Source organism: Lycium barbarum, chromosome 3 (assembly GCF_019175385.1).
Source record: "Lycium barbarum isolate Lr01 chromosome 3, ASM1917538v2, whole genome shotgun sequence".
NCBI lineage: Eukaryota > Viridiplantae > Streptophyta > Magnoliopsida > Solanales > Solanaceae > Lycium > Lycium barbarum.
In genome coordinates, this window is record NC_083339.1 from 139,631,971 (window position 1) to 139,697,306 (window position 65,336).

General features: G+C 33.9%; 8 protein-coding genes across 9 annotated transcripts; 4 read left to right on the plus strand and 4 right to left on the minus strand.

The window, feature by feature from the left end:
* Positions 1–4,037: 4,037 nt before the first annotated feature.
* Positions 4,038–7,049, plus strand: LOC132634292 (zinc finger CCCH domain-containing protein 56-like). Its single transcript, XM_060350563.1, has 2 exons — positions 4,038–4,781; positions 6,552–7,049. Exons 1-2 carry the CDS (start codon positions 4,373–4,375, stop codon positions 6,743–6,745), a joined length of 603 nt encoding a protein of 200 aa, XP_060206546.1. The 5' UTR covers positions 4,038–4,372; the 3' UTR covers positions 6,746–7,049.
* Positions 7,050–8,252: 1,203 nt separating this feature from the next.
* LOC132634293 (PHD finger protein At2g01810-like) lies at positions 8,253–10,537 on the plus strand. The gene is made up of 3 exons (XM_060350564.1): positions 8,253–8,573; positions 8,659–8,902; positions 9,100–10,537. The coding sequence occupies exons 1-3, from the start codon at positions 8,276–8,278 to the stop codon at positions 10,535–10,537; spliced, it is 1,980 nt and encodes a 659-aa protein (XP_060206547.1). The 5' UTR covers positions 8,253–8,275.
* A 10,365-nt stretch (positions 10,538–20,902) lies between these two features.
* Positions 20,903–21,926, minus strand: LOC132631473 (uncharacterized). The gene is made up of 3 exons (XM_060347049.1): positions 21,769–21,926; positions 21,397–21,608; positions 20,903–21,327 (listed from the first exon to the last, which is right to left on the minus strand). The coding sequence occupies exons 1-3, from the start codon at positions 21,924–21,926 to the stop codon at positions 20,903–20,905; spliced, it is 795 nt and encodes a 264-aa protein (XP_060203032.1).
* Positions 21,927–23,265: 1,339 nt separating this feature from the next.
* Positions 23,266–24,374, minus strand: LOC132632973 (uncharacterized). The gene has a single exon (XM_060349135.1). The coding sequence runs from the start codon at positions 24,246–24,248 to the stop codon at positions 23,562–23,564; it is 687 nt and encodes a 228-aa protein (XP_060205118.1). The 5' UTR covers positions 24,249–24,374; the 3' UTR covers positions 23,266–23,561.
* A 535-nt stretch (positions 24,375–24,909) lies between these two features.
* Positions 24,910–28,374, minus strand: LOC132632972 (uncharacterized). Of its 2 annotated transcripts, none has more exons than XM_060349134.1 (3): positions 27,794–28,374; positions 26,933–27,696; positions 24,910–25,468 (listed from the first exon to the last, which is right to left on the minus strand). In XM_060349134.1, the coding sequence occupies exons 2-3, from the start codon at positions 27,641–27,643 to the stop codon at positions 25,187–25,189; spliced, it is 993 nt and encodes a 330-aa protein (XP_060205117.1). In that variant the 5' UTR covers positions 27,644–27,696; positions 27,794–28,374; the 3' UTR covers positions 24,910–25,186. The 2 variants fall into 2 exon arrangements, with proteins under 2 accessions (XP_060205117.1, XP_060205116.1); XM_060349133.1 differs by having other exon boundaries at positions 26,933–27,678; positions 27,794–28,364.
* A 271-nt stretch (positions 28,375–28,645) lies between these two features.
* Positions 28,646–30,294, minus strand: LOC132632974 (uncharacterized). Its single transcript, XM_060349136.1, has 3 exons — positions 30,042–30,294; positions 29,432–29,663; positions 28,646–29,034 (listed from the first exon to the last, which is right to left on the minus strand). The coding sequence occupies exons 1-3, from the start codon at positions 30,134–30,136 to the stop codon at positions 28,747–28,749; spliced, it is 615 nt and encodes a 204-aa protein (XP_060205119.1). The 5' UTR covers positions 30,137–30,294; the 3' UTR covers positions 28,646–28,746.
* A 23,997-nt stretch (positions 30,295–54,291) lies between these two features.
* LOC132632975 (F-box protein At5g49610-like) lies at positions 54,292–56,187 on the plus strand. The gene has a single exon (XM_060349137.1). The coding sequence runs from the start codon at positions 54,687–54,689 to the stop codon at positions 55,803–55,805; it is 1,119 nt and encodes a 372-aa protein (XP_060205120.1). The 5' UTR covers positions 54,292–54,686; the 3' UTR covers positions 55,806–56,187.
* An 8,044-nt stretch (positions 56,188–64,231) lies between these two features.
* LOC132632976 (MAPK kinase substrate protein At1g80180) lies at positions 64,232–65,084 on the plus strand. Its single transcript, XM_060349138.1, has one exon. It carries the CDS (start codon positions 64,414–64,416, stop codon positions 64,774–64,776), a length of 363 nt encoding a protein of 120 aa, XP_060205121.1. The 5' UTR covers positions 64,232–64,413; the 3' UTR covers positions 64,777–65,084.
* Positions 65,085–65,336: the final 252 nt, after the last annotated feature.

Consider the following 65,336-nt stretch of genomic DNA (forward strand, 5'->3'; position numbering starts at 1 on the left):
CTGCCACCACCCCTGCTCCGCCGCTGCCACCACCCCTCCCCCCACTTACGCCTCCTCCGTCGCTATCACTATGGTTGTTCAAAATCAAACCGTAACAGATAACCCAACCGCAAAATTGGCTTATTGACTTATTGGTAATGGGTATCGAATTAACGATTGGTGAACGGATTAAAATTTTATAGTTAACGGTTTATCAGAGCGCGGGGGCGGATTACTCAATTTCTTTATCGAGTTAACCGTTAACCTGTTAAGACTTATCATATTTATATTCTTACCCCTAATTATATAAAGTATCTATCGTGAATCTTAAATCTAAAGCCTATTGGGTATCATATTCACTTCTTATCTATTAACCTTTGTTAAGGGAAATAGAAAGAGAGATTCATGGCAAAGAAAAACACTAGTCATGCGTTAATGGTCACTTTGTTGATGGTAATATTCATGGCAATTTGCCTTTACAGTCAATGGCGGAGCCACATAGAGCCGAGGGCGTTCATCCGAACGCCCTTGGCGGAAAAAAATATTGTTTTTACAAGGTTAAAATTATTTTTTATGTATATATAGTAGACGTTGAACCCCCTTAGGCTTCTTTGTATGTTTACATTTTTATATTTTGAACCCCCTCGGCGGAAATCTTGGCTCCGCCACTGTTTACAGTGGCAATGACTATTCTACGGAGTGCAGCGGCTACTGCTCTGAACGCTATAGGAGACAATATGGAGTATTGTCTCAATGACTGCTGCCCATAAAACATTGATAATTACAAAGATTTCTTCGGTAGAAATTGAATTACATGTTGTGATTTTAGTTTTCGTTGTCTCTTTGATTTAGCCAATACACCGCCTCATAACCATCTGATATTTGCTAACCCGATACTGAACCAACCGAAAAATTTGTATGGTATAAATTCTACAAAATAATCGATTGAATCGTACCCTTTAATACCCCTAGCGGACTCGATCTCACTCACTACTACTTGAGCCTTTGAACCAATGCACCCAGCTACTACTTTAGTAGGTGGGGTTCTCACTAATTATTTGACAGTCATTACCAACTTTTATATTTATATATCTATTACGCGTAAAAAGTAATGGGTGCTCCGGCACCCATAAAACCCTATGTGGGTCCACCTTAACAGCATAATAATGTATGAATTCGTAATTTCACGTATTTGGAAAAATCTCTTGGGTCTGTTTGAAAAGCCACCTAGTAATTGAAATTGGTGCTACTACTGGGTTAGTAATTACACAGCATAGTAATTACGAAGACATGTTTGTTTGTCATAACATAATTACAGTGTAAAATAAGCGCACTATTGTTGCACAAGTGTAACTATACATTTTGATTAAATTTTAAAAATAAAAACTATACCAATAAAAAATTGAAAGTTAATATTTGACTGTACCTTTATAAACAATATTAAATTAGGTATTTAAGAAGAATTTCATCGATTAGATTTTAAAGAGTTATACTGTAATAATGCATATTACGATAATCTCATACTATGCACTTCCGCTATATAAATTGGGCATAACAATCGTAACTTTGTGAAAAACATAGAGAGAAATTCCGTTCCTCTGCAAAATCAGGTATGTGATGTGGTATTAAATCCTTTAATCATTTTTTTCCAATTGAAGCTGACATTTGATTGACTAGGTATATTATTGTTGTTGAAGCTGACATTTAATTTGATTCACTAAGTATATTGTTATTGTTTTATACCTTTTTCAATTGAAGCTGACGTTTTATACTTTTGTTTACCTCGTCAACTAGGGGTGTTCACGAAAAATTGAAAAGCAAACCAAATCTACGGGGAAAAAATCGCCAATTCTTTTGTTTGATCTTGGTTTTTAATTCTTAAAAACTTGTAAAATTTGGTTTAATTTTGATTTTTCTTTTAAAAATTGAGAACATTTGGTCTTATTTTAGTTTTAACAACAACACAACATAGACAATGTGATCTCGCAAATGGGGTCTGGGGAGGGGGCATACGCAGACCATACCCGTACCTTGTGTGAGGTAGAAATATTGTTCCTGATACACCCTCGGCTCAAGAAAAGTATTTTCAAAAGCAGGTTTGACAAATATTTTGAAGATTTATTTCAAATCTTCCGTTTGGCCATAGATTTTTGTAGCATATTTGAAGATTTATTTCAATCTTTGTTTGGCCATAAAATTTTGATAGATTTTGAAAATAAATCTTTAAATCTCAAATTCTGGCTCAAACCTATTTTTGGGCAAAGATCTGTGTTTTAGCCTTTTCAAAACTACTAAAAACTACCCCAAACTTTTGTTATAAAAAAGCCCCATCTATTTATGACCCAACTAATTCTATCTACCATGTTCTTCCATTAAAGTCGTATCTACCATGTTTTTACAATTAAAGCAGTCTCTTCAATAAAAGAACGAGTTAAGCTGTGCTCAAACAGTAGAAGAAGAAACCCTAGGGAAAATTGCTCGACCAACCGTAGAAATCCGTTGCGATGATAAAAATGGATCTTTGTGTTGCAATTTGAATTGTAATAGCTAATAAGTGTGTTATTAGCAGTTGTTATTAAATATCATGTTCTGCATAATTTGGTATTAACAAGTATGTATATTTTATATGATTGAGTATTCTTGATAGTTTTTAAAACTTATGGGTATAAGTAATGTTTCATGTTTTTCAAAACAAAAAAGTGAAATATGTTTCGAAAAACTATGGCCAAACACATTTTTAAAACTTGAAAAATTTCATCCAAATCAAGTTTTTCAATTTTTCTTTTAGGAATCTATGGCCAAACGCTAGCTAAATCTATGATGGAATTACAGCGGAAAAGAAAAGTATTGACAACAAAAATAATCCTTATAACCCATGTAAAGAAATAACAGTAGCAATACAATTTCTAGCATATTATAGGAAATAGAATAATGATGATATTGATAAGTAGAATAGGGAGTAGAGAAGGTGCTTTCATAGGAAAGAGAGACACCGCTTGACTATCTATAAACCCTCAACCTTCAACCCTTTCGTACATATATTTTTTTTAAAAAAGAATTACGGGTACATAATGATCTTTTGCACTCTTGGTTTGTAATATAGGTGTTTGCATTTACAATAATTCAAATTCTTGCTTTTACTATCTAGTTTAATCTGTAATTTTTTCTTTTTAAAATTTCAAGAATTTATTTTATGTTCAAAATAATTTTTCTTTGAGTCTTTCAAGCATTCATTCTTGTTTAAGTCAGTTATCGTCAAGACATCTTAGTATATCACAATTTTTTTTCATCAACGGTATATCTTTAATTGTGTGCAAAGAAAAAATTATTATTGTAAGAAATTTTATTATGTTGCTTAGGAATGGCTAAATTCTTAGACAATGCATATAATTTTATAGCAAGCTGCATAATTGAAGTCTATTGTCACACTATATTTCTCCTAAAAAACGCAACAAAAAAAAAAAAAAAAATCCAAAACCCAACAAAATTGCAAAAAGCGAAGTAATGAAAATCAACTGAATTTGTTTGATTTGTTTTCAACATTTGAAAAACCGACTTAATTGGTTTGATTTTCTATTAGACGAAAATCGACCCTAATCAAACCATCAACGTCCTACTATCAAACGTTAACTTTTGCTTGTTAAAATAATTTTATAAAATATTGTATAAACAATAATGACAATATATTCTGTGTAATTCCACAAGTGTAGTTTGAAAAAAAAAATAACAAGTTAAAACTTTTTATTTTATTACTTGTTTTGACCAAGAGGACCTTTGTAGCCTTTTACAAATTTATTTTTAATTTTATATTCTTTTTATGAGAGATCTTTATTTTTACGCAGAGGTTTATGAAGAACATTTTCTTCTAGAAATCATTTTGGTATATACTATATTCCAAAACATACGGTAGAATGATATCGTCATTTGAACCCAGTCCTCTTTGACATCGTTTTAGTCATCTAAGAAAGAGAGTATCATACCAAACACGACTGTTCACTTAATTTGCTTTTCTGAGTTTCTGCTAAAAGAGTCCCCACTATACTCTTTGATTTGGAAAACCAATCGTCTCATTTCGCCCATGTTAAATAGTCATTAGTGATGTTTCAACATTTTTTGCTTCTTTAATCTTTGATAAAATAAATCTCAGCATTCTCCAAAAAATTTAGATAGAACTTAGAAGTACAATTTGTTAACACAAGATGATCATCTGGGTCACTCCAATTATAAACTCCCATAAATGCAGTTTTTACTGATTTTTACAAAACCTTAGAAACTCCAAAAAGTAGAAAAATGAATACTTCTTCTAATAATCTTGGAGTTTCTAGTAAAAGTTGAAAAGAATTTTAATGACGAATTTCAATCTTTGAAGATACCAACAACGTTGAATTCAAGAATGGCTCCAGAAGATAACAAGTCAAATGTTCCTTCAATTCTTGGTCAACCACCATGCTTACAATTTGAAAGGTGGGGTACGTGTGCTTATGGTGACAACTGTCGTTACGCTCATATTGCTGGGTCTACATATGAGCAAAGAAATGTTGGTAAAATGGTACCATGTAAATTTTTCTCTAGTGATAAGGGGTGTCCATTTGGAAATGCATGTCGATTTCTTCATCAAGAAGTTGAGGAAAGACGGGAGAGTTCTGTGATAAGAATTGTCACTAGTGGAAATGAAGTGGACAATAAGAGGGCTGTGGATGTACGTAGTAAAAAGTATCTGAAGACTCAGTTATGCACCATGTGGGAAAAGAATGGTAGTTGTTCATATGGTGCAACATGTCAATTTGCTCATGGGATATCAGGTATTTTCACAGCCATTGGTTTAATATTGAATGTTTATGGCCCTGTTATATTGTTTACTCCTTGCTTGGTTTGTTGAGTTGATTCTCGTGTTGATTACTTGATATTTTTTGTTTGAACATACTCTTATATCAATTAACAGTTTTTATGCGCAACCTGTAATTAAGTGAATTTTTGGTTTGTGGCACACCTTAAGAAAGTTAATTAATTATGATCAAAGGGTTAATTGACAATATTACCTTTTTCCTTTCCCCAAACTTTTCTTAAAAGAGAAAAAAGCTGGGTTTTTAAAAACCCATTAGAGAGAAGGGCAATTTTGGAAAGTTAATTAATTACCTTTTTGGATTTTGAAAATTCATTTACTTTGGACCAAAGAAAAAGTGCTACAAATTCACTTATTTTGGACTATATGGAGTAATTATGTCTATTAGATGAGGTTTTGGATTTTTTTTTTTTTTTTGTTTGAACCTTTTGGCACTGTAAAAAAAAAGGAGATGCATATAGCATATTGTCTGAGTCTTGATATTTGGTGGAATAGACAAGGCATGATTGTCGTCTTGATGAAGTGTAGAATGGGATTGTCTTTTCATTGAGCGGGGGAGACAATCCAAATCATAGTCAATGTCCATTACTAGATTGAGCACCATGTTGTCGGTTGCACGTCTCAAACTAGTATGAAGATTCTTGTTCAAGACTTTGTTGAAAACAAGAGGCTTAGTAAGCATGGTTAATGTGCAATTTCTTGTTTCCTAATTTCTATTCTCTGATTTCTTCCAGACCCCTTTTTCTGTTCTTGTTTCTGCTAGGTTTGTTTTTGTTCAAGACATTTTATCGACAAACATGCTACTACCCAAGTATCTGCCTGTTTATATGTCAGTAGATGTACTTTTAATTGGATGTCAACTATAAGGATGGACATGTTTTATGAATCTATGTTCAAACATGTCATGGACACTCCTGTCTGTCTTCCAAGTAATTACTTCACCGTGCTAACTATTGATCTGTAAAGATCTTACATTTTTGTCTGTAATTTTGCTGTCCGCCGGTAATTCTCTGTTTCTACCAGACATTTCCCCCTTCTAGTTTCTGTTAAGCATGTTTTTGTACCAGGCATATTGGTGATCGACATGCTATTACCAAAGTAGCTGCCCATTTATATGTCGGTAGATATTCTTTCAATTGGATTTCAACTATAAAGATAGAAATATATTCTAATACATGTCATCGACAGTCCTGTCTAATATGGCTTCGCCCTGCTATCTATTGATCTAAAGATCACCGGACTAAGTTGTCTCTAATTTATGGCCTCAGCTGTTGACTTGGTCCTGATACTTGAGTTTTTATAGCAGGGGAAGATTCAATTTAGTGGCTACTGATTAGTGAAGCTTATTTTACCGAAATTCTTCATTAAGTAACACATATGGTTACAATTTTTTCTTAGATATCTCTAAAAGAAAATGGTGACTTTTGCTGCCAGAATTTACAGGGTTCCGACATTGTAAATTGCTCTGTGTGATTAGGGTGTAGAGAATCAGAATGGTGTTTGTGATACTAGTTTTTATGTTAGTTAATTATGCAAGGCCTTGTATTTAGGTCAAAAGCCTTATGTGAGAAATTTCGTAGATGCTATTGTGTAAAATTCAGCACTTCAAGATATGATGGTAGAGTTATGCAACATTTGATTTTTTCTTCTAAATATGTTCATTTCTCTTATTGTTTTCTTTGTGCTTCCTTATACCATTTCTAATTTGTGATACTTCTCAATATGACAGAACTGCAGAGTCTTGGTTCCTCCAATCCACAGGAATCGCGGAGCACGGCTGGCATTTCTGCTCCAGCCAAGAATGTTGCATCCAACAATATAGGGTTCACTCCTCCGTCTGAGCCTCCTAGGTCTATATACAAGTGGGCTGACTTAAAGAAGAACAGCCAGATCTACGGTGACTGGATTGAGCCTTTCTCGTAATCATTAGACACTGTGGAGAACTAAAGAGCCTGAACTTTTTTGTACTGGTGCTTTGGTCAATTTTTGAAATGGTTAATTGGGTGACTTTTTACATATGCAGGGGAGACATTTTGGTAATTCTGCAGTTTAAAATGTTGTTTACTGAGTTTATAGCATTTCGGTTTTAGTTTGACGAGATCTGCCTTGTCATGGTCCCGTGAAGTGAATACATAGTGTTACAACTCAGAATAGGTTCATATATGTTATACAAGTCAAAGTACAGTTTTTACAACAATAGCTTAAACAAAGATACACATCTAAATGGAAAAAGACTTTTGTGAATGTTGGGTGTCTTGTTATTCAGCCATGTCCACGGGCTCTCTATTTTTATCCTCCTATTTTTCCAATTCTTCGTAGTCCTCTTGATGCTTTTTTGCATTCTCATGTTTGTAGTCATTTTTTAATTTTTCCATGTTTAGTTGGTCAAAATATTTTGAAGAACATTTTCTCTACGAAAATAAGTTTTTAAAAATGAGGAAAATGACTTTTCTAATAAAAGTATGAAAAAAAATGACATTCCAAGTTTATTGTGTCCTCCCTACCAATCCAACGCCTCCAACCCCACCTCTTAAGTCTTAACCATCCCACCCACCCCGCCACCCCAAACCCCCTCTCCTCATCCCTCCCACTCCATAATGTTTTGCTAGATACATATAAATGTTCTTGGATTTTTTTTTCTTTTTGCTTACTTGCCATACACTAAAAGTTAAGTTAGAAACATACATATTTTTTTCATAGAAAATATTTTCCTTCCTACCAAACACAAGTAGTAATAATTTTCTATCTTATTCCTCTAGAAAGAGCCATCCGACATTGCAATCACAAGCAATTTCAATTGCATTCAAGGTAGTTAATAGGCCCTCAAGATAGGAATGGAACAAACTCAAGTAATTTTAGTTGATGCTTTATACTTCGTAATTTATAATTTTATATCATCAAACTAGGCGAACAAATTTATCCTATTTCAAATATAATCCACGGATTTTAGCTCTAAATTAAAAGCATGCATAATAACTAAATGAAAGAGGGACACAAACAACTTCCACCGACTTGTTTTCAACTTCAATTTCAAATTACTATTTTTTTTTTTCAATTCAAAAATCTGAAAAAACTTGAGCATTGTTACAACTTCACCTCCCCACCCCCACCCCTCTTCTTGGAGGGAGGGGTGAGAGATCCTAACGAAACAACTCAACAAGCATTGCTCTGAACCACGTGAACCAAGAAAGTTAAAAAACTAAATCAAAAACTCAAATCCTGTTGAACAACATTTACCAGAGTACCCTTCTTAAAAACTTCAAAACTGCACATACAAAATTCACTCATTCTACATTTCCACAGGGCTAAATATGTAAACTCCCCAAGTACCATCATCATTATAGAGCGCCAAAACGTAAAAGAAACATAACCATACTCTTCACTCTCATCAACACTCCCGAAAATCCAAACTGATTCTCTCAACAATTTGGCCTGAAAAAAGTAGTTTCTTCCATGGCTTCTTCCACTATTATTGAAGCCTGTAACAGTAGAAAAAGAAACCGAAAACCATTTGTCTTTGAAACATTTGCAATTGAAGACTCCATTGACGGTTTTTCAGGACCCTTTAGAGACAACATTCGAATGTTTCTTCAGGAATTTGCTAACATTGAAGATTACACACTTCGTGGTTTTCCAATTTGGTCTACTTGGTTGATTTCCAACTCAACTGGTGCAGTTTTCCCACTTTACACTATTGAAGAAACCACTCAACTTTCTCTTCATCCTTTTTGCGATCACTGCAAATTTTCTGGTAAAATAAAACGAACACTCAAATTATTTTTGTGCTACTTTTGTTTGTTTATTCTAATGGGGTATTGTTTGTTGTGTTTTTGAAGGATGGGGTCACCATTATGTGTCGAAAAGAAGGTATCATTTGTTAATACCTGCAAATGAGAACTGGGAAAAGCCATTGGGAAGCGATTCTTTTGAAATTGATACTCATGTTTTGCATGGTTTGCTTCATTGTAATGGTTATGGTCATTTGTTGTCCATTAATAGCGTTAATGAGGATTCAAATTTGCTCTCTGGAAGTGATTTCATGGATCTCTGGGATCGTCTCTGTACAATCTTTAAAACCAGGTAATAATGAAGATCATAGTGATTAGTCTTAATCATTTTCATAGTTTTTGTGTGAGAATTTGTCGTTCCTAACATAGTACAAGTTATTTTAAAGTTTCGTGAACTAACTAGTATTATTTGCATGTGCTTTACTTAGTCTATGGAATTTATTAGCTGCAATTGAAGAATCATTTATCTTATTATTGTAATTTTGATAGGAAAATTTCAGTGAATGATGTGTCAAAGAAGGGAGGTGTGGATTTGAGGTTGCTTCATGGTGTTGCATATGGACAATCTTGGTTTGGAAAATGGGGTTACAAATTTGGGCGTGGAAGCTATGGAGTAACAGAGCAGAAATATGAAATTGCTGTTCAATTCCTAAGTTCATTAGGGCTTGACAAGATTTTGAATGATTTCAGGAAGGATATTCCGAAAAGACGGAAAATCAAGCAGATTATTGGTACCTACAGAGAATTGAGTGAAGTCCCATTGATCACAATCAGTGAATTGTTGCAATTCATGCTTGCTTTTAAGTCTAAAGCACCGTTTCATAGCAAGATGAAACTTGCGAATGGCGATGATTATTGGTGTGATCCTGATAAAAATAGGCCAATTAGTATGGAGACATTTGTGAATTTGATGTCTAAAAATGATTGTAGATGGCCGGCTAGACGGCTAGAATTTGTGCTACTAGTGATTGTGAATTTTCTGAAACAAAATCAAGCAGATGTAGGCAGAAATTGTGGGATGACCAGGCAGGATTTGAGAAATGAGGCAAGAAAATTCATTGGTGACACTGGTTTAATTGATTTTGTGCTTAAATCCATCAGATGTTTTGCATTGGGTAACCAAATTGTTCGTCGATCCATCAATCCAACGACTAAGTTATTGGAATTCACTATCCGTGAAGCTGCTAAGGAAGAATCCATGATGGGGAACAAGATTATTTTTCGATCCCCGTCTACTAAAAGGATTAAATTTGCCTTTGAAGATATTGTTGAAGCAAACAGAGTTGAGAACATTGAGTTACACTTGAGCATTGATCAAGAACTTAAGTACTTGTATGAAACAGTGTTTTTGAGTTACCCAGGGTCAGATTCAGTGAGTTTGGCTACTGGGGTTGTCTTGGATAGCAAGAAATTTGTTAAAGAGTGGAAACTTGAGGATCAAGAAAACCAAATAATGGCATTAAGATGTAAATTCTTGCCGAGTTTCGACGAGTTAGAGACTGAGTTAACTCGTCCATTGTCACCTGGTGTGGTTGTTTTTGTTCCCCCTTGGATGACAATAGGTGAGCTTAAGGGGGTGGCTCAATTTGCACTAAGGGACACTTATTACATAATGCAAAACTTTGTAGTAACACAAATTGGTGGTTTAAAGGGAATAAAGGATGAGAAGATGCTATATTGCGCAGTGGACAGAGATGCACACGTTTGGGTGAGAGGGTGTGGGCTTGACTTGGATACTGAATTGAGATATGAAGGTGGGCCCATAAAGTTAAAGGTGGATTGCATTTGTGGGGCCAGAGATGATGATGGGGAGAGAATGGTAAATTGTGATGCTTGTCAAGTGTGGTTCCATACAATGTGCACTGGCATTCATGATCATGAGGAGGTACCAGAAATTTTCTTGTGTGAGAGCTGCAGAAATTTTTAATTTCGTAAGGTATTACTTGGTACAATCTGATTTATCAAATCGTGTAGTAGTATAGATTTATCAATAATATAAATTGCTCTGCATATTCATGATTTATGCTGACTGGATTGACAGTGCAGCTTGTCCCGTTATTATCACAGCCAGTGAAAACGGATGTATAGTTTCAGTATTCAGAATATGTTTATATCTGATGAGATGCAACTCTGCAAGTTATAAATACACTCTGTTACTACAGTATAATGTGTTAGTATGCCTGTGTTCAAAATCAGAAAACAGAAACCAACAAGTGGAAACGGGAAAACCAGAAACTGTGAAAAACGCAAAAACCAGAAACTGGAAAAATAATGCAAAAAGTAAGAACATATCCGAGACCACAGAATTCACTGTGTGTCCTTAAGGAATTTAATCCCCTCACTGTACCCGAGGTTATGGATTACTTCCTCCCAGGATAAAACGGATATACCTGTCGCAGGAGTAGCGGTACGTCAAACGCCTACGACTTCGACGAACTCAAATTTGGCAACGAAACACAGTAAGACTCGATAGTTTTATTTCTGGAAAAATGCAGAATTTGCAATGCAGGAATTTTTTTTCAGTAAATGAAAAATGAGGCATTGCCTCAGTTTATATAGCCTCGAAAGTGCCTGTTCAGAATAGGCAGATTGGTGACTGTTCGGAAAGGCCCTTGCCTTTTCAGAAAAAAATAAGACCGTTGGGAGTTTTAATTTATTCCGCCAAAATTTAATTAATTACTAATTAATATTTTACGGCGGAAATAAACAAAGTAATTTCAGAAAATGAAGATTGAATTTAAATAAATTTGGTCAAAAAAGATTATCAATCAATCAGATACAAATCCGAAGCCGAAGCCGAGCCGAGCGACGACGGCGCGAGGGTAGTCCCTCTTCTCAGCCCTTTAAGGGCTAGAGGAAGTGCTTTCTAATATAAGCACATAACTTTCCCTTTCTACCACCAATGTGGTACAAAGCTCCTTTTCAAAGGAACTTTGCTTTGAACTTCATTTTCCTTCCATTGTCATTCACACCAACTTAGCTAGCTTCATCATTAACTAGCTTTAACAATCCCCCACATGAATGGGAATGACTATATGATGAAAAACATGCATGACAAAAAAAAACTGTGTGATTCGTAAGCAAGGGTTAATCGCATCTGGATAAGTAGATTTCTCTTTGAACTTTCCGTAGTGAGCATATGTCGGATATACTCGGTCAATCGGTAGATTTGATATCTTTAAATCGTCGAACTTTGGTGTATACCTAGACAACCACATGTCACACAATTAACCCTTTAACCATATTTGGTTCTTATTGTTTTGTTCGTTCAGTTCATAAGTGCGTAGAGAATTGGCCTTACAGAATTCTCCTTGAAGCGGCTTACACTTCACACTTACATAGGTGATTCCTAAATGTGTCATCCCGTAGTTACACTATTTGATATATGTTACACCCCATTTTAACCGGGTTAAAGTAGGAGTACAACATATTGGTGATTCCTATTTTGTTTGTTTTAAGGAGTCGCCACCTAATTAATTTAACGGTGAATTAGGACACCTAGATGTTAACTAAGGTAAAGTTAAAACTAAACCTCCGTTAATAGTCTGCTTAACCAATGTGATTCTAGGTAAGGGTTCTTTATTATCCTAAAGGGAAGGGGTTAGGCATCCTTTAGAATCCGTTAACTACGGGTATCCGGCCAAACTTAGGTTAATTAATTAAGGTTAAATATAATGTTTAAATTTTAAGAAAATAGCTTGTACATATTACTAAGGTTTCAAAGGAAAATATAATAATGTCGTTTGAATTAACTTGTAGAAAAATATAGTAATTTCATAAAGGAAACGCTGAGACTTATGACTGCTGTTAAAACTTTGAATGAGAAGAGTAATGCTATTTTTTCAAAGCAGGACTTATAAATGTTGATAAGACTTTAAATGAAAGTAATAATGATGTCATTTGAAATAATACTTGTAGAAAATATGATGTATTGCATAAAAGAAGATTTTAAAGGCTATTTAAAATAAAACTTGGACATGCTAAAGCCTTGAATGAAAATGTAATAATATTCTTGAAAATAAGACTTGCAAAATATAACAACTCGCCTATAACTTTTTACCAAAATGTGAACTTTAGACAAAATTTTGTGTTATATCAATATGGTGATGTAAAAATACCCAAAATTATTTTTTTAAAAATGTGATGGATAGGGTATGGGTTTAATTTCTTTTATATTAACTATATTTGGCTAAAAGAAGTGTATTATTGGATAAACTTTGAAAAATTATTCATAGAATGTATTTGAACTTATATTTGCATATTAGTGATGTTTTGAAACGTTTGTGATAAAAATATGATTCCCTTTACTTGAAATATATAGTCATACCATTTTGCAAATCAATCATTCCCAATAAAATAAATATTAGACATTTAACATGAAAAAGAAGAGAAATAAACTTATGAAATGAATTGTTAGTCTTTCTTAAACTAAATTACCCATTACTAAACTAAACCCCACTAATATACTAAAGCTCATCTAAGTTAAGAGAATAAAACAAGATAAAGGGTTAGTTGCATAAATACAAGTTAAATGCACAAAAAATAAAATAAAAGAGGCCAACAATATCAAATGGGCCAGCCCATTTTGAGACTGCTGCTGCTATTTTTATTTGGGCTTTGACCCAGAATTCCACTTTTTATTTCTTTGGCTGCGAATAGGCCTGATGGGAAAATGACTCGAGAATATTATGTTGGGCTTTTAGCCCAACACCGAATGCGGGAGAAGAACAAGTCCCTCGGACTCGTACGCGAGGTTCATGCAGAGAAATGAAAGGAAAATGATTAGTATATAATCAATAATAAGACTAAACGTAAAAAATAAACTCGAAACAGATTAGTAGATTGTGTATATTATATGTATATCTCATGTATACACATATATATCTCATAAACATAACAATACATGGCGTGTGCGTATACATTATCGGGCTTTGATAGTATTTATTCAGATCAGCAAATAACTGAAATACGGGATTTATTATACCACAATGTAGGATCTCCCAAACCAAGTGCAGAGTTGTAAACTTAAAATTGCAACAGCGATTTGCATCAACTGTATCGAAACACCCATATACAAGACATTGCAGTAAATAGACGCAGCTGCTCACTAAAACTTGTAGTGTGGATCAAATGTAGTATTGTTCTTTTCAGTAGAATATTTGTTCCTTTCAATAAAATCAAGTATAGAAATCCGTTCTTTAAAAAGTGAGGCCTCAAGTTCATCGACCCAAGCGTAGTATCATGTTCGAATCAATGATCTTTGACCAAGTACAGGATGTGTTCATTTTTTTTTTTAAAAAGTATAGTGATCTGTCCATTTTTAGCAAGAAATAGCACCAGCAAGCAGAACCAAATAGCAGCCTTAGGTAGTAGCAATGAACAGCAGCAAAGTAGCATAAAGTGCAACAGGGAAGTGCCACAAAGTGAGTTTCAACAGCCATAAGAGTAACTGAACAGCAGCCCATAACAATTGAGCAACAACCAACAATAGTCAAACAATGTCTAGCCAAAGACATGGCCCCAGATGTAGGTTTGGTTTCAAACAATAAGTTTCTTTTGCCTTCAAAGTGATATATAGCAGTAGTAATTCAACCCGATAAACAGCAAACCATCGGTGGTATGTTGTAGTGAACAACAATAGTAACAGGCAGCCACATATAGGAACAGCCATATGCCTTTATCAAGTGTGATATATGTTCATTTTTTAAAGCAACTTAAGCCACAAACATGGCTGCAGCTCGATCACATAATGTGAGAGTCATCTCAAGGTGCCAATCTGATTGTTCTTTTTAAGGGTAAAGCAATGAGGACTAATGATCGAACACAACAAATTATTCTAATAACAGCCACAGGGAAAAAGGGAATATTAACATATAACTGGGTATTCAGTATTATGCAGCCAACACAGAATTCCAAAACAGGCATACATGCTTATCCAAACAAACATATTGCCTATGGCAGACCATATCAATCTCATTTACTCATTCAATAACACACAAAGGATGCCAGAAAACTATTTAAACCACCACATATGAGTACATAGTTTCAGAGAAAAGTAAAAGAATTAAGGTCAGGCTGAAATCATGCTTTAATTGATATCACCTAGAGTAGGCACTTAGTGAACATGAAGAAATTTCAATTCCTATCAAACCTATTGCTGATTTTATTTTTCCATTGATTAACATATCCTACTCGCTAAGAGGTTGCCTAGACTCATTTTAAGAAAAAAATATCGATCATTATGAACAACCTTTAATACCAGAATCTTTCCAAATATATAACAGGAGCAGATCTATTTTTTAGGTTCTGAAGTCAACGACACACATAATTAATGGGCAAGTTATCCTATGCCTCAAACACATAGTTATCCTACTGATTCATACTTCTTTGATTAAGTCATATTCACCCATATTCAAACAATCAGGGGCCAAGCAGGAATATTAAGAGGAAAGGACAACTACATGATTTCCATTATATACTGATATATACCATTTATTGGAAAGAAAATAGAGGAGAAAACAGGCTTTATCATACAGGCTAGACACTTAGCCTTAGGCAACAGAGTTTCAGAGATCGAGTTAGGTTTAACATGCAAATTTTAAGCTAACTTCATGTATGATTTCTCCTTATTCTGCTTATGTAATATGCATACATGAATTGTGTAGGAATAATTGAACATCTCAACTAAATGTAAGTGGTATACACGATTACATGATACGCAAATCAAACATGGCAAATTAGGAGTGAGCAGACATGCTTTAAAAGTTAATATAAACTTCAGCAAAACAATGGCGTAGCACATATGACCTCTTTCAGCATATTAAGGCACTTGATTGGTTTAAGGACTCATGCCACTTTAAACACAGAAGGAGAAATTAGTCATAACATGTTTGATATCGGCTTAGGCATATTTATCGGATTTTCTATTAACAGTCTCAAGATCCAAGTCCAAAAACATGCTCATCAAATTATCAAATAACTAGTTTAACATGTTTTAACCAAACAATATACAATAGCCTCTAATATGATGTTAAGCCAAATTCAGCATACTCAGGTCCCACTTTAAACTAACTCTTAAGTATACGTAATGACACTATATATCGTTATCACAAATGGCATTTTAAGTTTACTCCAAATTAGACCAGGATTTCTCTTAATCATATTACACTCTATCAGTCTAAGTCAACAAATGATCAAATAGGCTTTATACCAATCTCAGATAACTCGTCACTCATTTAGCTGAACATTTGATTCAACTAATCATGTTTTGGTAAAAACACCAGCAGACAGGCCTATTCCTGTACTAAACACACACATGCAATTCGGACTACACAAACTTATCTTTAGCACAAGCTAAATTTAAACAGGACAAACTGCAGCTAGACATAATTTTAAAACTGAGTTAACACAAGCAGGGTCTAGTTCCACGTAATAAAGACTCAGCCAACAAACACAAACTAAAACTAACTTAGAGGGACTAAAACAGGAAGCTAACACTCATAAACATAACTAACAGATTTAAACATGATCAAATATAACTAAACTGGATTCAAGTGGGCTTAAAACTAGCGACTAATAAACATGCTAGGCAAGAATAGTGATTAGCATATGCAAACAACAACTAATCTAGCACATATAAGTAGAAAATAGCTAATAAATGCTAAAGTAAATAAAAGGGAGGAAGATTACCTTTTTTGAGTGCAGCGAAGTGGGGCGGGTCTTCGATTCACACTCGAACACTACCAAATCCGAGCTTGCGAGGCTCGGATTCACCACAATAACAGAACAGACGAAAAAAAAGAAGTTTGTTTTAGTATTTCGACTCGATATTTTGAATTACCACAACCACTGCAAATTTGACATTTTTTTGGAAACTTTGGATTTTTTTTTCAACTTTAATTTCTAGGGGGTTTCTGCGATTAAAAACCTCTTTTGTAACGGATTTTGTGATTCCTAAGCCTTGATTCTTAGGGAATTTCCTGAATCGAAAACTCCTCCCCTTTTTTAGGGATTTCGGGTTCAAGATCTCATTTTTGCGAGGCAATTTTTGGGGGTTCTAAAAACTGTTTTCCTAAAGGATTTCTTGCGATTCTAGAACCTGTTGTTGGGGAATTTCATGAATCGAAAACAAAGAAGTCTGGTTCCAGCCCCCCTTTCGATTCAACTAAACAACTATTTATAGGTTTTTTTTAGTTTTTTGTGTTGAAGAAAGAGAAAGAGAGGAGCGGGGGGACAAGACGAAGGTGGGGAACAGAGGGAAGTGGGAGCGGGGTGTAGGCGGCAGTGGTGGGGGATAAAGATGATGAAGGAGAAAGAGAGAGAAGGGAGCGGGGGACAAAGGGAAGTGGGGGACAAGAGAAAATAGGAGGGAGAGGCGTGATGGAGGCGTGGAAAGGGAGAGAGAGAGAGAGCCGAAGGAGGGAGAAGAGAGAGGTGAGCGGGAGAGAAGAGAGAGAGAGACGATGGGGAAAGCGGCGATGATGAAAAGAAAGAGGAGAGGGAACCCTACCCGTTTTTCATTTAATTGAGAAACGGGTCGGGTCCATTTTTGGACCAAGTCGATTTAAATGTGGGCTGGAGTGAAAAATGTTGGGTTGATCTTATGAATTGGTCCAAAAATAGTATGAGTTGATTGGGCTACTACATTTAAATAAAAGACCTATTTAAATAACTTGTGTTAAAATATTACTCAATATAAAATATGCAATTTTTAGTGCTTAGATAATAAAAAAAAATGGCGTTGTAATAGCCGTGCAATAATATTTCGAAAATCCACAGTAAATAAACACTATTATTTAATTATGAAAAGGTAAAATGCGATGTGTGTGCGTAAGCTGCTAAAAAAATGTTGCAATGATAAAAAATGTGAATTATAATAGTACTGGTAACATAATAATAATAATAATAATAATAATAATAATAATAATAATAATAATAATAATAATAATAATAATCATAATAGCTAGTAACTGTAATAGAATGATGAAACGCCGGTATCGATAAGAGGCTATAAAATACAAATATATTTTTTAATTTACCAAAAATATTAGATGCGTAAATAGGTATTTCGGAGGAGAGGCGGGACAAAATTGGGTGTCAACAATATACCCCGTATCAAACTTAGAAACCATTAAAAAGCCATAATGCTTTATCCTGGTCTGAACATTGTCTCATCACGAGAATGGACCAAAAAGTTATTGTTACAATGTTGAACCGTCATCAATGACTTTGTTTGATCTCTTTGAACCTAGATCTTGGGATCTCCAGTCTTCTAGGTAGAGTTACCGCCACGATGACTTGTCCTCGGCCATAGTCCCATTCCCCTCGATGATCTTTCAACCACCTCTCTAGTCAGGCCTTTAGTTAGTGGATCCGACACATTATCTCTTAACTTAACATAGTCAATTGTGATAATTCCACTAGAGAGTAGTTGTCTAACGGTATTATGTCTTCGTCGTATGTGACGAGCCTTTCCGTTGTACATAACGCTCCCGGCTCTTCCTATTGCCGCTTGGCTATCGTAATGTATGCATATAAGAGCCAACGGTTTGGGCCAAAATGGAATATCTTCTAAGAAATTCTGGAGCCATTCAGCTTCTTCACCGGCTTTGTCTAAAGCTATGAACTCAAATTCCATTGTAGAGCGGGTGATACATGTCTGTTTGGATGACTTCCAAGACACTGCTCCTCCACCTATGGTAAAAACATATCCACTTGTGGATTTAGTTTCAGTTGAACCGGTGATCCAATTTGCCTCACTGTATCCTTCAATAACTGCATGATACCTGTTATAATGCAAAGCAAAGTTTTGAGTATGTTTCAAATACCCCAAAACTCGTTTCATTGCCAGCCAATGATTTTGGTCGGGATTACTAGTGTAGCGACTTAGTTTACTTATAGCACACGCAATATCAGGTCGCGTACAGTTCATGATATACATCAAACTTCCCAACACTCTGGCATAATCCAATTGAGAATGACTTTCACCTTTATTCTTTGCAAGAGCTAGGTTCATATCAATTGGCGTCTTTGCTACTTTAAAGTCCAAATACTTGAACTTTTCAAGTACCTTTTCAATATAATGAGATTGAGACAATGCTAGACCTTGAGGAGTCTTATGGATTTTAATTCCCATAATTAAATCGGCAAATCCTAAGTCTTTCATATCAAACTTACTAGCAAGCATGCGCTTAGTAGCATTTATGTTAGCAATGTCGTTACTCATTATCAACATATCATCCACGTATAAACAAACAATGACGACGTGGTTCGGAGTGTTCTTAATGTAGACACATTTATCACACTCATTTATCTTGAATCCATTTGACAGCATCGTATGGTCAAATTTTGCATGCCACTGTTTGGGTGCTTGTTTTAGTCCGTAAAGAGACTTAACAAGTCGACACACCTTCTTCTCTTTCCCTGGAACTACAAACCCTTCGGGTTGTTCCATGTAAATTTTTTCCTCTAACTCTCCATTTAAGAAGGCTGTTTTCACATCCATTTGATGGATTTCAAGACCGTACACGGCAGCTAACGCTACTAACACCCGAATAGATGTAATCCTTGTTACCGGCGAGTATGCATCAAAGTAATCAAGACCTTCTCGTTGTCTAAACCCTTTAACAACTAGTCTTGCCTTATATTTATCAATAGTACCATCAACTCTCATTTTCCGCTTGAAAATCCATTTGGAGCCTAAAGGTTTATTCCCTGGAGGAAGATCAACCAATTCCCAAGTATGGTTGTTCAATATGGATTCTATCTCACTATTGATTGCCTTTTTCCAAAATTGAGCTTCCAATGAAGACATAGCTTCGTTGAAAGTTCGAGGCTCATTTTCCAACAACAATGTTAGAAATTCTGGTCCAAAGGAAGTAGACGTCCTTTGACGTTTGCTGCGTCTTGGATTTTCCTCATCAGGAACATTTTCCTTTGTTTCTTCCCGAGGTTGTTTAGATTCTTTGCTAGACAACTCACATTCTTTTTTATACGGATATATGGTTTCAAAGAAGTCAGCATTATCTGATTCAATTACCGTATTCACTTGAATGTCGGGATTTTCTGATTTGTGAATCAGAAATCGATATGCCTTACTATTTGTGGAATATCCTATGAAAACACAATCAACGGTTTTAGGCCCTATTTTTACCCTTTTGGGTTTAGGAACTTGCACCTTGGCCAAACACCCCCACACTTTGAAGTATTCCAAATTGGGCTTCCTTCCTTTCCACTTTTCGTATGGAATAAATTTTGTTTTGCTATGGGGCACTCAATTAAGTATTCGGCTAGCTGTTAGAATAGCTTCCCCCCACAAGTTCTGGGGTAAACCAGAACTTATTAACAGGGCATTCATCATTTCTTTTAGTATTCTATTTTTCCTTTCCGTAATTCCGTTTGATTGTGGCGAGTAAGGGGCAGTTGTTTGATGAATAATGCCATATTCCAAGCATATTTGTTCAAAAGGATATTCATATTCACCGCCCATATCACTCCTTATCATTTTAATCTTTTTGTTAAGTTGAGTCTCAACTTCAGTTTTTTACTGCCTGAATGCTTCAATTGCTTCATCTTTACTATTAAGTAAATAAACGTAGCAATATCGCGTACTATCGTCAATAAAAGTTATGAAATACTTATTTCCACCACGAGATGGGATTGACTTCATGTCACAAATATCTGTATGGATTAAGTCTAAAGGACTTGAATTCCTTTCAACTGACTTATAAGGATCTTTAACATACTTAGATTCAACACAGATTTGACATTTTGATTGATTGCATTCAAACTTAGGCAATACTTCCACACTAATCATTTTTCGCAAGGCTCTATAATTGACATGTCCTAAACGTGAATGCCATAAATTATTTGACTCAAGCAAGTAAGACGAAGCAGAAATTTTATTATTATTATTAGCGACGACCATTACATTCAATTTGAAAAGGCCCTCTGTGAGGTAACCTTTTCCTATGTACATCTCGTTCTTACTTATTACAACCTTGTCAGAAATATAAACACACTTAAAACCGTTCTTCATTAGAAGTCCGGTAGATACTAGATTTTTCCTAATTTCAGGAACATGACAGACGTTGTTGAGAGTCACCATCTTGCCAGAGGTCATCTTCAGCAGTATCTTTCCATAACCTTCAATCTTGGCCGTTGCAGAATTTCCTATATATATGGTCTCGTCGGGCCCGGCGGGAGCATATGAAGCAAAGGCTTCTCTAACAGCACAAATGTGGCGAGTGGCGCCAAAGTCAATCCACCACTCTTTCGTATTTTCCACTAGGTTTCACTCAGACAACATAGCGCACAAGTCATCAACCTCCTCGTTTGTTTCAACCATATTAGCCTGACCCTTCTTCTTTTCCTTCTTCGAAGCACGACAATCTGCAGCTTTGTGTCCGATTTTTCCACAATTGTGGCAGTTTCCGTTGAATTTCTTCTTGTTGGGATAGTTCCTTGGTCCCGATGCCTTTTTCCTCTTTTTCATATTAGTTGGGGCAGTTTCAACAATATGTGCTCCCCCTATGGTTGATCTCCCATTTGCCTTCTTCTCCGCTGCCTTGTTATCTTCCTCGATTCTCAACCGGACGATGAGATCTTCCAGTGTCATCTCCTTTCGCTTGTGTTTCAAGTAATTTTTGAAGTCCTTCCATGAAGGAGGCAACTTCTCTATCACTGCCGCAACTTGAAACGCCCCACTAATCACCAAACCTACAACAAACAATATGTAAGTAATAGTGCACTGAATACTTTCGACAAAGGTATTAATTAGATTTATACCTTCAGCGAGGAGATCGTGGATGATAACCTGCAACTCTTGAACTTGAGTAACAACAGACTTGCCATCTACCATTTTGTAGTCCAAAAACTTGGCAGCGATAAACTTCTTTAATCCGGCATCTTCTGTTTTATATTTCTTTTCCAACGCATCCCATAGTTCTTTTAATGTTCCCACATTACTATAGACGTTGTAAAGATCATCCTCCAGTCCGCTAAGAATATAATTCTTGCACAAAAAATCTGAGTGCTTCCACGCCTCAGTTACAACAAAACGTTCATTCTCAGGTGTTGATTGGAAGCAAAATCGGAACGACCTCCTTAATAAACTTTTGGAGGCTTAAAGTAGTTAAATAGAAGAACATCTTTTGTTGCCATCGTTTGAAATCAATTCCGGTGAATTTTCCAGGCTTCTCTGTCGGAGCCGGTGCTGGTGCAGTACTACTGGAGGACGCAGCATTGCTCGTAGAACCAACCACGGCGGCTAGTGTGGCAGTAGCAGTAACATTCAAATTTGGAGTCATTTCTCCCATTTCTGTCGCAGGAAACAACAGAAAAATTAAATAAACGGTGAAGTTTTTAAATCTTCGAACTGAATCAATTTTGACAGCAACAAATATAATACACAACGGTGAAGATTTTATTTCTTCAAACCGAATCAAGTTTACACAAAACAGATTTAAAAATACTTGAAACGAAATGCATTAAAGTGTATGTTGTATAGTTGATGAAGTTTTTATATCTTCAAATCAAGTACCCAAATGAGTAGAAAGTTATGAAAACTTTAATCTCAACCGGAGTAGAAAATCCGAAGATTTTAGTCTCCAAACAACATACAAGTTCGTTACACCGAAACAGCAAACATACACGTTTCCTTCTTTTTTATTTTTCGGGAAAGCACTGTTATGTTAAAGAAAAACAAAAATATTTTTTTCCCTTTTCTGATAACGTTCTGTAATCGTTAAACAAGAACAAATGAACACAGAAATAATTATTAAATTCCTTAAGCTTGTTAGTATGCCTGTGTTCAAAATCAGAAAACAGAAACCAACAAGTGGAAACGGGAAAACCAGAAACTGTGAAAAACGCAAAAACCAGAAACTGGAAAAATAATGCAGAAAGTAAGAACATATCCGAGACCACAGAATTCACTGTGTATCCTTAAGGAATTTAATCCTCTCACTGTACCCGAGGTTATGGATTACTTCCTCCTAGGATAAAACGGATATACCTGTCGCAGGAGTAGCGGTACGTCAAACGCCTACGACTTCGACGAACTCAAAATTGGCAACAAAACACAGTAAGACTCGATAGTTTTATTTCTGGAAAAATGCAGAATTTGCAATGCAGGAAAAAAAATTCAGTAAACGAAAAATGAGGCATTGCCTCAGTTTATATAGCCTCAAAAGTGCTTGTTCAGAATAGGCAGATTGGTGATTGTTCGGAAAGGCCCTTGCCTTTTTAGAAAAAAATAAGACCGTTGGGAGTTTTAATTTATTCCGCCAAAATTTAATTAATTACTAATTAATATTTTACGGCGGAAATAAACAAAGTAATTTCAGAAAATGAAGATTGAATTTAAATAAATTTGGTCCAAAAATATTATCAATCAATTCATTTGACCAAAGCCGAGCAACGACGACAGCGCAAGAGGAGTCCCTCTTCTCAACCCTTTAAGGGCTAGAGGAAGTGCTTTCTAATATAAGCACATAACTTTCCCTTTCTATCACCAATGTGGTACAAAGCTCTTTTTCAAAGGAACTTTGCTTTGAACTTCATTTTCCTTCCATTGTCATTCACACCAACTTAGCTAGGTTCAATTATTAACTAGCTTTAACATAACGTAGGTGTCTTGTTATTCAGCCGTGTCCATAGAGTTTACTAGTACTTTAATTTATCCTCTTAATTGTAGTACAATTTTTCCATACATCAAAGAAGTTAAACTCTGATTATGAAACGATCAAAAAACTTGAAAATGAAATCACAATTACATGAACGGAGAATTGAGGCAAGGAAAGATATACTATTAGATGAACAACTTATAGAGATAGCACAGTGTAGTCTTATCTTTTGAACAGCAGAACAAGACCAAACTCTGGAGAAAGAAGACAAGAACGAAATTGAGAAATTGGCGATGAAGTTTGAGAGTTTTGTTGAGGTTTTCTGTTTTAAAAAAAGGCTTCATTATCAACACTAGATCCACGCGGGGGTGGGCATGGTGGCCGAGGAGACCTTGGCGGGAACGGATGTGGTGGCCACGGAAAGGGCGGATGTGGCGGGCGAGGCGGTTTTGGTGGGAACGGATGTGGTGGGCGAGGCGGCTTTGGTGGAAAAGGATGTGGTGGCCAAGGAGGGAGCGGATGTGGTGGGCGAGGCGGCTTTGGCGGGAATGGATGTGGTGGTCGAGGTGGCTTGGGAGGCCGAGGAGGGAACGGCCAGGGCGGCAGTGGTTGAGCATAGCCACACATTCCATTATAACAAAGGCTTGGAAACTGGCATCTATGGTCACAGCTTCCACAATGGAAAGGGTTCATATTAGTGTTGATGCAAATTCCTCGGCAGCATTGCCATGTAAAGGGACATCTTATTCCACATAGCCCACAGTTATTCACATCAGAGGTTACATCAACACAACGATTCCTGCAACAAAGCTTCGTTATATTTGGAGGAAACTGCGCTTCATTGCAAATCCAGGGCCTATTCCAGCACCCAATGGCTCGTGGGTTCTTCACCACTCTTTTAAGCCATAACGAAGAAGATCTGGACGAGCCATTTGTGACATTTTCTTGAGACCCTCGAACTATTTTTACTTGTATAAGTAGCAAAAATGAGATCAAGGAAACTATTAACTGCATTAGGTAAAATCAACTACCTTTCAAACGCATTTGTAGCAAAGAACATAAAAGAACTCGCTAAATTGCATTAGTGAAGCATAGAGCTGGCTTCTTTGTTTCCCCCCTGGGTATTGGTTATTCTCATGGAGTGAAGAAAGTATTATATAGTTGGAGGGGATATGGTTATTTTCATGCAAGAATGTAAAAGTTACTTATCATGTTTTTCTTACAAGGGTTCATACTTCAGGTGATTCTTGTATGCTGTAAGTTATAGTTTACGTGATTTTAGTGGGGAGATGGGAGAAGGTGAATGCTGGTGATTGCACTTTCTACTGAAATAGAGGCTTTTTTTTATGTAAACACATACAGTTACCCTGTTAGTCTTTTTTTAATTGCATTCTCAGTTTCTCATAGCCATTTTGGATTCTGAAATCTTAATAATTTTCAATCTTTTTCCTCTGGGAAGGAGCGGTCCAAGATTAAAATCACAAGCTATGCATTCAAGGAGTTAATAGGCCCTCAAGATGGGAACGTAACAAACACGAGTAAAGCTAAAAACCGTAAACTCATCCTGAAAAGAAGCCAGCACTGACCGTTCCAAGTTTCACAATGTCACCTGCATGACTAATAAGTTCTTTTTCCCCCCTGTAGTTTTTTATCATCAAATGTGATCCACCCAAAAAAAGACAAATGCTACCAAGATTTGACCATTACATACTATATTAATACAATAGCACCCCGAAAAAAATTTAATGCGTAATATGTTTGTTGGGGTAGAGGCAGAATTATGATTTTGAGTTTATGGGTTCTGGATTCTACAAAAGGCAGCTTACTAGGTTCTGGATAATTATTTATTCATATTAAGTGGATTTTAAACACAAATACAGGGTTTGGGTCAAAGCTACTGTGTCCTACCGAATTCGTAAACAGACATGTAGCTCTACCCTATGTGGGTGTCTCTATGCATTTCTTTCAACTGATTGAACAAATTCCACAGTTGACCTAGCCAAGGCATCCATTGGGTCGAAACATTTCTTCAGAAGAGGATCATCTGGAGGTAACAGATCACGCATGTCATCTGAGGCAATTATGATAGTGTTAACTGCCCTCACTAGAAGAACTTGTAGCGCGATTCTGAACAAATTCTGTGCCCCTTCAATGTCCTTCCTGCTTAAGGCTTCCACCGCAGGGATTACTGTGTGTTCCATAGTCGCCTTATCTGGCAGCACAACTTCAAAACCCTACACTCGGTAAAAGCGAAACCACAAATAACCATCAGTGATAACTCCAACTGTTGAGGAATATAATCACCTAACTATAGTATTAACTGTGCCATTGAACACATCCAAAACTTGAAGTTTCAAATGCCTACTGGTTGGTAGTACATAGCGGCTTACACACATATAGGCTTCCACACGAAGAATACATTTATAGCTTCATTTGTGACATGACAATTGACAAGCATTTATAATTGGGGAAAATAAGAAGATTTTTCCTTTTTTTTTTTTTTTTTTTTTTGAGAAAGAAAGGGAGATGATAAGAAGATTGAAAAACTGTCATCCAATAACCTACAGCATCTTTCACTGTGACGCTTAAAACAGGGTGCTATCCTGTTTTTCTCTGGAGATGCTTCCAATAGCATTCAGTGAATAGCAACAATACTTAAAATCTATTAATCTACATGTCTACATAAGATAGATCTATATCATTGAACTTATACGACTCTAATGCTCAACTCCCTATTTATTGCTACTTGTTGAACCTGAATTGCCTGACAATGCATAACAAATCCGGCTGAAGAAAAACATGTCTTCACTTCATATCGAAGCCTTGGTGGGCAAAGATGAAATATCCCTGATCTATTTGTTCTTAAGCTGTTTCTGGAGTAAAATATTTCTAGTTACTTTGGTACATCTCTAAACTACAAACTAGCTAGGTCCTTCTATGGAACCCCATGGAAAGGTTCAAAAATAAAAAGGCAGAGGCATCGCGGCATAAAGAAAGAATTCAAGAAGACATGGAAAGCTCTTTACTGCAGTTACTTCAAAGAAAAAAGGGGAGCCAGTTGATCACTGAAAACTAACTTTACACAATTCTGCTTTCTGAATGGCACAAAACATACTTGGAGTCATGCAGGGCCGGCAATCTACAAGATTAGCAACCTTGAGATCACAAATTGAGGGACTAGAAAATTATCAGTTTATGCATACCTATAAACTTGCAAAATCAACAATATAACACTGAATGAAAATAAATTAAATGACTGCTAAAAAGTTGGTTTCCTATAAACTATCGCATACATAAGACCATATATCAGAAGGGTAAAAGATACTGGACTGAATAGTTTCATTATAAAGCGTTCTTTTTCTTGGAAGGAACAATCACATGAAGCTCATCTTGACAAGTTGGATTAATGTATCATAGAACAGCCAGAAAAGTGAGTGTTATATAAATATTTCATCTCGTGGCACTCATAGCACAAGACTAGACAGACAACTTATTCTATAACATACCATCCCCCCATAGTCAAAACTATCCAATATAAGTTCTTGAAGCAATACGAGTTCACAAGTTTATAACAAAAATAACGGAAAGTTGGCTGTTTCTTGAACTTATTCACATACTGAAACCAGATAAAAACATTTCAGATAGTTGAAATGATCACATAAGGTATGACAAAATAGCTCCAAGAACCACAACAATACCTCATTTTGAAGTTTCTCCTGATAAACTCCAGCACTCAAAGTTGCATCTGAAGCCAAAACTCCAATTCGCAGAGTACTCCCAGCTTCGAGTGGTCGCAAATTTGCTTCCTTGAGCTCTTTGGCCACGCACTCACCCATATGAAGGACAGGAACTGAAGACCCTTGTGCAACCTTATCATGCCAAGAATGTGATATGTGACAGGGCATGACAATGCATCGAGCTCCAGATTTCTCAAGAAAGATCCTTTTGTGCCTTAGATTTTCAACAATCGGAGCATGATCTTTAAATAAGTTTTCATTTTTACAGGCGCGCAAATAACTAGAACCCCTTTCATGGATTGAAAGCTCTTTGTTAAGAACCGGATCGGAACAGAGAACAAAAGGAAGGCCATTTCCTCCATCTTTGGAACTCCACGTGACAAGTTTGCTCACAAATTTGAGAGTGGTTCCAATGGATAGCCCCCCAATGATCCCTACTGTATTTTCTTGGGTGAGTAAAACAGCAGAATCGCGACTGTTTGAAGCTGTATCTAAAGGTGTATTTTCCTTTGAGTTAGCTAGATTTCTGTTTTCTTCAGTTTGTGAGATGATAGATGAAGGAGGTGTAGCCAGAGCTGGACTTTTTCTTGTTCTGCTATGGCTATGGTGGCTGCTCATAAGAGCTAATGTCCATGTCGAATTATAATTCAATGTGTTGAAAGACATCATCATTCTTCTCTACAAAATTCAGCCCAACTCTTCTAAACCTGAGAGAAAGAATCTTTCTTTTTGGGTCAAAAAGTAATGTTAAAATACAAAACTGCAAAAGGGGCAGTCCTCTAAGATCTAATTTCAATAAAAGTTAGTACCCATTTTTTTTACCTGAAACAGAATTCTTGAACTTCTGGCAAAATCTTCCTTTACCCTCAAGATGGAAAACAGAGTAATAGCAAGAAATTTGCAGCAAATGTAAAAACCCTCCAATAGCAGCTAGCCACTAGAACCATAAAAACACCTCTGCCAGTGCAAATTTTCTTATGATTCTGAGAATATTCTCAGCTTCCATGGTGCAGCCGAACTCTCTCTAGTTGGGGTTCAGTGAACTCTCAGTACAAGATTCTTTGTACTAAGAGAAGAATCTTAAGCTAAAAGGCAGTAACTTTTCCAAGTCACTAATAGGCTTGTCTCAAAAAGAAACTGAGAAAAGCAAAACGTTGGTATGAAGCGAAAACTCAACACTTTTCTATATAATTGAGGAGAATCACTAGTAGGAAGTAAATAATTTTGTTAATTGCAAGTGGGTCAGCTCCTCTATTCACCAATCAGTTACTTCACTGAGTTCTACTATAGAAGGAATATCTTTATGTTATCTTTCTCTGTCACATTTTCCTATTTGGTGATCAAATAATTAACCCATGGAACCAAAAAAACAAAAAGACAGAAATCCTTGTTACCTAACTGTAGGTTGGTGCTTAGTCTTGCTGCCGCTGGGTCCCCCCATTTGATTTATCACAGAGTGCAAGCTAGGCCCACATTAGTTTCTCCATTGAAAAATAAAAATAACACTTCTTTCATTTGCATACAAGTTGCAGTTGTTAATAATGCATAATTAAATATTATTTACAAACAATTAATCTTTTCAAAGAAAACAAACTTCTATACACATTATTTAGTTACCAATGATTGAGGTGTGAGAATAAATGCACCAATGACTGTTACAGGTCAACATCAAAATTGCTGCGATAGAGTAATCACTTTATGAAGATACGTTGATAAGAAAGTATTGCAACCTAAATGTATGACAAGGAAAGGAAAAAAAAAACAAAGTGTTGCAATCAGCTAGCATATTTAACTCTAGTTATATTTTGTTTTTCTATATTTCTATAAGAGGCCTTAGGTTTGGAGAAACGTATCAGCTTTGTGACATCTGCTCTGATAGAAAAGAAGGCAGAAAGCAAAGCAATAAGCATAGTTGGGTATATGACTACACTTGTGGAATTCCTAAAAAGGACTTGCTTGTCAAGACCCCAAGTGATGAGAAGGATTCCAATAAGACTAAATCTCCCTGATTTCAATAGACCCAATAGCGCTCCTGCCACTGACAAGTAACTTCCTACTATAACCTGTGTCAACCAAAACACAAAAATTTAAAAACACAAGTATTGAAGAAGAAGCCCAAATTAAGAGATAATGGTCAAAAATACATCTGAATTATCACTTTTTACGAGTTTCATATCCCAATTATCAGCTATTTCATTTTCCCATCTGAACTATCACCATCTATGTATTAAAAAACACCTAGTTGAGTAGATGGTGATAGTTCAGATAGAAAAAGAGAACAATTGATAGTTGGTGTAATCCGCTTCAAGATGTGTTTTTTAATACATATGTGGTGATAGTTCAAGTAAGAAAAAGGAAATAACTGATAGTTGAAGTGCAAAACTCTTGAAAAAGTGATAGTTGGTGTAACTGTGACCATTATCTCCCAAATTAAAGCAGCATTATAAATTGATAACCAACCTCTAGGTTCTGGAGATCATGTGTCGCAGGAGATTCCTTCATGTTGGTGAATTTGTAGGCTTCTAGAAGCTTCCCATAGCTTGGGACAACGTTGTTTTTATAAATGGCCTTTGTTATTGCTCCAGGGTAAAGCATGGCTTTTACCATACCTCCTGGAATTACTCCATTTGCGTATAACAGAGACAGTGATACCTCAATAGGTGTGGTACATTTACCAATTCTACACGGGAATCTGCAAAGAATTGCAATCACAGCCATAAAATTGAGTAACCATGCTAGCATTTTTCACAATGAATTTTCATAAATACAAGAGGAACAATCATAGCAATTGGCAGATTCGAGCCATTAACGTACATTAATTTAAGCGACAATCACATTTTAAGGTGAATCTACTGTCTTGCTGTCATTAATATTGGTTTTAATTCTATTACTACTTATTCCTAATCAAATTCGGCATATCTAAATTCGCATAGATTTTATGAGGACAGGGCGTCCAATTCCATCAGAAAACAACATTGTAAAATTGATTCAACAAGGAATAACATTGTGACTCCTTATCTCATGAAATTAATGTTTGGTGCAGAAACAAAATAGAAGGCATTATTGGAACCTGAAAAGTGGGACTTGGAAGAGTATTAAAAGGAAGTAAAGCCGAGACGCAACGAAATAGACGTCTCGTGCCCATTTCTTTGACGCAGACGCCATGCTAATTGCCAAATGCTGCTAAAAAGCGTTTCTGAAAGTGCCATAAACCTTTATTCGAATAAGGAAAGAAAAAAGAGAAATTGAACCAACTTTTTGTTGGGCCATTACGACCCTCAATGGTCCCCATCACTTACGTTGCTTCCATCATTTTCCGGGTATCTTTTTATTGGAAAATGCCACAAATAAACAATTTTTTACATTGACTTGGATTTATTTATTAGTCAAGAAATTTATTTCGTCAATGTAGCCTAAAAATGCGGTAGCAATCGATAACCAAAAGCTTAAATAGGTTACTCTTTTGGTCTCAAATTATCTGTCATGATTATTAAAAATAGTTATTTCAAATTATTTATTATTTTAGAAGTTCAAGATACAATTAGATATTTTTCCTCATTTTATCCTTAGTAGAATTTTGTCATTAAATGACACATAAATAGAGTCAATATTTAATGGAAAGAGATTACTCCCTCCGGATCAAAAAAAGAGTCCACTTAGCTTTTTTTTTTTTTTTTATCAAAAAAAGAGTCAACTTATCAAATCAAAAAAGAATTAACCCTATTTTTTCATATTTGTCTCTATTAAGTGTTATATGATCAAATCCCAATGCTTATTTAATTAGGGGTAATTTAGTCAAATTACCAATTTTTGTTTAAGAGTTAATGTTTTCTTAAAGAGGTGTGCAAATGGCTAAGTGAACTCTTTTTTTTTATCCGGAGGGAGTATAACTTAGACATAAATAAGGATAAAATTAGTTAAATACCCCTCCTAATTAATACTTTCTTAAATGGTGTGTAAAATAAAAACAGCGAATAATTTGAGACAGAGAGTAACTTTCAACGTAACTTTCAACCTTGTAAGTCCGAAGTTTACTTTTTACAAATGAGAAGTTCAAAGGCCTGATTGGATAACATTAACAGTACGTATTTTAAACGTTCAGCCTCATGGGGGTCTGATGCTCACGTTTTTGGAAATGAGAAGTTCAGTGCTCGAGGTCTGATTGCATAACAGTAATAGTAGTTTAAACTTTCACCGTTGTGAGTCTAAAGTTCACTTACTGAAAATGAGAAACCCAGCCTGATCGCATAAAATGATAATAGGCTACTTCAAATACACTGGTTTAAACTTCAGTATTGAAAATTGTCATATTTAAAGTCTGAAATTATATATCTTGTATTCAATACAAATATACATGAATATACACAGATTCAAAGAGGTATAAATTTTGTATGCTGTACATCAAACTTCATACCTCTAGGTTTGAGGTTCAGGTACATTACCATAAACTCCTAGACATATTGTTCTAAGTTTAATTTTGAATTTTTGGTATATTAAATTAATAACAATAATATTTAATGCTTTAATGGAGCTCTTCTTCTTCGTCAATTTTATTTACCCATTCTCATACGTGTTTCGAAAATCATTGGGAAATTTCATCAACTTATTCATCTCAGTAATATTTTTTTTCAACTTTTTGATTCCATAACATTAATGTCAATAACATACATATAATTTCAGTCTCTCTTTGTCCATGAATATATGAAGTGGAATTGAATATCTTGGATGTCCCATCTACTTAGGAAGAAAGAGGAATGAATATTTTGAGAAGATGCTTTCAAAGGTCATCAAAAAAATTAAATGATTGGAAGAGCAATATGTTATCTCATGGAGGTAAATATATCCTGATCAAACATGTGCTTCAGTCCCTTCCTATTTACTCTTTGACTGCTTTAACTCCTCCTGAAGGCATCATCAAAATGATTGAAAAACATTTTGCTAGGTTCTTTTGGGGTTCTAGTGCTGACAAAGAAAAATATCATTGGAGCTCATGGAAGAACTTCTGTTATCCAAAAAGTGAAGGGGGTTTGGAAATGAGAAGTATGAAGGACATTTGTGAGGTTCTTAACATCAAAAAGTGGTGGAGATTCAGAGGACAAGATTCCTTGTGGGCTAAATTCACTAAGGCTAAGTATTGCATCAGAGCTCATCCTGCCTCTAAAGTATGGGTTTCTGGTAATTCCCATATCTGGAAATCAATTACTAAAGTTAGATTCAAGGTTAAGCACAACATGATGTGGAAGATTCATAAGGGGAATAGTAGTTTTTGGTGGGACAACTGCACAGGATATGGGGCATTAGCCACTTATTGCACTGATCAGAGTCATTCTACCAAGACTCTTGTTAGTAACTTCTTTGAAAATCAGATCTGGGATACTCAAAACTACAGAATTTTCTTCCAGGTTGGCTTGTGGACAATATCATCAACATGAAGATTGGCTCCAACAATAGAATGAATTTTGTGTATTGGAATGCCACCTCTGATGGAGTTTTCAACAACAAATCTGCTTGGAATTCTATTTGAGACACCACGATACCAGACACTCTATTAAAGAAAATTTGGCACAACAGTGTGCCATTTAAACTATCCTTCTTAATGTGGAGACTAATTAAGCTTAAATTGCCTTTTAATGATGTTATTTGCAGAAGTCCATTGGATTGCTTATGTTATGCAAATCCTCAACCTGAGACCATCAAGCATCTCTTCATAGATAGTGAGCCTGCTAAAAATTTATGGAAGTCTTGTGGTCAAACTATGGGGAGCAGTTATCAAAGTAGAATAGCGAGGAGATTCCTACAAGATTATATTGGTGGCAGACAAAAGGAAGAAATGTTATTCATAGAATGAAGATCTTGTGATATGTTGGGTGCTTTGGACAGCAAGATGCTTTTGCAGATATGTAACTCAAATAAGATTATATATTAGGAGAGTGGAGCAGCAGATTCTATGGCTGATAAGAGCCTCAATGGATAAAGATTTTCCTTTATACAAGATGGACTTACCATGGGTGCAATTGTGTGAAAAAGTTGAGAGAATGAGGCACAAAACAATCATCAAAACTGTGACTTGGAGCTTTTCTAGGAGTAGTTGGATAAAGGTCAACCCATATGGAAGTTTTTTTAAAGAGAATGGAAAAGCAGGCATTGGTGGAATAGCTAGGGACAACAATAGGAATTTTTTGTTTGCTTTTACTACACCAGTTTTATGCAGAGATCACAACATGGCAAAAGTTTTGGCTGTCAGGTATGCTGTTGGTTGGTGCAGAGACAGTGGATACCAACACATCATCATTGAGATGGATTCTCTTCTTATTGTAGATATGATAAAGAGCAAGACCACTCAAAATCTTAACTTGAAGACCATTGTAGAGGATGCTGCACCATTGATTAACAATATTGATTTCACTTTCTTACACTGCTACAGAGAAGCCAACAAAGTGGCTAATAATCTTGCTAAATTAGCCACAACATTGAGTGAACAAAATCTCTCCAGCAGCTATGATCACCTCCCTTCTGGTGCTAAAAAACCTTTTGTACTGGATAGAAGGCAGAGTCCTAACATTAGGATCAAATATGACAAGGCCAACTTTTTTGTTAGCTAAATACTTAGCCTTAGAACAAAGAGAATGTGTAACATTATGTATAAACAGTCTCTTTGTTGTGTTGTTGAGATTGCACTGCAGTGTGTGATGTATACATTGGGTATTGGTCTAGTTCCCCCATACTTTTTGTGTTTCTTACATGACTAAATACATCACCACCAGGAACTCAAACCTGGAAATTTAAAAAAAAAAAAATATATATATATATATATTGGAATTTCTTAGTCCATTATGTTTTATTTTTTTCCAAACATAGAAAGAGATGGAATGAGGAAGATCTAGGAGAGGGTTAGCTGCGGGAAAACAGAACTGGCAATAATAAAAGAAAATAGCTATGACATGCAGTAAGTTGGGAGCACGTGTTGTCATTTTCGCGTGTAAGGAATTCAAGGTTCTAATGACAACCTAATTCTAGTTCTAATGACAACCTAATTCTATAAAGAGCTAGACCTGCACGAAAAATAGGAATTCAAGGTTCTAATCACAACCAAAATCTCAAAAGAACTAGGCGTGCACGTAATCTTTTCTAGCACTAGCAAATTACGTAAATTTCAAGGGACTCAGACGCTTTCTTATTCTTTTACAATAAGGATAAGTCTTAAAACTTAAATAATCATCTTTAAAGGAAAAGATTATAAAAATAATCTTAGTAGCTTCTTAATAATTCGAAGTATTCAATAAACATTACTCCCTCTGTCTCAATTTTTGTGACACAATTTGGAGTTCAAGAGTCAAATTTCTTAATTTTGACCATGAATTAGAACATAATTTTTTACAATTTTTAAAATAAAGCTTACATATTTGAAAATTACGTAAGAAGTAATATAAGTCACAACAAATAACAATTCAAAAATCTTAAAAGATCTATTAAAAAATTGCGGTAAAAAAAAAAGACTCAGTGGATTCTCGAAATCTGAAAGGTGTCCCATAAATTAGGACAGAGGGTGTAACACCATATACTGATGGGCGTATAGAAAATTTTAACTTATCAATACCATCAATTCGCAAGTTATAATTTTATAATATCTCTGAAATATCGGAGGGATTGAGCGAATTATAATTAATTTAGTAAGTCAAATACTAGAACATCTATCCTTACACTCAGAGATTTCCAAAACAAACAATGGCTGGAGAATTCAGACTACACCAATTTTTTTCTGAAAACAGAAAAGTTGGTGTAGTCTGAATTCTCCTGCCATTGTTTGTTTTAGAATCTCTGAGTGTAAGGATTGATTTATTATTGAAAGAAGAGTTTTCTAGCAAATGACAGTTCTTGTTGATTCTCTATTTATACTGTGGATAGTCTATTCTTTAGAGCGAGCACGAATTGGATGATTCAACAAACAATTCATCAGTTGTTGAATCATGCCATTTTGCAATCATGTATGATCATGTCAAACATGTGAGGTGGATGATCACTAATCGATAATATGTTTGGTCATATAACTAACGCCAAGTTAAGGACTGCCACTATGCTGCAAGGGCTTAAGACGGAAAGATGAAATTAATACTATTTTGATCCTTTAGATGTTTTATTCTCGTAAAGAATTTCTTGTATAAGTTATCTCAAATTGCATCTGGTATGAAATATAATTATAGTATTAAAATTGCAATATAAAACTATATTGATATAATGGTATCACTTGCACTCTGGAACCTGTTACAAAATTGACTTTTTACTTAATTCAACCTCAAAATTGATAAGAACACAATTGGGAGCCTAACACATTATAAATAAAAATTAAAATAAATTAAGCTCAAATACCATATTATATTAAGAAAATGGATATTTAACGGCAACCTGAAAATAACTCATAAGGTACGTACCACTTGCGAATCTATCTATATCTATATTTATATTATTTTAAAAGCATGAATATAAATGTTGATTGATCAAAATATCCGTCAACTATTGAACGAATTTTATATCCTATCCTTCAAATATTGAACGAGTTTTATACCCTTTTACATTCAATTTAATATAATTAATTGATTATTTAGGTAAAAAGAATATAAATAGAATTTTAAAAAGATACTACTTCCATATGATTGGGAAAAAAAGAGGGAGGCACTTGGCCGTGAGTTGGTTCCGAAAGATCTGATTACTACGGTGCATTTTAGGTTTTGTTTTATGTATTTCTTTTACTTTTTAACAAAACAAACTAAGTAAAGATCTAATCCTTTTTTGTTTTTTGAAGTCTTATTTCTTTTTAATAATAATAATAATAATAATAATAATAATAATAATAATAATAATAATAATAATAACAAAAACAACAACAACAACAATAATAATAATAATAATAACAACAACAACAACAATAATAACAATACACAACAACCCGGTGAAATCCCACATCGTGGGGTCTGGGAAGGGTAGAGTGTACGCAGACCTTACTCCTACCAAGGTAGGACGGCTGTTTCCGAACAATAACAATAATAATAATAATCTTGGTATTTTTATTTTTAGGATCTTAGTATTTTGCAGCATTGGATAAACATTCTAAGGATTTTTATCCTTGTGGTTACAATTTGTTTTCAACGTGAAAGGACGTAAAGTTGGTGTAATAAAATTATATAATATGCTTATTACGTATTCCTTGTAGAAGAAAAGAAAGACGGGAAAGTTTTGTAAATAAAAAGTCAAAGTGGTAGGTGGCCATGTTTAGTGTATGGAACTGAGACATTTGTATCTTATCTGTTATTTCATAGTATTATTTGTTAATTGAGTAATATTTAGAACTTTGCCTAATAATTACATTTATTTTGGATGAACTGTATGAAAAGTTTTTTAATTCAATTAAATAGATGAAAGTTTATACTTTCTCTGTTTCAATTTATGTGAATCTATTACTATTTGGGGAATTTATAAGGTAGTTCTTTGACCATCTTTTTCTTATATTTTTTCTAAATTATTTGAATTATAAATTATCATGACTTATAGTACTTTTTATGTAGTTTCTAAATATTTAAGTTTTATCTTTATAAACTTGAAAATTTGATGTCAAAATTTACTGTTAAAGAAATAAAGTTTAACTTTCCTACTCCGAAAAAGTTCACATAAATTAAAACGGAAGGATTAACATTGGTCAACTGACTACTCCTAAATTATTGTTTACTTTTATTTATTTATTTGTATTAGGGGGAGGGAAAATACATATAGAATCGACTCTCACGAATCACCACATGGTGGTGGAGTAACTCATAAAATAAATGTATATAATTAAAAATAATACTATCTAATATTTTTTATTATGATTGAGATTGTCTAAGAATAACGTAGAGACTAGTTATTTTAAAAGCATAAGTATAAATGTTAGTTGACCAAAATATCCTTTAAATATTGAATGACTTATGTACCTTTTTAGTCTAATTCTATCATATTTCTAATGGCTATTATGGTAAATGGAAAAAAAAAATCACAATTGAAAATAGAGTTTACAACAGGTACTACTTCTGAATTTTTTATTCCTAATCTAATACGTAATTAATTAAAGAGTATTTAATTTGCTATCACGTCCGAATAAGGAAAATATATATCAGTGGCCTTATTTGCCTTGGATATCTTTGTGATTGAAGGCTTTTTTGTGTGTAAGAAAATGATTACTTAATTATCAGACCATATTTTTGTAGGCTTACTGGCTTACGTGTTCTATCTTAAAAGATAGAATAAGATTGAATACTCACTATACTAAAGTATAGTATAACTCCATATGAATAAGGTTATAATTTAACTAGTAAATTTGCCGCAGTGAAATTTAGGAACTATTCTAATGATTTAAGGAGTATTAAAAGGTTAATTTCTCAAATAGTTACTCAACTAATAGCTACTATTATCTTAGAAAGTCACCTTTCTTCTTGATTACAATTTCCTTCAATAAAGAAAGTGACTTTCTGAGTATGCGGTAATACCTATTAGTTGAGTAACCTTCTGAAAAATCAACTCGAGTATATAATATTAATAGATGAAAAGGTAAAATTTATAAGTATCATCTTACAACACTAATTACCATATAAATTAAAAGAATTAGATTATTATTTTTAGTTGTACACTTGAGAAGATACAATTTTATATAAATGAACTTAAACTTTTTCATTTACAACAATAAGCTATCCATAGGCAACAAAATTGGAGTTGATATGTTGAGGAACACCAGCAAGAAACTTTTCTAATTCCTCAACATTTCTCACAACCAAATCAAGAGAGCAACCTAGAAAAAAGACGCACAAGACTAAATCACGGTAATCATTCATAAATAAGGAAATTATCATTTGTGACATATCTAAATTATGATACTCATTTACATGAGAAATGTTCAAGAATAATTTCCTTATTCGCATTTAAACTGAATTAATTCAAAAAAAAAATGTGGATGTAACATGCCTGTGGGATCAAGGTTGGTCAAGTTTTGATAAAAAATATTTAGAAGAGAAGTATTTTATTATTCTTGAACGCCGCTCTCTCAAATTGCCATCCATGAAAAATTTTCATTATTGCTTTTACATCATAACCGAAGTTCATAATTTCCTATATTGATTATCAATGTCGAAAACTGATACACAGATAATAAGAAGGAAGTGCCAAAAAGACTAAACAGTGTTTAAATAATTAGACCTCTTGAAATCAAATGTAATAAATATTCACAGGGTACATGACTTAGTAGTCCAAAAAATGGAGTTTAAGAGTCAGATTAAGTTCAAGCAATTTGCAATATTTTTTTGCTACAAGCTAGTTCTTTTTCATTCTCCATGATGATATGAACAGACACTGACAAAAAGGAGCTACTAACTAGTACCACACGATTCAGAATCATCGAAGGGATTGCTCAATCCTAAAATTTGTATCTGTCAATGTTGTTGATCTAGAAATGCAGCCTGTCAGTTTTTCCCACTTTTAGGTTAGATTAGAGGCCAATTTCATGAAATTTTTGGACCCTTTTACTTTTACCTAAAATTAAATTACATTGAGATTTTTTTTTTTTTTGCAACTAATAGGCAGAACAGGAAAGACCACTGAAACTCGTTTAACAACTACATAATTATGTTTAGCAGCAAAAGCTAACCTTTAAAGTGATAGGTGAAGAAATGAATCGATAATGACTCTCTTGCGAATACATTTTCTAAATCCTCAGCCATAGACATCCACCATTTAAAGCTAAACATCATTTTCTTACCACTCAAAGCCTCACACTTATAACTATTCACTCCACACCTGAGTTTAAATAAGAAAAACACAATAATGAACATTAAAAGTTGGAGTTGTAACTCCCATTCCTAGGCTATACAAACGGTTACTATGGCTCATGAATAGACAAACAATTACTTGAACTAATTGCAAGTATTACGTGGGCTGATATATTTGCTAATTAAATTAGTTAGTTTATTATTGTGTTACTATTATTATACAGTGAAATGGAGGGCAAATGCCAAAAAAAGGACAAAAAATATAAATATGATTCTAGGTCATAGAGAGGTGCCACATTATCTTGTCTATGCCTAGCTTTATATTATATATAGATACTTTAAAATCAATTAATAGCTTTATTTAAACAAAACTTCCCGTGACTGTGACAAATTTGTATTCATGACTTGGACATCATTTATGCTTGATGGTTTCTTTTAATTTTGGCTGAGATTTTTAATTTTAACATGTAAACGTTGTAGTTTTTATTATCTTATTTTGTATTAATTGTTGTATTTCGACGGTTACTCTTTTTGAAGGACTTTAAACGCGGGAAGCAGGACATCAATTTCAAAAAAGTGTTAAGTAGACACAATCCTATAATACAATACTTAATATTTTTGTAACTCATAAAATAAATATAAACGATTACAAATTATATCATCTAATAAGTTTTACTATGATTGAGATTGACTAGAAATAACGTGCAACTGCACATTTATAGAGACTAGTCTATATATATACATATTATTTTAAAAGCATGAATATAAATGTTGGTTGATAAAAATATTCTTAAAATATTGAAATACTTTTATATCGTTAAAATTTTAAGTTAAGTAAGGATAAAATTGTAATCACCTTTAATATATTAAAATTTTAATTAACTTATATTAAGGATTTTAAATCCAACCATAAATTTGTAAATCCTATTCGACTCAATCTATAAGCTAGCAAATCAAATCCTACAAAAATTAAAAAAACACATCCAGGATTTTCTTTTTGACGGGATACGAAGAGTTTGGATAAAGATTAAAAAATCATAGAAGAAGATTGATTCTACTAAAACTGGTTCTTTTAAGTTTATAAACATATAATACATAATTCATCAAGAAAATATTTTGCTTATTCATACAGTGGACATATACTTATGAAACTTTTAACTGGTACTAATAATTCTTTTTTTTTTTTGCAGCAAATACGAGATGGAGCATTATCTATAGAGTCCGGAGCCAAAATGGCATATTTTTACAGCAATTAGACCAAAATAAGCTGTCTTTTTTTTTTATACCCAAATGGGTATTTCGTTGATCATTCAACGAAATACCCCAGTTACTGTTCATAGCAGCAACTCTTTTTTTTTTTTTTTTTTTTTTAATTTCGTGAAAAAAATGATTTTTTTTTTACATATCATGACACAATCCACGAAATAGATGTTTTTTTATTTTATTTCGTGAATAAAAAAAGAAATAGGAAATTATATTTTTTTTTGTTTTTGCATTTCGTGTATTAAAAAACGAAATAGGATAAATTTTTTTCTAATTTCGTTCGTATAAAAAGGAAATTGGAATATATATATATATATATATATATATATATTATTTCGTGTATTAATGAAGGAAATTGATTTGTTTTTTTATTTTTTTTGCATTTCGTAATCTAATGAACGAAATAGGTTTTTTTTTTTTTTGTATTTAGTGAATAAAAAAACGAAATAGGAAATTATATACATATATATATATATATTTTGCATTTCGTGTATTAAAAAACGAAATAGGAATATATATATATATATATATATATATATATATATATATATATATATGTATATTTCATTCATGTACCAATGAAATAGGATGAATATATATATATATATATATATATATATATATATATATATATATATATATATATATATATATATATATATATATATATTTGTGTTTCATTTATAAAAACATTTATATATTCACGAAATAAAAAAAAATCTTATTTCGTTTTTTTAATAAACGAAAAAAAAAATAGTTGTAAAGTCAAGACATAACTTTATTTTAAATATAAATATAATTCTAAAAAATATAGGGAGAAAAACTAGTTGTAAAGTCGTCAAACTTTAGATGGTCATAACTTTGCGCTCGGACGTCCGATTTACGCGATTTTTTTTTTGATTTTGGGTATTTTTCCGAGATATATGCACACAAACCGCCTATTGGCCGAGCCGATTTTTAAAAAAACGCCTTTTATCACATTCAATTTCAATTTTTCCCCAAATTGGCATGAAATTTTCAGTTTTATTTACTTATAAGATGATGATACGCAATAGATTTCAACGTAAAAATCCAGGGATAATGTATCTGTGAATGTCAATTTCACTTCTGCGGTTTCAATTTTTGAAAATAAAGCTGACTAATTTTCTCGATATATAAAGTTGACTAAAATAACCTTACAGTTAAACACTAAGTTTTTTGAAAAATATATTTTAAAAAAATTAAAAAATGGCTTTTAATCAATTTGGAATATATATATATATCAGATCAATTTCAAAAATATATAAAAAAAACTGTTTTTTTTTTATATTTCGTGGATTGTTCCACGAAATGCAAAATAAAAAATAAAAAAAAAAACAGTTTTAAATTAAAAAATAAAACAATTTCGTTAATATAAATAAAACTGTTTTTTTTTTTTTTTTGCATTTCGTGGAACAATCCACGAAATATGTTTTTTTTTTATTTTTTATTTTGCATTTCGTGGAACAATCCACGAAATATTTCATTGGTACATGAATGAAATATATATATATATATATATATATATATATATATATATATATATATATATATATATAATTTCCTATTTCGTTTTTTTATTCACTAAATACAAAAAAAAAAAACCTATTTCGTTCATTAGATTACGAAATGCAAAAAAAATAAAAAAAATAAATCAATTTCCTTCATTAATACACGAAATATATATATATATTTTCCAATTTCCTTTTTATACGAACGAAATTAGAAAAAAATTTATCCTATTTCGTTTTTTAATACACGAAATGCAAAAACAAAAAAAAATTATAATTTCCTATTTCTTTTTTTATTCACGAAATAAAATAAAAAAACATCTATTTCGTGGATTGTGTCATGATATGTAAAAAAAATTCATTTTTTTCACGAAATTAAAAAAAAAAAAAAAAAAAAAAAGAGTTGTTGCTATGAACAGTACCTGGGGTATTTCGTTGAATGATCAACGAAATACCCATTTGGGTATAAAAAAAAAAGGCAGCCTATTTTGGTCTAATTGCTGTAAAAATATGTCACTTTGGCTCCGGACTCATTATCTATAGCCGCAAGGCCGTTTGAAGCTCGCAATTTCAATTTACGGTCAGTTTGTCAATGGACTCATATCAATTAATACATCTAACCAATTATGCTTCACCTAACATTTCTTCACCGATATACTTGAAGGAGTGAATGCATGTCTTTTAAGTTCTTTTGGAATCAAAGTTAAAACCAAACAGTAAATTGTCATTGTACTCCCTCCGTCCATGTTTAATTATTCATATTTGACTTGACAACCCCTTAAAAAACAATAAATAAAATGGTAATTTTATTATATCATATATAATTTATGTAAGTCATCTCATTCATTTGGAAATAAATTGAAATAATTAGTACTTAATAACAAGGCTAAAAGAGGTATAAAATGTTAAATTTTCTCTAGTTTTTTTAAACTGGACAAATAAAACTAAATATTGGCAGTTAATATCAGTAACCGATTCAAATTGAATATTGTCTACTCTTCGTTTATGTATATTGTCTACTCTTGATTGTTTTTGTTTTTTTTATGTATTACTTGATTTTTTTTAATAGAAATATTATCATATCTTATTTCTAAGATCAACTTTATTTTTAAAATAAATAACTAAATATTCCAATTATTGTCAAAGGACTTCAATTTTGGATTTTTCTTTAGTTAAAGTAAATTTCATTACGGAGTATGTATTTCAAAACACTAGAATAGATAGTTTATTTCTTTTTTCTCGGTATTTTTATGTAGGTCGAACGAAGGACGGTTAATATGATGTATTATGTATGAATACATAGGTATCTTTTTGTGCGAATTTGATATAATAAATTTATATAATTATAAATAATATTATCTAATATATTATCTAATATCTTTTACGATGATTGAAATTGACTGAAAATAACGTGCAACTGCATGTTTATAGAGACTAGTATACTATATTAAAAGCACGAAGGACCTTAGAAATGTTGATTGAACTTTTTGTCCTTTATTAAAAGCCCCTACAATAGACAAAACAATCATTTGATTAATTTCATAATAATTAGAACTTGAAAATCCATTGAAATTTGATTATTAAACCTTTTCTTATTTGGATCATGTACCTAAAATTTAGGACTAAAAAATCAATTAAAATTTTGCCTTAAATAAATTGTTAAAAAATCCCAATTAAAAGTTAGTACAAATTCATATACGTTGTGCAAATTCATATACGTTCTTTAAATCAATTAAATTTTTAATCATTTAATTATTTTCCTTATACGTAGGATTCTACGCTAATTACGTTTGGGTCTGTTAAAGAATATGCCCTTCAAGTTGGAGACTTGAACAAGGTCCTATAAATTTGGGTTATTTTAGGTTTGGTTACGGTGGAACAAATTAGGATCCTATTAGAAGCAGATGGAGCCGTATACTTCTATAAAGTATTCCAGTATTCCATATTCACCATCAATTGTTTAAATTCTTGTCTTTAGCAGGAAATTCCACTAAACTAGACTTGTATGCTTGACATGAAAAGTAGAGGCAAGCGGAGTCAAAGGCCGAGCTTCAACCAGCAAAGGAGGTCAGCCATGCCAATCCAAGCACTGGAAAAGTGTGTCAGAGAGAGAAGGGAAAGACAGATGGCAGAAAGAAATCCTTCAAACTGCGGAATTGAACACAAGACTGACTTTGGCCAGGTTCTTTATCAATCTAGGAGTATTTTGCAAAAGGTATATTTCTACCTTTTATGTATATTTATGGATATTTAGGTGCTTAGAATCTGAAGTCGTTTGTGCATAAGTCAAAACAGATTTGATTTTTTTTTTTTTTTTTGCTTTATTGTTATTTTATAGTGTATTTTTATGAATTATGAATTATGTACACTGAAACTAATCATTTTAGGATTGAATGAAACTTTACCTTATATAAACCAGGTCCTTATACAATTTATTTTGTTTTTTTACATTAGATAATTATCTGCTAATATTTAGGACTTTGAATCGACTAAAATTTTGATTATTAAACCATGACATTGTATTTATGCCCTCATTACTTTTGTTGGCAATCTAAAGAAGTTTGGTATCACTTTATGAATTATTCAAAGTTCCGAGAAGTTTTTGCTTATTTCAGGCATTAATAGAATTCATGCTTTCAACCTATGTCTTCCATTTGTTAATTTAATGAATCGGTAGAATAGTTGTTATTTTACCATTGTCGTGTGAAAATAAAAGGATTTGGTAGGCTGAAACTAATGACTAATTGTATTACAAACACAACCACAGAAAAAAAAATAGTATATAATTAGAAAACTAAAAAGCCCAAAAATTGATCAAAAATAGATAACAAGTTAGTATATCAATATTGGACTCTAAAACATATATGGGGTAATATTACGTCCTATGATAATTAATTTAGTCATGTTCCCTTTACTTCATCTGTCCTTGTTTCGAAGATGTTCTAGCTTTCAATTAAATTGTATTTTTGTTTCCTTAATGAGTATAGTATTTAATTTCATTGTTTAAAAAAACAAATACGGAAAAGTAACATGAAAAAGTACTCCTAAATATTAGGATTGAGCAAAAGTAACATTGAAGGAATTATAATTATGTTAAATTGTTCAAATAAGAAAAGATTCTATAAAATAAAATTATACTTAATTTTAAAGTTCTCACTATTAAATTTCTTTCATATTTTAAATAAAATAATATTTGATATTCGAAATTTAATTACGTTAAGATAGTTCAAATAAGGAAACGATTCATATAAAACAGAATAATTTATAATAGAATATTATAAAATGCTAGCGTTAACAATAAGAATGAAATAACAAAAGACAAATGTATTACAAATAAATTGTTTGTAATGAAATATTAATTCAACAATAGTCCATTTAGACTTTATATTATGACTTGTCAATCTTTTTCTATAGTATTTGTTGACAAATATGTACGCGCTACACTTAAACTAGTCTATATATAATATAAAGCTAGGCATAGATGAGGTAATATGACACCTCTCTATGACAAGGATTCTATTTATTCTTTTTCTCCTTTTTTGACCTTTTTCTTTCATTTTTTTTAATTCAATTTGCTTAGAAATTGATCATTAACTATTCTATTTAATTTATTGCATCTCAGTATGATTACTTCAGTTACAAAAACCTCTTGACTATTTGTTTTCACCATCATGCTTAAGAGACGTGTGTGTATTTAATTTTGTAGTAGTTATTAAGGCCAGGGGCAACGTGCATGGGTTTTTAAGTGCTACTTTTACTATGAATTTTGGAGCAATCTGATATAAAATACCTCTACATGTTAGATTTTCTTTCCCATCTTTCCATGGTATCAGGCTTCAATACAACGTTTGCCACATTCTGACAGTGAGTTGTCCTACTAATTTACCATTTTGATTTTTAGATTGCTTAATTTTAGTTTAATTTGATAGTTTTTTTTTTTTTGTTTTTGCTTTGTTTATTTTCTGGGCTTTGATTTTTTTTCTTTGTTTAATATTTTATGTAAGGATTTAATTGTTTTTTCGTATTGGTGGGTGGTTTACGGTGATTTGAGAAGTTCTCAAAGAATATGAACGTCGAGAAAGAATTGTCTCATCGTATGTAATTTGTTGATTCTTTCATTGCCATTATTTCTGCACACTGGAGGTTTAATTTTTGTTTCTGAAAATTAAATCAGTAAAATTATTTTTGATCAGGATAGAATTAATATATTGAGATAAAAACTAACCTTAATTGTGTCTAATTTAAGAGTTTGAGATTTAGCCGCAACAAGAAAGCGTGAAAATTGTGTTTGTGTAGTTTACTCGAAATACTCATTTTGTTATGTTTTGAATCGTGTTTTAAATGAATAATTTGATAACAAGGAAGACAAAATTATTCAATGACGGCTTTTACAATATATCTGGTTCTTGATCAAATTGGAAACATTAATCCAATGCTGAAGACAATTTTCATTCTTCAATCACTATAATGCACGAAGAATAAAGACCGGTAACATATATATGGTCCACAACAAGGTACCCTCCCTCTTTTTTTTTTTTTTTTTTTTTTTTTGGCGTTTGGACACTGATCGTAGGAGCAAACTTTGAGTATTTGTAGAATTTAGTTTGTAACGAAAATGCCTCATTATTATTGTACCATTGTTATCATATAAGTGCTATTTAAATATAAGCTAAGGAAACTAAAACAGACAGTTATTATGTAAAGATAATTTGGGAGCTTTTAAATATAATCATTAGTTAGAGGGGAGTAGGACCATTAGTGAGGAAGTTTTTCTTTGAAAGAAGTGTAAGATAATAATTAATTATTATTCTCAATAAAAGTTTACGATTTGAATCGTATTTCAAAAGAATGATTTGATAACAAGGAGGACAAAATTATTCAATGCATATGCTCTTGACATTAAGAAATATTTAGAAATTTGGAAATCTCATTACTGGTGTTTTTCCAAATATCAACTCTATTTTATTGCCTAAAAAGACTTTTGCTAATCAAAAGTTTAAATCCATCTATATAAAATTCTATTTTCTCAATATACAATTAAGTGTATGTTAATTAGTAATTGTTATAGGATGAAGTTTATATATTTTAATATAATTTCACCTTATTATCTCTAATATATACACCTTGAATTATTCATTCTTAATTAGGTAATACTTAAACAAGCTTCATTGAAAATGTATAATTAACTATATATTGTACAGAAACATATGCCTGAATAATCCTAATGTATGAATTAGTATATGAATATAATCAACTCAAAATATATGTTGCTTATGAGGGTTTTTTTTTACTGAAAAGAGGAATATGATAAGTTTGTATTACTTATTTATTTATTGATGATTTCATAGATATAATAATATAATTTATAACCGCGCGAAGCTCGAATTATATCCACTAGTTATACAAAATCATGTAAGCCTTCCAATTACCCATCCAACAAAGGAAGTCACTAACAAAACCAAATGCCAACAAACAAGTGGGACGGTGTTTTCCACCACCTCCCCCCTTTTTTCCCCCATTTCCTTTTTTTCTATTTTGGGTAAGCCTCGATTCTATTTGTGCGTCCATTGGGAAAAGGGTCAAATATATCTTTGTGCTTTGTTTTATTAGATAAATATACTTTTAGTTAGTGAAAGTTAACAAAAATACCTTTGGCGTCTTCAAATTTCACACTTATGCCCCTATTTGGATGGAAATCTTCAAATCCTCTCAAATTACCTAATTTTAAAAAAATTACCCACTTATTTTGTTGACCGCCCGCCCGACCCGCCTATCATCATCATCAAGCTCTAGTTTCATCTTCTTCCATGAATAAAAAAAGAAAAAAGCAAGAACACACCCAAATAATAAAATCTCAAAACTCACCTCAAATTTCAATCTTTAAATTCAACACTGATGGGAGTTAACACGACTCAGTGCATTGTTTTGTTTCCACTTGGTTCATTGACACGGCCCTTCTTTTAATAAATCTATTAGGCAGAATACCTAGTAGCTCATTTTATGGATTTTCTCAAATAAAGCCTTTACAATGTGAAAATAACTGGAGGTGCAAAACATAAAAGCTACTAGGACTTACACAGTGTCCTAACTTGACAATGAGGTGTAAAATTAGCTTAAATCGTGAATGAGCTAGCATATGTATAACTAGAATATGACCTATCCATTGTCCAACACTGGACCACAGCTAGTGTTGGGATATGTACTATTAATCATGTATTTGAATATAATATTTATTATAGAACAATTATTTATTCATTATTTAAAAAAGAGTTAAATAGATCACGTACTAGTATGTGTGTCCTTTACTTATATAGTAGATGATTTAGTGTATAGAGTTTAGCTTACACACGAAAGATTAAATCGTCGGTTCTTATAAGTATAAAATTTATGTTCACAATCTAAGATGGAAATTTCCTGTGCTTTGGTTATCCTGTGTCATCTGCTCTGATTTCTGCTATTATCGGTTATTTTCTGTGCTCTGATCATCCTGTATTATCTGTGTCGCTTGCATTATTTCATTTCCATATCGCTTTAAATCTCTTATCCGAATCTCTTAACCTTATCTAACCGTATCTGACTTCTTTTATGCTTTTATTGAGCCGGTGGTCTTTCGGAAACAGCCGTCCTACCTTGGTAGGAGTCAGGTCTGCGTACACTCTACCCTCCCCAGACCCTACGATGTGGGATTCACTGGGTTGTTGTTGTTGTTGTTGTTGTTGTAATCTAAGATGGAAATTGGACAAAGTCAACGGTATGATTGTAGCACAAGATTAATATAATGTATCTTTATTATGGGAACGGTATAGTTTCATCTTCTTGTGCTAGTACATTTTGCATGTATTGAACGGACCAAGTAGAGATAAGTGTTTTTGTACTGAATATATAAAACAAATTCTCTAGTTCGTTAAATGTACTTATACTCTTAATCTTGATATAATTATTATGATCAATGTGATTTGTTCATTATTTTGATTTATTAAAAGGTACGACTCAATTGCGGGTTTATGTATTCCTGGTAAATTGGATAATGGCAAAATACATTTGTGAAATAATAATTAGTTGATAGAATCCATGTCTTGACTTTGAGATTAATGATACTCCTTTATGAATGCTTATAAGTCTCATGTGAAAACTCTGCAGGTGGATTTTGTATCCGTCACATGATATAAGTTAAGCGGAAATATAAAGGATTCAATTAGTCAATGAATTAAATTGTCAGTAACTTAATTTAATTGATTGGTATCTATAATCTTAACATGGGGAGTTAAATAAGATTTAATAAAAGATTTCAAAATTGAACTGAGGAGTGCAGTTACGATTTTTTAGTGGAATAATTCGTAATTTATTATGGTAGGATTAATTCAAATATTTCGAATTAATTCCATGATAGGAAGCCTCGTTAATTAAATTCTGTGGTCTCTGCTGTGCCCGAATAATAAAGAATTAAATGGAATATTATTTCTTGGTGGAAAATAAAGACCCAATGGTTTTTGGAAAAGGGTGAACGCCCTAAAACATGCAGTTATAAAACAGGGGTTTTATTCCATAAGGAGGCAAGGGTTTTAGAAGTTTCTTTAACTTTTTCATAGAAATTCGCCTACACGAATTTCGCAAATTCTGGTATTATTCGGGTTACACAGCAGAAGACTGTGGAACTGAAGGATGAATACGTGGACAACTTTTGCGCGTGCTTGAAGGTTTGATTTGCAGCTGCGGTCACGCTTCAAAAGATAAGTATCGATTTTATGTTTGATTATGTGTTGTCTATATTACATGCAAGTTCGACCCTGACTATTTGCTTCCGCTGCGTATGCATGTATTCCATCAGCTAGTACTTTAGTTCTTGGCATAAATGTGTCCCAACTAACAGGATCAAAACTGGATAGCATAGTTAGGCAAAGAAATAACTTGATTGTGAACTCCATCCTCGTTTCTGGCAGCTTGACTCTCAACGGTCGACATTGAGTATGTCGCCTGCTTCTTTTCTGCTTTTGTTTCAAATCCTCATATACATTTGGAGTTGGATTTAAAGATGAAATTTGAGGTGAGTTTTGAGATTTTATCATTTGAGTGTATTCTTGCTTTTTTCTTTTTTTCTCCATGAAAGAAGATGAAGCTAGAGCTTGATGATGATGATAGGCGGGGCGGGTCAACAAAAAAAAGTGGGTGATTTTTTTGAAATTAGGTAATTTGAGAAGATTGGAGATTTCCATCCAAATAGGGGCATAAGTGTGAAGTTTGAAGACGCCAGAGGTATTTTTTTTAACTTTCACCAGCGGAGAATATATTTAACTAATAAAATAAAGTAGAGGAGTATATTTGACCCTTTTCCCTTTTCCAATTGTAGCACCAACCTCAAACAAGCTCTTAGTCTGCATTTCTGCTTTACGTAGAGGGTGTTTGGATTGACTTATTTTAAATGTTTTTTGGCTTTTAAGATCCTTTTAACTTTTTGTGGTGTTTGATAAACATAAAAATACTTTTAAGCACTTACCTATAAGCTAAAAAATATAAAAATAAGTTGAAATTTTCAACTTATGGCTTTTAGCTTATAAATCATTTTTAAAAAGTAAATCCAAACACCCTCGTGCTCTATTTTTATTATAATTCTGAGGTCGGTGGTGTTTCCTCATGTCTTACATTATGATGAGCACATTACTGGAGGTGTTGTCACGACCCAACCCCGTAGGCCGCGACTAGTGTCCGTGCTGGACACCCATACGTACCCAACAACCCAAACCAGCATATTAACAGAATATATCAATATAAGGATCAATTGGCGCCACTAGTTATCACAGATGAACAGTTATAACACAAGGAAGCCGATGAGGCTATCACAGATCATATCAACCCAAAACATATACAGAACCCACACAAGTATGTCTACAGACCTCTACAGAACATGACAGAATCATAAGACGGGACAGGGCCCCGTCGTACCCCTGAATAATGTACATATATACAATAGCAGCAGATTGTGCCAAAATATAGGCTCTGGACAAAAGAGCGCTCCAGAATAGCAGAATAGATGTCCTAGGCAAGCGGGCAAGCAAATCTGTCGTCAGTACCTGCGCGACATGAAAACGCAGCCCCCGAAGAAAGGGGGTCAGTACGAAATATGTACTGAGTATGTAAAGCACGGAACGTAGTAACCAAAGTCATAATCGAAGCAGAAGATGCAGAAAATGAACGGAATATCCAGATTAGCAAAATGCTGATCATAAAGCATAAATAGTACTTGCAGAAACGTATGTCATACCTGGTCCCATTACGGAACAAAATCATAACCGGAACAGAACGTACAGAAAAGTGAGTGTGATATCCAAAGTATCAAATGCATATTTTCAAAACATAAGGAGTGTGTACAGAAACATATGCCATATCATATCCGGCCCCTGCCAAGGGACTCGGCAGACAGAACGTGGTCACCCCCCGACACTGGTGCCACAACACATAAGGATCAGAAAAAGGGAATAACCCCGTAACATAACATATCATATCAGATCATATCATATCATATCATATCATATCATATCAGAATAGTGTACATGGCACAGCATACTCCACAACCCATGTACATGTATACCTGCCCCCTCACATCGAGGCACGGCGAACAATGCAGTGGAAGACGCTTGAGAACATATCCTGGCCCGGGCTCAGTGGGGGAAACATTGAGGCATCCACGAACGGAGTAGTGAGAAACTAAATGCAATAAAAATACCATATATTTCCAGAGACTCAATGAGGCATATCGAGTGACAAATCGTAATGATGTAATCGGACAAAATTATATTAAGCGTATGTCGGACGTCATAATGAGTTACAGAAAATAATCCTTCTCAGATCGTTTTCATATTCCAAAATAGTTTACAAGACCCAAGGGAATCATTACAACAATTTTTCCTTTAGTAGTTAGAAGGATAGTCAAAACGTTTCATCTTATATTGTTCGAAAATAAGGTAATAGTACAATAAAAAGGCAACGCGGAAATAGTGGGAAACTGATTGCAACACAAAATTTCATACCTTTACAGAGACTCAATAAGGTATTTAAAATAAGTATCATTAGTAGTTAGAAGAATAGTTAAGACGTTTCCTTTAAAATCTCTTGAAATCAAGTTACAAATTACAATGAGGGTGGAATCGGAAATGGTGGGCCCACTTCGGGACAACCGAAGCGGTGGGCTCAAATTACGTGTATTAAGCTTATAAAGTCATCTACGGAGGTCCTGGGAACATTCCATAATTTTCTAGACAAATTGCGGAAGTTTGCACAATTCTTTCAATAAAGCATACTTATAGGGTTCAATTCCATTGAATGAAAAAGGAATATTTTCAAATGCGGTTTCCGATGAACAGAATACTTTCCGAGACTCAAATCCGATCCTAGTACACCTAGGACATGCCAAAAGAAGAATCGGGATAGCTTTACATACCTTATATGCTCTTTACGCCTTTCCAAATTCAATTTCCGTTTCGCCCAAAATCTACAATTGGTCATAGTTACCAAATGTAAGTCATAAGCTTTTAGAATTTCAATCTTAACTTCATATTGTCTACCGAAATTTCGGCAGCATTTCCCCTATAAATTCAACATCCCCGAGAATCATCTCGGCCCAAATTATCAACAACAACAACACAACAATACCAACAACCACAACAAAACACATTCTAACACAACTAGTCTTCTTTTCTACATAATGCAACACTTCCATTCCAACTCCACAATTTCAAACTAATATCAACATTTTCCATATTCATTAACTAGTTCAAGATTATTCAAACATATTTCAATAACATTCCAAACAATATTCATGAATTCAAGTATTCCCGCCAATTCCATATTCCATCCGAAACTTCTACAAATGCGACAAAACTACTAAATCGCATTGTTTTCTTCCAAATTTATTAACAACAACCCTAATTCGCCCTTAGAATCTTACTTTCATAATTATATAAAAATCACATAATTCCCCATAATAACATACAACCAATTTTAATGCTAACTCAAATTGTTAAACCTTTATTTACGTCACAAAAGTCACAACAACATAACTAACCAACAAAATGAACTCCACTTCACCTCCCCTTCACTACACAATTGTTCACGGCCACACACACCACTTCACACACACACGACTATGCACACACACATCACAACTCCATATTTCTCATCTAATTCCAATCCTTACAACATATATATTTATTCCATAACACAAAAGAATAGATTTCTTACATTTTTCTTCAAACTTCAACTCGCCAACACAAGCACTTTCTTGCCTTGAAAATTATACCATGTTGAAGAGCATCCTTGAGTTAGTAATATTGCTAAAAAATTATGATTTTTGGATCAAGAATGGACTTGGAAAATTTTTCTTTCTCTTTTGAAGGGGGGGCCGAACCCCCCTCTCTTGTTCTTGCTCTCTCTCTCTCTTTTTGTTTTGTTTTCATTTCTTGAAAGTTCTAAAGGGTGAACATGTATATATCACCCTCTTACATTAATTAATCACATGACCAAATATTTGGGCTTGGGCCAAGCATATGACCGGCCACCCCATGCCATTTGGGCCTTTATTTTCTTTATTTATTTTTTTTAGCCCAATTCGTGATGGATCTTATTTATAAATTCCCGGAACTAATTTCAAAAATTTCAATTTTGCTCTTGGCCTTCTTCCGTATTCCCGCAACAATATTTTTCATGGATATCACACATATGTTAAATGAAATAGAAACACAGTCTTATTTCCTACAAGGCAAGATTATTCCAAATTTTTCCAAATGTGCAAAAGCACGGGATATAACAGGTGTTTCCTCATGTCTTACGTTATGATGAGCAAGTATCTACAACTCTTCATTATCAAGTATTATAAGCACGACTGCAAATTGCAGTTCCTTTAATATTTTAAAACGTTCGTGGCTCTTGGGCACTTGCAAGTAAACCCGTCAACCGGTTCCAACCGGTAACCGGACCGATAAAACTGGAACCGGAAACGGTTGAACCGTTCCGGTTAACCGTATATTACTTACCGGTCCGGTTTCGATTTTTTTGAAACTGGAACCGGTAAAACCGGAACCGGACCGGTTAAACCGGTGAAATTAAAAAAAAAATTAATATAGCCGTTGGGTTGTCCGTTATTGGACCGTTGGCAACGGTCCATTTGCAAAAATGGCCGTTTCCAAACGACCATAAACTCATTTTTCCCCCCTCCTAACCCCCCAAACTTTTTTTTTTTACACTTTAATCCATCCCCCACCCCTATATAAACCCTTCTTCATTTTCATTTTAATCTACACCAATTCACTCTTCTCTTTCTCTCAAATCTCAATCTCTCAATTATAGTTACTTTGCAACAATTAGCCACTTTAAATTTCTCTCAAATAAATATTATAAAGTCTTATTATAGTTTCAATTATTAATTTTTCAATTATAATATTGTTGGTGGAATTAGTGATTTTGCAACAATCCGAAGTAGCTTTGGTGAATTTGCAATTCTAGCCGCCTTCACTTTGTTGGAAATTAATCCGGCAATTTGGTACCTTCGTTCCAACTCTACCTTTATTTTTCGCATTTTAATTTATGCAATTTAATTCTAGCAATTTAATTTGTTGCAATTTATTTTCTTGTGATTTATTTGAGTGTGATTTAAATTAATTCCATTTAATAATGACAAAGAGATTTAGACGTGGTGCCGGTAGTAATAGTGGTATTGTTAGGGGTGGGCTTAATGAGGAAACATTTGTGGAAGAAACACCTAATTTAGGTATTGATGTTGGTGGAAATAATTCACTTTTAGGTCATGAGGCAATGCAACAACATTTAACCGGAAATCGGTCGGTTCCGTAACCGGTTACCGGTCCGGTCCGGTTTGAACCGGTTGCCGGGTTTACTTGCAAGTTGCAAGAACCGCCTCACAAAGTATTAAATATTAAGAAACAAAGAAAAGCAGTACAAAAACCAAAACTTTAAGGAACTGGACACACACATCTCTCTGCAAAATCAAACCGTCACGTAATTTAGCTCTCCTTCAATCATTTTTCAGCCACAATCACTAGCAGTTTGTGCCATATATATATATATACACACACTTGCAAGTTCCATATTCCTCCGTAGCAAGAGCCTTTTGGGATTTCCAACACTATGTGGAGCAACCTTCAATTTGATCTCCTATCCAACATTTTCTCTTATCTTTCCCCTGATTCCTTAGCCAGGGCCAAATCTACCTGCAAGAGTTGGCATATATGTGTCAACAATTCAGCTTCGTGGGCAATGCTGCCACGACGGATGATTCATCCGCCGTGGTTCATAGCGTTGCCCACGCGCAACCACGGACATTTTATTTATGCTCACAACCCAAGTAACAATTCCTGGCATCTACTGCCTCTTGATTTCATTCCTAACCCAATTCGCCCAATTGGTGCAATTAATGGCCTGATACTACTTAGAGAAACCACAACTACTACTCTTCAATTAGCCATATGCAATCCCTTCACCAGACAATTCAGGCACCTCCCAAAGCTAAATGTCTCAAGGACTAATCCAGCTGTTGGAGTAATAGAATTAAATTCAGCTAATTTCAAGGTCTACGTGGCTGGAGGATTGAGAGAGGCGAGGAGCGTAGAAGGAGGTGCCTCTGCCTCGTATGAACCCACCTTAGAAGTATATGATTCTATTTATGATAGCTGGAAAACGATTGAATCAATGCCGATGGAATTTGTTGTAAGGCTAACAGTTTGGACATCAAACGAGAGCGCTTACTGCGACGGTGTCCTGTATTGGATCAGCTCTGCTCGGGATTATACGGTAATAGTATTCGAAATTGGGAAGAAAAATTGGAGAGAATTAAGTGTGCCAATGGCTGACAGGCTTGAATTTGCAGGATTGGTGCCAAGAAATGGAAAATTGAATCTTGTTGGTGGAACTAGTGATGCAGGGGCATGTATATGGGAGCTTAGTGAAGGTAATAATTGGAGAATGATTGAGAAGGTACCACAAGAATTAGGGGCAAGATTGTTAGGAGGTAAAGGGAGATGGGGTAGTATTAATACAAAATGTGTATGTATTGCTGGGGCTATGTGTTTATACAGAGATCTTGGATCAAGAATGGTAGTATGGAGAGAATGTGCAAGAAATAGTAAGTGGGAATGGCATTGGATTGAAGGGTGTGATACAATTAAAGGGATGAAATCGCAAACTTTCCCCATTAAAGGACTGTTGTTACATCCCTGTCTTGCATCTTCCAGTTTCCTGAACAAATGAGCGTTAAATTCTCCACTCTTCCAAGTTCCAAAACATATCGGTTTAATTTTCCTCCATATGTAAAAAGAGAATCCTGATTTGCTTGTAAAGTTGGATTAGATATAGCATAAAGGATTAAGGAACTTTTAATAATGATAAGGAAACTCCATTTGTTGATTACTCAAGTCTCTGAGACTTTTCAGCTGGTGTTTTTATAACATCATTTGGTGTAAATAATGGCTGATGCGGATAAACTTTCACTTTTACCCAATATGGAGTATCTTTTTTTCTCGATAATCCTTTCTTTTTGTCATTTTTGCAATTGATATGTTTATCGATCCAATTGGTCTTATTTCAGTATTTTTCTCTTACTACCTTCCATATTTTGCTTATTTGTTGCTGATTTTATATGGAAAAGAAAGTTTCAGAAATATATTGTATTTTGATGATCTTATGTGGAATGCAAATTTTAGGAATTTATTAAATGTCTTCTCATTGATGCTTAGGACATTTTATACTTTATTTAAATACCTATGTGTCTCGAGAAGAATATTACACAGACATTTGTCATTTTGCTTTAGTTATTACAGCTGATTTTATACTTATTAAATTATTTGTCTTTGGTCTTTTTTAATACTTTCAAGAATAACTACAGAATTCAAACTAGATGTTTTTCGAGCATTTTCAATTGCAGCTCTTTTTTTCTCTTTTTATTAATTTAATGAGTTAATTTTAGGTCATTGGATATCATGGTATTGTTTAACATCTTTTCTTTAGTTGATTGCACTTGTAACGTTTTATCTCTAAAAAGTAAAAAAGAATGCGAAAATAACACATTGAGCTTCTTGCTCAAAAATATTTATAACCGTTAATCAGTATACATATATTATACACTAATTATCCATATATTATATTTATACTGGCTATTTTCTTTGTAACAGCCTGTATAAATATAATATATGGATAAATAGTGTATAACCCAATTCTAATGGCCCATGTTTATTGAGCCTTGTTACGAAGTTCAAAGTGAATCAGCCCTTAACCCAATTCCTCTTTTAATTTTTAAACGGAACCAAAAGCCCACTCAGGAATAGCCCACTCTGCGATTGCACGAGGCGCAGAAAGCACGGACAAAACTCACAAATAGCCATTTTGCAATATTTGTACAACTTAAAAAAATAGCTACTGTAATGATCCTATGAAGTTCTAAACTTTTCAGATTAAACTTTAGTATTGTGACTAGTTCTCAAAGAGGGTGACGAAAAGTGACTAGTAAATGCTATTGCTACGGAAAGCATTATATTCGAGATGTTAAACTAATTATTTCAACTTATTGGCTAAAGAAGAAATATTGGTATAGGATATTTTTAGTTACCTGCACATACGTATTCATGTTGCAACTTAATGCAGATTAAAGTAGTTTTCTTACAGGAATTAATGTTTAGATATAGAATGTGTTTCGCTGACCTTTCGTCATTAGAATTGGTTTACATGCAGGAAATAGAAGTGAAAGGAAAATGATATTAAAGGGAAAAAGCCTAACCTAACTAGCCTTGTTATAAAGGAAATATAGTTAGGTTTTCTAATAAATTGTGGGAATTAATGTTTACAAGATAATGATAAAACTAGATTTAATCCCACAAGTTGACACAGAGGGTGTTTGACTAAATTTATAAGTTAGTCAAATTCGCTTATCAGCATTTTTTAAACTTATTTATGAGTTTGATAAATATTCAAATTCCTTATAAGCTAAGTCGCAAAAGCCAAAATCAACCAAAACATAAGTTGGTCATTCTCAACTTATAACTTTTTAGATTACAAACACTTTTGAATTGACCAGATATTTCAATATTTATCCCTAAAATATTCTAATTCTCAAAGTATCCTCTTCAAAATAGATTCCTAACTCTGCCTCATTTCTATTTACGTCGTTCATTATTCTCCTTATACATATACTTTTTAATTTATAGTTTTTGTAAATAACTTTAGAAACATATTAGTCATTATTATAGAAAATTGCTAAATATCAACTATTTATTATTAGTTTCAACATTTTTAATACAAAATGTAATTATTTATTTATAATTTAATTTTGGAACAAAAAAAATTCCAGCTTTTTATGCTTATTTCAGTCAACTAATCCGAACAATTAAAATTTCAGTCAACTTTTAATGCTTATTTCAGTCAGCTTTTAATGCTTATTTCAGTCAACTAATCCGAAAAATTTCCGTCATGGTCATCTTTGAGGGGTTTTGGTTTTACCAGGAGATAGGGGCAACATTTTTTTTAGCCATCAATTAAAAGGCAAAAAGCAACTTGAATCTTCATAACAAATGGCAAATGATAGTGAATGCTAATAATGTGATGATGATAACGGTTTGACATTGATGCGTGGCGTGGGGTGCTTTGAGTGTGTTTATGGACTTTGAATCTCTCGCCGAATTCAAAAGGTTAATCATATATCAATTTTAAAAGGAGAAAAAGAAACTAAGTTAAGTTTATTATTTTTTTGTCCTAAAACAGTTATCACATTAGTTTCTTTAAAAGAAAAACATTATAAGTATTTTAAGATAGAAAAAGTAATAATTGAATTAAGAGGGGGGGCTTGAATTTTTCAAGTTATTGGTTTCTTCGAATAAACATGAGAAAGCAGAAATAAATTAAGTTGCCATGTTTGAAAGGAACACGCAATTTTCTACGTAACGTTGATGGTGACGACGCCCAATTGGCTAGGGCTTAAGTGACTTTTGATTTCCACCTGCACTTGAATACTCCTCCCAACAAACGCTGTAGGTAACCTCTTAATTGGCGTCTTTTTTTTAATTTTTTATTTAGTGATGTGGACCTGTGAATAATCGGGAAGAATTAAAAGTCTAAAAGATGGGATCATGGAGTATCTGGTAAAACTGAAGCTTAAATTGGAGTAATGTATGACAGAGTTTACTGCTTAATTAGCATTTAGCAATCAGACAATACACCTCAGTTTGTTCTTTAAATAGGGTAGGAGAAATTTGAAAAAAAAAATAAACAATTTTAATGGTACAAATTTATTAGTAATTACTGTTAACACAGAAAATCGGTATAGTTGAATTTGTGTTCGTGGTCAAAAACACGTGGATCAATGTAACCAAAATTATGAAATAGCAAATAATAATTAACAAGACAAGTGAAAGTAAATCATAGCTAATTATGTAGTTTGGGGCTTGGAGAAGCTTTGAGCTAGAGTCTCCGGGCGGTGAATCACTATAACCTCAACGAATTAAAAAAGAAAGAGTGAATGCTAAGAATAGTGTGAATACTTTGTATTGTTGTATAATATTTTCGATGCCTCTTACAATGAAATAAAAAGCTCTATTAATACTTGAACTATGGGGTACAAGTTCCATGAATCATGCCCCCTTAATTACCAATATTAATGCTGCAATAAAAGGTAATTAAGAGGTGATAAAGGCTAATAAACGCTAATCAAGGCTAATAAAGGACGGAATAATCTTGGGGGTCTTTGTAACGGCTGTGCATTGAATGACGTTTGACCAGTGAGTTGGCACACTCCTCCGGACCCTTTGTAGTTTCTATATCCGGTAGTGGTTACTAAATTACTTCTCCGGAGCGTCGTATGCTTTCTGGGAACCCTTTGTTTGCTGACTCGGATCTGACCTGTCGCCATCGCCAAACGTCTACTTGGTGTCTCCGGATTTTGCCCAATACAGATAGTCCCCCCACTTTCTGGTTACTCGCTGAGATGTGATCGGGAAGTGGAAGATTTTCTCCTTCTTGTCGGAAATTCATGTAATCATCCTCGTGACTGCCTCATTAAAAACCTTGTCAGAAAACTCAATTGAAACAAAAATCAGGCGAAGGGAAAAAGAATACAGGTCTTAGGGATTCAGAGTACAAATCTACCACTGGTTTTTTACCGTCAACGGCCGGTTGATGCTGACAAAGTACCACCACCACAAAAAGCTTGATCTCGGGTTTTTAGTGTTCATGTGGAACTGTTAATATTTGAGTTTTGACTCTTAGGTTTTAAGTTGCACCCAAAACTTTTAAACTTCGAATCTTGATTCTTGGATTTCTAATTATACCTGAAACTGTTTAGTCTTAGAGTTTTTGACTCTAAGATTTTTAGTTATACCCGAAATTTTTATAACCTCGCAGCCTTGGAGGCCGGAATGTTAATGACTAGGAATTTAAATCTTCTGGTTCTGGAAAAGTCTGGAAGTATAACATGTCCAGTTAACTTTACGACCGAGAAATAAAGCATCCGACCTTTTAGCCATTTAACTAGACGACAATATAAGAGAGGGCCCTTAATTGTGTTTCGGTGCTTATGAAGAGGACGTTTCCTGCTCATTTGGGCACAATTGTTCCGATTCGTAATCCCTATTTTCTTTTAAGCGTAAGCAAATTTAAGAATGATTTTGTTTCATTCGGATGTATACTAGAATGTTTAGAAGGTGCAAGTTTTGCTTCATTCCATTCTTTGAACGTACACAAGTGTTTACAACTTTGCGTATACGACAGTTTACATGAAATGAACAAAAATACATTGCAAGAGAATTATGACCGGGCTGACATCTATTGGGTCTAGCCGGTTCCTGATTCTGGTTTCTTCTATTTTTTTCGGGGCTAATCTGGCAGTCCCCATTTCTTTTCTTTATTTCGGAGCCAGTTCGAGCAATCTCCGGCATGATGCCTTTGGGGAAAATTCTTTTTTTTCATTGTTCCGGAGCCATCTTCAGATCCTTCCGGAACTTATTGTTGTTTTTCCGCTACTTTGATGCGATAGTCCCAATGTTCGTAGGCACTACTGTTCTTTATCTAAGTTGTTTTCTGGTGACTCGCTCTGGAAACGCTCCTGCCTTTTGTTAGTCCGTGGTCCTGATGGGTATGGTTGAACCGGTGTCTAGAATGCTTCCGATCAAAGTTCAGTTAACCTTGACTCCAGGCTGTAGAAAATGTGGATATATCTACCTGATCATCTTTTACGTGAATCTTCGACGTGTACCGATTGTGTACATCTTTCCACGTTGTTGCCTGGAACTCTAGCAAATTTTTCTTGAGTTTTCGTGAAGCATCCGAACTCAGAGGATTGAGACCCATAGTGAAAGCCTCAGCTGCCCATTCATCCGGAACCACGGGCAGCAACATCCTATCCTTCTGGAACCGGGTGACACAGTCACAGAGCAACTTAGTCTCCCCTTGCGTTATGAGAAAGATGACGTCTTTTGCGTTCATACCTTCCGAGCTCCAACATGTGCTTTGATAAACATATTTGCCAACATAGAAAATGAATCAATAAAGTGTTGGGGTAAAAGAGAATACCAAGCTAAAGCCCATTTAGCCAATGTCTCGACGAATTTCTTGATCAAGACTGATTCGATCTCATTCGGTTTCAGGTCATTTCCCTTGACAGTCATGGTGTAGGCCATTATATGCTCTTGCGAATCTATCGTCCCGTCATACTTGGGGATGTCTGGCATCTTAAATCTCTACGGGATCAACTCCGAGGCAGCTTCTGGTTTGTAAGTTAACTAAATTTGCTTTTTTGAATCCGGTCCTTTAAGGACCGGCGGAGCCCCAGGAATTTGATCCATACGGGCTTGCAACTCCTTCGCGTTCTTTTCCTTCTTCCTTAGCGCTTTTGTTCATCATATCAGTTATGTCTTTCATAAATTGCAAGACTTGTGCTCGGAAATAATCATCTCGGACGGATTCGCTCCCGGATGTGTCTTCATTCCCAATGGCTTTTCCCTCCGTTCGGTCTCCACTGGTTGTATTGTTTCCGACAATTGCTGTCGGGGGTGTCCCTCTTGGCTTGCTGACTCCGGCGTTTGGGTTGCCAGAAAGTGTTCAGATATTTTGCCTCATGAATTACATCTCCTCCACCATTGACCGCTGCTGCTCCCTCACGATCTGCATTGCTTCTTGGGGGGTTTCATCAGCAGGCGTTGTTTCCTCTGTAACCCATTGATTTAGACCGTTTCTGGGGGCAGTTGTTCCATCTTTGTTCCCAGTAGCGAGATGAGTTTGGTCATTAATAGTGTTTGTCATATCTGAAATATATGTTCTAACAGAAAAGACTTAAGAGAATTAGTATGACAAAGTGGGTCACAAGGATACCACAATTGTCTTGGCCCCACGGTGGGCGCCAAACTATTTACATGGAAAATCGATACAGTTAAATTTTTGTTCGTGGTCAAGGACATGTGGATCAATGTAACCAATATTATGAAATAGAAAATAATAATTAACAAGACAAGTGAAAGTAAAGCATAGCTAGTTATGTAGTTTGGGCCTTGGAGAAGCTTTGAGCTAGAGTCTTCGGGCAGTGAATCACTATAACCTCAACGAATTAAGCAAGAAAGAGCGAATGCTAAGAATAGAATGAATACTTTGTATTGTTGTGTAATGTTTCTGATGCCTCTTACAATGAAAAAGCTCTATTTATACTTGAAATATAAGACAAGCTCCATGAATCATGCCCCCTTAATTACCAATATTAATGCTGCAATAAAAGGTAATTAAGAGGCGATAAAGGCTAATAAACGTTAATAAAGGCTGGAAGAATCTTAGAGGTCTTCTGTAACGGCTGTGCATTGAATGACGTTTGATCGGTGAGTTGGCACGCTCCTCCGAACCCTTTGTAGTTTCTGTCTCCAGTAGCGGTTACCAAATTACTTCTCCGGAGTGTTGTATGCTTTCTCGAAACCCCTCGTTTGTTGACTCGGATCTGACCTGTCGTCATCGCCACGTGTCACCTTTTGATACGTCCATTTGGTGGCTACGGATTTTGCCATAGACAATTACAAAGTTTTTAAACATCCTTACATATAGCAAAGACAATTTATTTATGGTTAATAAGGAAAAAAATGCACAATAAGTTACTTTAGTTGGGTCGTATAATATTAAATGTGTGTTGTGCATGACGGAGATGAAACCGAAAGCAATATAGTTGGATGCGAAGAATTTGTCTTCAATAGCACTAATAAATGGCGAAGTAAGCAAGAAGCCATAGATTGGAATATTGGATAGACGAACAATTGATATTTGAGCCTTACCTAGGTATAATTAACCAAAACCTATGGTCTTTTCTGTTTTAATTAAGAGTGTGTTGACTTTATAATGAAAAATATTTCTTTTCCTTCTATCAAGCACACCCTAAATTTTATTAAATTACTGGGTTATGTATAGAATAAATTATTTGCTATGCCTTCCTTTCCGATAAATTGTGATTTTCATTCATTGGTTGGTTAATATAATTAACTTTCATAGCTAAATATTTTATTGAGTTAAAAAAATAATTGTAAATAAGCGAACGTACTCTTAATAGCAAATTACAGTTTGACCAAAACCATTTTGGCCAAGAAAAAAAAAGATATAGGACAACAGAGAAAATCATAAAACAAACGAAGAAACAGACAATTTGGCAGAAGCAGAGGTAGTATTTTTCAGATTCCCATAGTCACAGACTTTTTAAAATTAATTTATTACTCTCAAATGGTCACATACTTAACGGTCAAAGGAAACAAGAGAGTCATAAATAGAATACGGGAATGGAAGTATTAAACAAAGCCTGAATATGTAATGCAATTTTAAAAAATTGATTAGCACATGCCTTATTATGTATCATTAATTAGGTAAAAGAAATAATGCTTAATATAATATTACGCCTAATAGAGTCATTACGAGGGAGTTGCCGAACGGTCGACAATCTTTAACCAACCCGTGAGCTATATCTTATACTAGAAGTTTATCATTGTACTTATTTTATGGTAAGTGTAGTTTGGGTTAATTTACATGCACATTGATTAATTTTACAAATGTACTTATTACCTTTCACCAATACACGTTTTGATGAACTTTGGATAACTCTGTTCATCAAAACTTAGATAGATAATATGAGATCGCCTAATAATTTTTACCTCCTTTGAAATTTAAACCTAAACGCTCATTATTTTTAACTCACTTTATTGATCACTAGCTAAGTCATCTTTTAAAAATAACATATTTTAACACTGTACACGAATAAAAAAAATTGATCCTTCACAAATTACTTTAAAAATAACTACAAAGTTGTTATATAAGAATAGATTAAATATCCAAAAGTAATGTGAGCAACATAATATAACAAACAAAAATAATTTTAACCTACTATATAAATACACGAAATTAAGCTATGGTATATATTAAATTATTATATTTTTCCAAGACTCATTTATACGTAGCCTTCCATAAAAAGTGGATATAGAAGATATATTCCCCTATACAAGTCTATTACAAACAAATAAAAGTAACTTGATAAGGTAAATTTTTTTAATACTCACCTTGCATAACTTTAATCTCTAAATAAATTGTAATCTATTTTTACCGAACCCATTACTAATATTATGGAGTAACATTGGTCCCCTTTGCTATCTCTTCCATTTTGTATAAATACGGCCGTGGTACATAAAACATGTGAGGAAAAATCCAACCACAATCGCAAGGGGCTCCATACTTTTGTTTTCACAGTCCTCATCCCAAGAAAGATCTAGACTCCCACTATAAAACAATCAACACGAAGACCCTTTTGTGAACCACAATTTAGTGGTTGTTTGCAACTGAGGTGGTTGTTGTTCATTCTTGAATGGCCGGTTTACAGAGATCTACCACATCGTTCCGTAGACAAGGCTCATCAGGACTAATATGGGACGACAAATTATTGACAGCTTCAGGTGAATTGGTTCAACCGAACAATCCAAGAGGAGAAAATACTAAAACTGACAGAGAAGAAGAAGGTTCAAAGCCTAAAATGGAGGTGTCGGTGCCATCAAAAACAGGTGGATCCATTGAGAGAAGCCGGTCCAACCGCGGTTTCCGAACCGGTAAGGTGTCTCCAGCAATTGAACCACCATCTCCTAAAGTATCAGCATGTGGATTCTGTAGCGCTTTTGGAAAGAACAATGAAAAATCTAACCGTAGACCTAAATCCGGTAAACGCAAGATGTAAAAGAGATTAGTTCACAAGTGGTTGGTGGAAGATGTTGTAGTATGTTTCATCTAGATAAGGACGAGGTGTAAAAATTTTGGAGCTAGAAGACAACTGTACTTGTTTTATGCTTTTTTGCCTTTTGTCTCTGCCAGATTTGTACTTCTTTGGACGATTTCTTCCGGTGTCTTGCTTTTCTTAGTTGGCTGGGTACTAGTTTGTGCATAAGCTTTAGCTTTTCTTTTTTTTTTCTTTCTGTTGTCTTTTTTGTCATTCCTCGTTGTACAAAGGATGAATCTGAAATTAGGACCATATCTTGCTTTGTCTTCTGGTATGTGTTTTGGGATGTTTATATCAGTATGTTTATTGTATACTCTTTCTATCTCTATGTATATACATGTAGATGTTCCTCCACCCTTAACCTTCTATTCATGATTTTCATTTTTGGGGGCTTGTTGATTCTGTTTTGCTGAAAATAGAATCAACAATTTATTTGTCTTTTGAAGAGTTGACACTGAATTTGGAGGAAGCTAATTCATTTGGGATAAATAAGTTAAGTAGACGGAATTTTACCAAATCAA

Bases quoted from the DNA above. Each gene is read 5' to 3' on its own strand.
- LOC132634292 (XM_060350563.1), top strand. From the start codon at position 4,373: ATGGCTCCAGAAGATAACAAGTCAAATGTTCCTTCAATTCTTGGTCAA. The intron at 4,782-6,551 runs GTATTTTCACAG...TCAATATGACAG, and splicing joins ATTTGCTCATGGGATATCAG to AACTGCAGAGTCTTGGTTCC.
- LOC132634293 (XM_060350564.1), top strand. From the start codon at position 8,276: ATGGCTTCTTCCACTATTATTGAAGCCTGTAACAGTAGAAAAAGAAAC. The intron at 8,574-8,658 runs GTAAAATAAAAC...GTGTTTTTGAAG, and splicing joins CGATCACTGCAAATTTTCTG to GATGGGGTCACCATTATGTG. The intron at 8,903-9,099 runs GTAATAATGAAG...TAATTTTGATAG, and splicing joins TGTACAATCTTTAAAACCAG to GAAAATTTCAGTGAATGATG.
- LOC132631473 (XM_060347049.1), bottom strand. From the start codon at position 21,926: ATGGGAGAAATGACTCCAAATTTGAATGTTACTGCTACTGCCACACTA. The intron at 21,609-21,768 runs GCAACAAAAGAT...TTATATTCTTAG, and splicing joins GGAATTGATTTCAAACGATG to CGGACTGGAGGATGATCTTT. The intron at 21,328-21,396 runs GTATAAATCTAA...TGTTTGTTGTAG, and splicing joins CCACGATCTCCTCGCTGAAG to GTTTGGTGATTAGTGGGGCG.
- LOC132632973 (XM_060349135.1), bottom strand. From the start codon at position 24,248: ATGCAGTTAATAGTTTCCTTGATCTCATTTTTGCTACTTATACAAGTA.
- LOC132632972 (XM_060349134.1), bottom strand. From the start codon at position 27,643: ATGATGATGTCTTTCAACACATTGAATTATAATTCGACATGGACATTA. The intron at 25,469-26,932 runs GTATTGTTGTGG...TACCGAGTGTAG, and splicing joins AGGAGAAACTTCAAAATGAG to GGTTTTGAAGTTGTGCTGCC.
- LOC132632974 (XM_060349136.1), bottom strand. From the start codon at position 30,136: ATGGCGTCTGCGTCAAAGAAATGGGCACGAGACGTCTATTTCGTTGCG. The intron at 29,664-30,041 runs GTTCCAATAATG...AATTCTTTGCAG, and splicing joins TTCCAAGTCCCACTTTTCAG to ATTCCCGTGTAGAATTGGTA. The intron at 29,035-29,431 runs GTTGGTTATCAA...TGGTTGACACAG, and splicing joins ATGATCTCCAGAACCTAGAG to GTTATAGTAGGAAGTTACTT.
- LOC132632975 (XM_060349137.1), top strand. From the start codon at position 54,687: ATGTGGAGCAACCTTCAATTTGATCTCCTATCCAACATTTTCTCTTAT.
- LOC132632976 (XM_060349138.1), top strand. From the start codon at position 64,414: ATGGCCGGTTTACAGAGATCTACCACATCGTTCCGTAGACAAGGCTCA.